The sequence below is a fragment of the Heptranchias perlo genome, unplaced genomic scaffold (genome assembly GCF_035084215.1).
Source record: "Heptranchias perlo isolate sHepPer1 unplaced genomic scaffold, sHepPer1.hap1 HAP1_SCAFFOLD_54, whole genome shotgun sequence".
Taxonomy (NCBI): domain Eukaryota; kingdom Metazoa; phylum Chordata; class Chondrichthyes; order Hexanchiformes; family Hexanchidae; genus Heptranchias; species Heptranchias perlo.
Genome location: NW_027139559.1, coordinates 4832179 through 4904267, shown reverse-complemented (window position 1 = coordinate 4904267; position 72089 = coordinate 4832179). Strand labels below are relative to the sequence as shown.

Sequence of the window (72089 nt, the reverse complement as noted above, 5' to 3'; positions counted from 1 at the left end):
TCAATTAACATCGGTGAAATATCTCATGAAAATAGAAATGCATCTGAAAAATTATTGCTATGAATTGACCGAACTTAATATGTTTGTTCAATAACTAATTCATGTCTGTCTCTATGGAACCAAAGTGTCTCTCGGGAGCTTTCCATTGACTATTAATAGGAGAACCATTTCATTGGGTTATCTATTAGTGCCTGTCGGAGCATCGCCTCCAGCACACAACAGGGATAGGTGAATCTCACAGAGATCTGAAGAATGATTCCGAATCTCCAAGTACAGTATCGGATACTCGTTGCACTTTGGGATATACAAAGGATTTACTATCCTATACTGACTGCTGGAGCTCCGGGTAAGTCATTGTATCTCGCTATAAACGGCCAAGGTTGAGAGAGATCAGGAGCCTTAGTAGATTCGGTGCTGAAGCTGCCCAACCAATACACAGAAGCAATGATCAAATCAGTAGAATTTGGACCAACAGCCAGGACGGTAGAAGACAAGTTAGAAGAAGTTGTGATCGAACTGCAGTCCTCTCGTCGGGTTGCAGTTCAGATCGCTGAGAAACAAAAGAGACCGTCAGTCGCTTGAGGCAGTGCAGTGAAGTGTCAGGAGGTTGATCCCAGTGTGAGGAGTCTGAATGATGAGGAAATATAGGAGAGACTTGGACTTGTCAGCCTAGAAATGAGATGCTTATTGGATAAAATTAAACATAAATCTGGAATATTACTTCAAATTAAACTGACAGTATAGGGCAAGGGAGCAGAGGTTGAATCTAATAAAAGGCAAATTGAGCAAGTTCCTCCTCACTCAAGGCGTTGTGAACTCGTGGAAATTGCGGCTTTTATTGTATCGCCGCTCTCCTCATGTATTGATTCCGCCTCACTGTAATTTACCGTGTTTCTGGTCTCTCCCCATATCCAGATGTTCGGAGGTAAATCAGTTTAGCTGTAAATATTCATTCTTTTCCTTTACAACATGATGGTCACTGATGTTGGTTCTCCTGGTTGATCAGTTATGTATTCTCTAAATGTGTTTAATGCTACTATTGTTCTTACACTTATTGCCGAATCATTGCTGTCATTAGTGTTACTGGTTATTCACTATATCCAGCTGTTTATTCCCTATTTTTGAATTTTTACTGTTGTTCTTATATTTATTGTCCTATCTTTGCTGTTACCTGTTTTCTTTGTTGATTAAAAAATCAAGTGATTCATTCAGTGAATCATTGTAACTGTTCGTGTCATTTACAGCGCGTTTCACCTTAATCAGAAGAAAATATCGGGCTCGCAATCGCTGAAGCAGAATTTCCCCGTGTTTATCACATTATTTCTTCCAATCTCTCTCTCCATTTTATGTTTCTGATAATGCTCCATGTTTTCAGGATATGACAGTTGTGCCCTTGCCATAGTTCAATGAGAGGGTGCAGAATGTTTTGAGGACGGAAGGCGAAAAGAGAGAACACGTGTTCCATTTGGGAACTCAGGACATAGGATGGAAAATGTCGTCATCCTACAGTCAGAGTTTCAGGAGCTAGGGAGGAAGTTAAAAAGCAGGACCTCAAGTTAGTAATGTCTTGATTACTCCGAGTGTTGCACGCTAGTGAGCACAGTAATAGTAGGATAACACAAGTTCATGCATGGCTGGAGCAATGGTGCAGGAGGGAGGGCTGCAGATTCCTGGGGCATTGGGACCACTTCTGGGGCAAGAGGGGTCTGTACAAGATGAAAACGTTGAACCTCAACATAGCTGGGGCCAATGGCCCCGAGAGAGGATTAACTCGTGCTGTAGGGAAGGATTTAAACTAATTTGATAGGGGGATGTGTACGAGGTTGAAACATTGGAGAGGAGAAAAATGGTCCAAAGATGACAGGGGGCGGGGGACAAGTAGCTCGAGAGTAAAGAATAGTTCAGAAATAGGAGACCTCGGACAGGGGCAAATGAGAGGCGATGTAAGATAATTTTAGACCCAAAGTGAGTAAACGCACGTACTGTGGCAAATGCGGTTGGTGAGGTGCAGGATCAAGTCTCAACATGGGACTATTATATTGCGGCAATAAGAGAGACCTGGCTCAAAGAAGAGGAGAATCGGTTACTTAATACTCCTGACTTCTAGGTATTCAGGAAAGATAGAGAAAGAAAGAAAGGAGGGGCTGGCATGATTGACCAAATAAACTCTTATAGCTATGGAACCTGATTGTGTAGTTGAGGGGTCAAAGACATAATCTATTTGGTGGGATTTAAGGAACAATGAGGAGCTATTAAATTACTCGTGCATAATATAGGCCTCCAAATAGTGGGAAGGCGATCGAGGAGTAAATTTGCAGGCAAATTGTAGAAAGATGCCAGAAGTATAGATAAGTGATAATGGGGGAATTAAAATATCACAATGTTGACTGGGCAGTAACAGTGCAAAGGGCAAAGAGGGGGAGGAATTCCTGAAATGTGCTCATGAGAACTTTAAACTTATAGAATCTTATATATTTACGGCACAGAAGGAGGACACTCGGCCCCTCGTGTCTGTGCCGGCTGAAAAAGAGCTATCCAGCCAAATGCCACTTTCCAACTCTTGGTCCGTAGCCTTGGAGGTAACAACACTTCATCTCTTTTTAAATGAGTTGACGGTTTCTGCCTCTCCCACCGTTTCAGGAAGTGAGATCCAGACACCCACCGCCCTCTGGCTGAAAAGCTTTCTCCTCAACTCTCCTCTAATCCTTCTACCAATTGCTTTAAATCTTTGCCCCCTGGATATTGACCTCTCTGCTAAGAGAAATAGGTCTTTCCTATCTACTCTATCTAGGCCCATCATAATTTTATACAACTAAATTAAATCACCCCTCAGCCTCCTCTGTTCCAATGAAAACAACCCCAGACTATACAATCATTTGCCATAGCTCAAATTCTCCAGTACTGGCAACATCCTCGTAAATATCCTCTCTACACTCTCTTGTGTAAACACATCTTCCCTGTAATGTGGTGACCAGAACGGTACGCAATACTCTATCCGTGGCCTAACTAGTGTTTTATAGAGTTCCAGCATAACCTCCCTACTCTTATATTCTATGCCTTGCTTAATAAAGGAAAGTATCTCGTATGCCTTCATAATCACCTTAACGACCTGTCCTGCTACCTTCAGGCATCTATGGGCATGCACTCCAATGTCCCTCTGTTCCTCTATACTTCTCAGATTCCTCCAATTTATTGTGCATTCCCTGGCCTTGTTTTTCCTTTCCAAATGCATGACCTCACACTTCTACGGATTGAATTCCATTTGCCAATTGCTTGCCCACCTGACTAGTGCATTGATAACTTCCAGCAGTCTACAGATTTCTTCCTCACTGTAAAGCAAGCAGCAAATTGTTGTGTTTCCTGCAAACTTCTTAATCATGCCCTTTACTTTTTGGAAAGTACATTTCCATCCCAACCAGCAGGGAAACGGTGCTGCACCTAGTTCTGGGGAATTAATTGGTGTATTTGGAGCAAAACAGTCATTGAACAATGGAAGGCGTTCAATGGGGTGTTGGTTCAGGTACAAAGTTGACCCATCCTTAAGGAATGCAGCGGCATCCAACGCTAGAGCCCCCAGAATGATTAAAATATAGAGATTAAAAGGAAACAGAAAAATGAGTTTTACGATGAACATAAGGTTCATAATATAGAAGGGAACCAGGCTGAATCAAAATGTAGTGATTAGATTTAAAGAAGGAATATGAAGGGCAAAGAGAGAATTTGAGACTAGATTAGCAGCTAACTTAAAAGGAAACCCTAAAGACTTTTGCAAACAACAAATAGTAGAAGGGTAGTCAAAGGAAGGGTGGGAACGAATATGGACAACAAAAGAGATCTTCTTGTGAAGGCAGAGTGCATGGGAGAGGGTGCTGCCACTGTAGCAGTAAAGGAGGAGTAGATAATCGACAGGATAAAGCTAGACAACGAGGAGGTAATTAAAAGATTGGCAGAACTCAAAGTAGAAAAGTCACCCGATGTCGATGTGATGCATCCTAGATTATAGAGGGAATTGAGGATACAAATTGCAAAGGCACTGGCCACAATTTCCAAGTTCTCCTTTGGTATGGAGACGGAGCCGGAGGACTGGAGGATTGCAAATGTCACAGCCTTTTACATAAAAGGGGAACGGAATAAGCCTGGCAATTGGAAGTGAGTCAGCCAAACGTCAGTGGTTCGGAAACTTTTCGGGATGGTAATCCAGGACAAAATTACTTGGCAATTGGAAACGTATGGGCTAATAAAATGAAGACAACACGGATTTGTTAAAGCAAAATCGTGTTCGACTAACTTGATTCAGTTATTTGATGAAGTAACGTAGAGGGTTGATGAGGGTAATGCGGTTTATGTTGTGCATATAGACTTTCAAAAGACATTTGATAAAGTGCCACATACCACATTTGTTAGCAAAGTTAAAGCCCATGGGATTAAAGGGACAGTGGCAGCATGGATACAAAATTGGTTAAGGGACAAAATGTAGAGAGTCGTGGTGAACGGTTGTTTTTCAGACTGGAGGGAAGTATACAGTGTTGTTCCCCAGGAGTCAGTATTCGGACCACTGTTCTTTTTGATATGTATTAATGACCTTGGGTATAGAGGATATATTTTCAAAGTTTGCAGAAGACGCGAAACTCGGAAATGTATTAAACAATGTGAAGGATAGTAATCCACTTTCTGATGACATAGGCAGACTGGTGAAACTGGCAGACATATGGCAGATGCAATTTAACGCAGAGAAAAATGAAGTGATGTATTTTTCTCGGAAGAATGACGAGAGGCAATGTAAACGAAATGGTACAATTTTGAAGGGGTGGAGGAGCAGAGATAACTGGGGGTGTGTGTACACCAATGTTTGTAGGTGGCAGGAAAAGTTGAGCAGGCTGTTGAGAAAGCATGTGGGAACCTGGGCTTTATTCATAGAGGCATAGAGTAAAACATCAAGGAAGTTATATAACATTGGTGAGGCCTCAGCTGAGGCATTGTGTTCAATTCTGGGCACCACACCATAGGAAAGATGTCAAGGCATTAGAAAGGGGGTAGAAGAGATTTACGAGAATGGTGCCAGAATGAGTGGCTTCAGTTATGTAGTGAAACTTGAGAAGCTGGGATTGATCTCCTTAGAAGGGAGAAGGTTAGGGGAGATTTGACAGAGTAATTAATGGGAAACTGTCTCCAGTGGCAGAAGATCGGTAAAAAGAGGACAATGATTTAAGGCGATTGTTAAAAGAGCCAGAAGCTCTTGAAGGAAACAAAATATGCAGGGCGATGGGCAAAGAACAATTAATGGTCGTGATTGATATCTGTTTCAAAGAGCCGGCACGGGGACAATGGGCCGAATGGCCCTTTCCTATGGTGTACCTACTATGAATGAATGGAAGGCACTCGCTTTTTACTGTTCGCTCCAGGTAGGACTGCATCATGTATGTTCCATTTTATTAATAGAATCGTAGAAACTGACAGCACAGTCGGAGGAAATTCAAACCGCAGTGCCTGTGCCGGCTCATTATATGGGCTGGCCAATTTAGTCCCACACCCCATCTTTCCCCCATAATCCTGCAAATTTCTCCTCTTCAAGTTCAGGTCCAATTGCATTTGAAAGCTCCTGGTGAATCTGTTTCCACCACCATTTCACTTCGTGCGTTCCAGATCTCAAAAGCACCCTGTGTGAAAACAATTCTCGTCATTTCCCCTCTGTTTCTTTTGCCAATTATTTTAAATCGATGACCCCTGGTCACTGACGCACTTACCAGAAGCAATAGTTTCTCCCTATTTGCTCTATCGAAACCCCTCATAATGTTGAATACCTTTATTAGGTCTCCCCTTAACCTTCTCAGCTGTAAGGACAATTCCAGCTTCTCCAATCTCTCCACATAACTGAAGTCTCTCATTCCTGGTATCATCCTACTAAACCTCCTCTGTATCCGCTCCAAGACCTTGACATCCTTCTGAAAGTGTGCTGCCCAGAATTGTACACACTACTCCAGCTGAGGCCTAACTAGTGATTTGTAAACATTTCGCATGGCTTCCTTGTTTTTGTATTCTAAGCCCCTATTTACAAAGCTAAATATCCCATATGCTTTCTTAACTGCCTTATCAACTTGCCCTGCCACGTTCAAAGATTTGTGACTATGCACCCTCAGGTCTCTCTTCTCCTGCACCCCCTCACAATGGTGACATTGAGATTATACTGCCTCTCCATGTTGTTCCTCCCAAAGTTCATCACGTGCCTCTTATCCGGATTAAATTGCAACTGTCATGTGACTGCCCATTTCACTCGTCTGTCCATGTCCTCCTGAATTCTGATACTAACCTCCTCACTTACTACAGTGCCAAGATTTGTATCATCTACAAACTTAGAAATTGCATTCCCAGCCACAAGACCAAATCATTTCTATATAACAAGAAAAGCAATGGTCCGAATACCGACCCCTGTGGGACCCACCGCATACTTCTATCCAGCAAAAAAAAATCCGTTCACTCCGACTCTCTCCCTCCTATCTCTTAGTCAATTATGTACACAAGTTACCACCGTCCATATAATCCCATGTGTTTCTATTTTCCGAATAAGTCTGTTACTTGGTACTTTATCAAATGGTTTTTGAAAGTCCACATATATCAGATGTCCTGCACAACCCTCAACAGACATCTCTAATACTTCATCAAAGAACTCAACCAGGTTTGTGAGAAACGATTTGCCTTTAACAAATCCGCGACTGACTGTCCCTTATAAACGTATGCTTCGCCAGGTGAGAATACATTTTGACCTTCACAATGGTCTCTAATAGTTTTCCCACCCCTGCCATTAGACTGGCTGGCCTGTATGCTAAAGGTTTAACATAAAACACATGGTGATATTATGACCAATGTCCCAGGATCATTGGTCAGTGAGCATCATTGGTAACCATAGCAGATTCTCCTTTCCTGTCCCAGGATCATTGTGCAGTGCGCATCAGAAGTGTCCATCGGAAATTCCCGCCTCCCAAACCGAGATTAATGGGCCAATGATCATCAGTGGGACATATAAACAGTCGAGTTAAAATCACAGTCCATACTGATAAAGTGTTTGTGTATGTGATTGAAAATTCATCCTCGCTGTGATGTGGAATATTCCGATTATTTATAGTAGGTGGGGAGGTTCTAATTGCAACAGTTAGATCAATTACAGATTGTAATTTGAAGATAAAAAAGAAAACAATTGAATTAATTCCTCATGAATCGATCATTTTACCAATTATTTGTGAAACTGATTTCTGTAAAGTCTGACTCCCTCTCTCTCTTGAAGCCGTTCTCTGTTTGATGATTCTAGTTCCAAAGGATCACTCTGGTACACTCAATTCCTGATTTGCTGTACCATAGACCTCATCCGCCCTTCATTACCACATCCAGGTACAGATTCTGAACGTCTGAATAATGGCAGAAGATGATTCTCTTCTGTGGACCATCACAGCTCCCTCAATCATCTCCTTCCCCGCCATCCACACATATACTTTCGAGAAGAGAGAAACTGAAGGATGATCAGATACATAAAGTGGGGGTGGGGGGTATTGCCCTCCTTACCACACGATCACTCGGAAGTGATCCAAAGATTGAAATTGCTTGTATTCAACCGTCCCTCACCCAGGATCATTGGTCAGTGAGCATCATTGGTAAGTATAGCAGATTCTCCTTCGTTATCCCAGGATCATTGTGTAGTGAGCATCAGAAGTGACCATGGGAAATTCCCGCCTCCCAAACCGAGAATAATAGGCCAGTGATCAGCAGCAGTGACCATGGGCGATCCCTCTCCTCAACCAATGATCATTGGGCAGTGACTATGGTGGATTCCCCTTCTCCATACCTGTATCATTGGGCAGTGATCAGCAGTGACCATGGGAGATTCCCCAACCCTAACCCTGTATCATTGGACAGTGATCAGCACCAGGGACCATGGGAGATTCCCCTTCCCCAACCCTGTCTCAATGGGCAGTGAGCAGCACCAGTGACCATGGGAGATTTTATCCTGCATTATCCAAAAGATCTGCGGCAAATGGCACCAGTTAACTGCTCAGTGACTTCGATCTGGAAGTTGATCTGGGAGCTGTTGGTCTTTTTGGATTCCCATTACAAAACGCCGTGTTTTCACGTATATTCGCCATTTTCCGCTTGTTATTTTTCATATTTGTTTCAATTGTCATTTAATAACTGCTGCCCGCCACCCTACCACAGACCACTCTATCATTTTCTCCCCCGACCACCTTTTCCCTGACCATCGATTTGCTAAAACGTTTTTCATCTCTAACGCCTTCCAGGTCTGAAGAAAGGTTATCGACTTGAAATGTGAACTATTTATCTCTCTCCACAGATGCCCCCTGACCTGTTGAGTGTTCCCAGCATTTTCTCTTCTTATTTCAGATTTCAAGCATCTGCAGTATTTTCATTTGGATTTAATGAGAGTTGTACGTTTATTTCCAATTGCAATGCTGAGTAATTTTGCTTCAAACCCACTCAAAGGCAGAAAGTAATTAAACTTTATCTCTGGATGCAGCAACATCCTGAAAACCGGAAAAAGAAATATCTCAAGCTGTCTCTTTTGCTTTAAATCTGATGTCGAATTCCGCAGTTTCTTTCTTTTTTCTTACAGTTAATTTAGTGACGATTGTGATCCTGTCTCGGGGAAAGTGCGGTCTCTCCAAATGTGTCACTCGCTACCTGGTGGCCATGGCAGCGGCGGATCTACTGGTCATTATCATCGATCTGATATTGAGGCAAATTCCTATTACGTTTCATTCTCTGTTTGTTTTTGTGCTGGAAATTAAAGTCTGCCATATCCACGCCGTCCTTCTTTACGCAGCCACAGACTGTTCTGTCTGGTTCACCGTCACTTTCACCTTTGATCGATTTGTGGCCATTTGCTGTCAGAGGTTGAAAACAAAATATTGCACCGAGAAAACGGCGGCTGTGGTTTTAGCAACAGTGACTGTGCTATTCTTTTGTAAAAACTTAAGCTTTTACTTTACGTATACAGGCCAATATCTACTTGTCAATGAACCCCGATTTTGTTTTGTAACATTCAGTGTTACATATTCACAAATGTGGAGAGCAATTGAATTCCTATATTATGTTCTAACCCCGGGGGTCCCATTTGTTCTAATTCTGCTGCTCAATGGTTTAACCGTCAGACACATTTTAGTGGCCAACAAAGGCCGCAGGAGACTCATGGGCCACAGCAGTGGGGAGATTCACAGAGACCCAGAGATGGAGAATCGAAGGAAATCCATAATTTTACTGTTTCTTATCTCGGGGAATTTCATCCTGTTATGGGCTGTGTTTGTGGTATATTCACTGTGGAGACGATTGTACTATTTGGGGTATGATAATGTATTTCCACCACAATATGTATTAGAAATAGGATTCATGCTCCAGCTCCTGAGTTGCTGCACAAATACCTCTATTTATGCAGTGACCCAGACTAAATTCAGAGAGCAGTTCAAGAGTATGGTGAAATATCCATTTACTTTCATTGTTAATTCCATTAAATAATGAAACAATGGAAAACTTTCCAGATCGCAACTCATAGGAACTTATGAACTGGTAAAAGTAAAAAGACAAAGGTCCATCTAATTTGCCTTCTACCATCCTGGTGGACCCATGATATAATGATAATGGAGCTGTTGACTAATAATAGCAATCAATCTCTATCAATGGGTCTACTAAAGACCCAGATATGAGGTGAGGAAGCCCCCCGTGACGGAAAGTTTTATAAACCATACGTCCATGCCATCTGCTCCGTTCAAGAATGCTAGACTCAATGTTTCTCAGGACTCAAATTACTGATACACTGTGTCGCAAAATGTTATTTTCTGAAATAAATCTCTCTAATTTTCATTTGAATTAATCAATACTAACTTTCTCCACCGTCTCCCTGTGGAAAATGTTCCATACATTGATCACTCGCTCACTGAAATATATTTTCTCTGATTAGTTTTGAATTTATCATCCTTCAAACACTGACCATTTCCTCTGGTTTTACTGTTCTGGACAACGTGAAATAGGTTGTAATGGTCTATGGTATCCAGTCCATTTAGAATCCTGGTAACAGCAATCATATCGCATCTCAACCTTCTCTTTTCAAATGAGAATATGTCCAATTTGCGTCATCGCTCCTCAGAATCTAATCCCTCCATCCACTCAATCATTCCGTTTGGTCACTTCTGTACCTTTCAATTGTTCCAGATCATTATTACATAATATTATATGGTATTTAAAGCACAAGAACAGTCCATTCGATCCAACAAGTCTTTGCCGATGTTCATGCTCCAGACCAGCCTCGTGCCACATTACTTCATCTCATCTTTTTTTGTATTGTGGAGACCAAGAATTATTGCTGCGGTAGCTTCTATTGACTCTCAATCGGGACTCCCAGATCTTTTTCATTTCCCATGCATATTACATACTTACCATTAAAGAAACAACCACTTCCTGGATCTTTCATCCCCATATGAAGCACGTTGCATTTCTGGAAATTGAATTCCACCTGTCACCTGCCTGCCCAATCCCCAAGTACAGTCAAATCCTCTTGCAGTTTATCTTATTCAGCTTTGTCGTCCACCTTCTTCATTAACTGATAATTTAGCCACTGTGCTCGTGTTTCCGACCTCTAGATAATTCATAAAGATATTAAATAAAATAAGCCCCAAAACAGACTCATGTGGGACCCAACCAGTAACATTCTCCCAGGCTGATGATAATCCCTGTTCCACTAATCCCTTGCTTCTATCGGGCAACCAATTGTATATCTATTGTAAAATATTTCCACTGATTTGTGCTTTAATTATTGACAGTGCCACCCTTTCCGAAGGAGCAGTATCAAAGGATTTACTGAAATCCAAGTGCACAACCGTCATTTCCTTTCCCCTAACAAGCTCTTTTGTCACACCCTGAACGAAAACCAGTAATGTAAATTGGCATAAACTCCCCTTCATCAACACATACTGGAGATCTATTGTGACTTTACGTCTATCCAGATGCTCGATGATTTGATCTTTAATGAGGGTTTCCATATCTTTAGCCATTCTCCACCCGGCCTCTGATATCAACCACAGTACGGTCTGTATTCTCTGAGACAACAGGGGCATGAACAGTTTGAATTGATATAGCGGTTATATTACAGATGGTGTCCGGAGCAGATGATGGAAACAGTCATGACGTTCTAGCCTGGGATTAGATACTTTTGGTGATGGGTGGAAAATTTCAACTGTAGTTATTAGTCCGACACACTAAACTTTCTAACAGTCTGACCCATGATGAGTGGGCGAAAGTTTCAAGTTTGGGAAGTGGATAAATTTGGCGGGTGTTTATCGGGCGACCGAATGAATCAATACCAGTGAGGTGTGAATGTTAAATGGTAAAGAGATAATTGGAGAAGTCAGTTGAAATATATCAAATTATAAGATGTTTTGGCAACACTGATCTCTCATCAAGGAACTGTCACTTGCCTGTTTCCTCTTGTTAAGATCTGCCGTCCTTATTACTGATATTGTTCTGAGTTTATCCCCCTCCGTAAATGTTCCACGATAATAAAAACACAGAAACATTTCGATATCGTTGGCAGTGCAAGTGAGAGCGGTTCTTGGTGTAAAATTATGCCAAACACACATGTCAACTCCTGCTTGATTAGTGCAATAATTTTGGAGACTTTGCTCCGATATATTTGTTTCATATTTCTGTTTCTTGGGGAATATTGCTCCAAGTTATACATTCATTGTTCATTTTATAATGTGCTCGGTCAAAACCAACACCGACAACAGCTTGCGTTTACAGAGCGCCTGAACCGGGTAAAACGTCCCAAGGCGCTTCACCTGAACATTATCAAATAAAAATGTGAAACCGAGCCACATAAGGATTAGGACATGTGATCAAAAGGTTTTAAGGAGCGTCACCAAGCGAAATCCCGAAAGACAGCGGTCACAGCGCATCACCACAGTCCACAAACCAAGTCGCTCACCAACTCATTCTAAATGGCAAACGAGCTTATAAATCACATCAAAAAACAAAACAAATCAAGACGTAACTTCAATCACTCCACAGATACAGCAAAGTCCGAATAAACAGCTCAACATTGAGGAAATAAACACAGCAATTAAAACACTGAATTGTGGAAAGGCAGTTTCACTTGATGGTAGATTGAAAGAATTATTAGTGCATCTCGAGACAATAGCACAGGAATGGCTAATTAACTTTTTTCGTGGAAACATAAAGAAACAGAAATAGGATTGGGTCAGTGTTAGTGTTTGGGTGCAGCTCCTCGGGCCAGTTCCTCGATTCAAAAAGATGCTGGCTGATCTGTATCTTAACTCCAGTTACCCAAATTTTCTTCATATCCCATGTGATACACTTAACCAAGAAAAATCTATCGATCTCAGGCTTGATAACTTCAATTGACCTCGAGCTTGCACAGCCATTGGGGTTGATTGTTGCAGAGAGACAATGCAGATGTTCAGGGCTGTGGAGACAATCCAGGCACTCAGGGACGGGTAGAAAATGCAGATACACAGGACTGTGGAGACAATGCAGATACTCAGGGCTGTGTTGATAATGCAGATACTTAGGGTTGTGGAGACAATGCAGATACTCAGGACAGTGTAGATAATGCCGATACTCAGGGTTGTGGAGACAATGCAGATACTCAGGACAGTGTAGATAATGCAGATACTCAAGGTTGTGGAGACAACACAGATACTCAGGACGGTGTAGATAATGCAGATACTCAGGGCTGTGGAGAGAATGAAGGTACTCAGGGCTGTGGATAAAATGAAGATACTCAGAGTTGTGGAGACATACAGATTTTGTTTTATTCGTTCATGGGATGTGGCCGTCGCTGGCGAGGCCGGCATTTATTGCCCATCCCTAATTGCCCTTGAGAAGGAGGTGGTGAGCCGCCTTCTTGAACCGCTGCAGTCCGTGTGGTGAAGGTTCTCCCACAGTGCTGTTAGGAAGGGAGTTCCAGGATTTTGACCCAGCGACGATGAAGGAACGGCGATATATTTCCAAGTCGGGATGGTGTGTGACTTGGAGGGGAACGTGCAGGTCCTGTTGTTCCAATGTACCTGCTGCTCTTGTACTTCTAGGTAGTAGAGTTCGCGAATTTGGGAGGTGCTGTCGAAGAAGCCTTGGCGAGTTGCTGCAGTGCATCCTGTGGATGGTACACACTGCAGCCACTGTGCACCGGTGTTGAAGGGAGTGAATGTGTATGGTGTTGGATGGGGTGCCAATCAAGCGGGCTGCTTTGTCCTGGATGATGTCGAGTTTCTTGAGTGTTGTTGGAGCTGCACTCATCCAGGCAAGTGGAGAGTATTCCATCACACTCCTGACTTGTGCCTTGTAGATGGTGGAAAGTCTTTGGGGAGTCAGGAGGTGAATCACTCGCCGCAGGAAACCCAGCGTTTGGCCTGCTCTTGTGGCCACAGTATTTATATGGTGGAATTCTGTACTGCAGTTTGTGGAATTCAGTACCCAGTTTGTGGAATTCTGTAAACCAGTGTGTGGAATTCTGTACCCCAGTGTGTGGAATTCTGTACCCCAGTGTGTGGAATTCTGTACCCCAGTGTGTGGAATTCTATACCCCAGTGTGTGGAATTCCATAACTCAGTGTGTGGAATTCTGTACCCCAGTGTGTGGAATTCCGTACCACAGTGTGTGGAATTCTGTACCCCAGTGTGTGGAATTCCATAACTCAGAATGTGGAATTCTGTAGCCTAGTGTGTGGAATTGTGTACCGAAGTGTGTGGAATTCTGTACCCCAGTGTGTGGAATTCCGTACCACATTTTGTGGAATTCCGTACCCCAGTGTGTGGAATTCTATACCCCAGTGTGTGGAATTCCATAACTCAGTATGTGGAATTCTGTAGCCTAGTGTGTGGAATTGTGTACCGAAGTTTGTGGAATTCTGTACCCCAGTGTGTGGAATTCTGCACCACATTGTGTGGAATTCTGTACCCCAGTGTGTGGAATTCTGTACCCCAGTGTATGGAATTCCGTACCACATTGTGTGGAATTCTGTACCCCAGTGTGTGGAATTCCGTAACCCAGTGTGTGGAATTCTGTACCCCAGTGTGTGGAATTCCGTACCCCAGTTTGTGGAATTCTGTACCACAGTTTGTGGAATTCCATAACTCAGTGTGTGGAATTCTGTACCCCAGTGTGTGGAATTCCATAACTCAGTGTGTGGAATTCTGTATCCCAGTGTGTGGAATTCTGTACCCCAGTGTGTGGAATTCCGTACCCCAGTTTGTGGAATTCTGTATCCCAGTGTGTGGAATTCCGTACCCCAGTGTGTGGAATTCTGTACTCCAGTGTGTGGAATTCTGTACCCCAGTGTGTGGAATTCTGTACCCCAGTTTGTGGAATTCTGTACCACAGTGTGTGGAATTCCATAACTCAGTGTGTGGAATTCTGTACCCCAGTGTGTGGAATTCTGTACCCCAGTGTGTGGAATTCTGTACACTAGTGTGTGGAATTCCATAACTCAGTATGTGTAATTCTGTATCCCAGTTTGTGGAATTCTGTACCCCAGTGTGTGGAATTCCGTACCCCAGTTTGTGGAATTCTGTAACCCAGTGTGTGGAATTCCGTACCCCAGTGTGTGGAATTCTGTACCCCAGTGTGTGGAATTCTGTACCCCAGTGTGTGGAATTCTGTACCCCAGTTTGTGGAATTCTGTACCACAGTGTGTGGAATTCCATAACTCAGTGTGTGGAATTCTGTACCCCAGTGTGTGGAATTCTGTACCCCAGTGTGTGGAATTCTGTACCCTAGTGTGTGGAATTCCATAACTCAGTATGTGGAATTCTGTACCCCAGTGTGTGGAATTCTGTACCCCAGTGTGTGGAATTCCATACCTCAGTATGTGGAATTCCGTACCCCAGTGTGTGGAATTTTGGACCCAAGTTTGGAAACGTATTGTCACAGATTTGATTCTGAACTGAATCAAACACATTGAAACCGTATCCCACACTGTCACTCTAACGACTCTCGGGGATTGCTTCACCATCAGTGAGGCGGGACACATTCAGCAAAAAGGAGAGCCAAGAACACGACTGTGATCTCAGTCACTCAGTGCATGTTCTCATTCCATCGCCCAAGAGGCCCAGATGGAAATTTGCCTGTGTAATTCACTTAAACTTAAAGACCACTGACAAGACTATTGGGTAAAAGGTAAAGGCGGGAAATGCCGATGATGTTGGAGAACCTGGTTCATTCTTAACAACTCCAGAATATAATACATCACCGCTGTGATTTCATGGGCTCCTTAACAGCACAGAAGTGTATTCAATGACCTACACCGGACAGAGGTCATTTCATTTCCCAGAAATACAGTGTAATATAACACGAGTAATTTACACTCGAACAGTTTTAATATCGGCCTTCACCGTCTGTCAGCAGACAGTTACTTCCGTTTCCCAGCATACATAAGAACATAAGAACATAAGAAATTGGAGCAGGAGTAGGCCAATCGGCCCCTCGAGCCTGCTCCGCCATTCAATAAGATCATGGCTGATCTGATCCCAACCACAAATCTAAAGAACACAAGAAGTAGGAGCAGGACCCGGCCACACAGCCCCTGGGCCCTCTCCGCCACCCACAGGGCATTGACCGATCCGAACTGAGCTTCATGTCCATTTTCCTGCCCGCTCCCCATAACCCCTAATTCCCTTTACTTCTAGAAAACTGTCTATTTCTGTTTTAAATTTATCTAATGATGTAGCTTCCACAGCTTCCTGGGGCAGCAAATTCCACAGACCGACCACCCTCTGAGTGAAGAAGTTTCTCCTCATCTCAGTTTTGAAAGAGCAGCCCCTTATTCTAAGATTATGCCCCCTAGTTCTAGTTTCACCCATCTTTTGGAACATCCTTACTGCATCCACCCGATCAAGCCCCTTCACAATCTTACATGTTTCAATAAGATCGCCTCTCATTCTTCTGAACTCCAATGAGTCGAGTCCCAATCGACTCAACCTCTCCTCATATGTCAGCCCCCTCATCCCAGGGATTAACCGAGTGAACCTTCTTTGTACTGCCTCGAGAGCAAGTATGTCTTTTCTTAAGCATGGAGACCAAAACTGTATGCAGTATTCCAGGTGCGGTCTCACCAATACCCTATATAACTGCCGCAATACCTCCCTGTTTTTATATTCTATCCCCCTAGCAATAAAAGCCAACATTCCGTTGGCTTTCTTGATCACCTGCTGCACCTGCATACCAACTTTTTGATTTTCTTGCACTAGGACCCCCAGATCCCTTTGTACTGCAGTACTTTCCAGTCTCTCGCCATTAAGAAATTAACTTGCTCTCTGATTTTTCCTGCCAAAGTGCATAACCTCACATTTTCCATATTATATTGCATCTGCCAAATCTCCGCCCACTCACCCAGCTTGTCTATATCCCTCTGCAGGTTTTTTATGTCCTCCTCACTCTCTACTTTCCCTCCCATCTTTGTATCATCTGCAAATTTTGATATGTTGCCCTCGGTCCCCTCCTCCAAATCGTTAATATAGATTGTAAAGAGTTGGGGACCCAGCACCGACCCCTGTGGAACACCCCTGGTTACTGGTTGCCAGTCCGAAAATGAACCATTTATCCCAACTCTCTGCTTCCTGTTCGATAACCAATCCTCCACCCATGCCAGAATGTTACCCCCCAATCCCGTGATTTTTTATCTTAAGTAATAATCTTTTATGTGGCACCTTGTCGAATGCCTTCTGGAAGTCTAAATACACTATGTCCACTGGTTCCCCTTTATCCACGCTGTACGTTATATCCTCAAAGAACTCAAGCAAATTTGTCAGACATGACTTCCCCTTCATAAAGCCATGCTGACTTTGTCCTATTAAATTATGCTTATCTAAATGTTCCGTTACTGTCTCCTTAATAATAGACTCCAAAATTTTACCCACCACAGATGTTAAGCTAACTGGCCTATAATTTCCAGCCTTCTGCCTACTACCCTTTTTAAATAACGGTGTTACATTAGCAGTTTTCCAATCTGCCGGGACCTCTCCTGAGTCCAGGGAATTTTGGAAAACTATCACCAAAGCATCCACAATCCCTACTGCCACTTCCCTCAAGACCCTAGGATGGAAGCCATCAGGTCCAGGGGATTTATCCGCCTTGAGTCCCATTATTTTACTGAGTACCATCTCCTAAGTGATTTTAATCGTATTTAGCTCCTCCCCCCCGAGAGTCCCCTGTTTGTCCAGTGTTGGGATATTCTTAGTGTCCTCTACTGTAAAGACTGAAACAAAATATTTGTTCAGCATTTTTGCCATCTCCATGTTTCCCACCATTAATTTCCCGGTCTCATCCTCTAAGGGACCTATGTTTGCCTTAGCCACCCTTTTTCTTTTTATATAACTATAGAAACTCTTGCTATCTGTTTTTATATTTTTTGCTAATTTCTTTTCATAATCTAACTTCCCTTTCTTAATCAATCCTTCAGTTACTTTTTGCTGTCTTTTGAAGAATTCCCAATCTTCTATCCTCCCACTAAGTTTGGTTACCTTATATGTCCTTGTTTTTAGTCGGATACTATCCTTGATTTCTTTACTTAGCCACGGATGGCTGTCATTTCTTTTACACCCTTTTTTCCTCAGTGGAATATATTTATTTTGAAAGTTGTAAAATAACTCCCTAAATGAACACCACTGCTCATGTACCGTCTTACCCTTTAATCTATTTTCCCAGTCCACTTTAATCAATTCCGCTCTCATACCATCATAGTCTCCTTTATTCAAGCTCAGTACGCTTGTTTGAGAATCAACCTTCTCACCCTCTAATTGGATATGGAATTCAACCATGTTGTGGTCGCTCCTTGCAATTTAAGTAAATGTGAATTCAATCCTTTCCCTTTGCAATAACCTGCAGTTACGATCTGTTACAGTTAAAGGCGAGGGAGAGAACATTAGCCAGATTCTCACCGCCCATAACAGGTCCCTATCGCTGCCCAACATTAACTGCAATCACTTCATAATCTGACAGCACCCCAGTGAATGAATACAGCTCACATTCTCATTTATATCCGCATCACCCTGAGACATTTAATATAGAAAATAACTGGATTAAAAGAACATTTTAATGGCAATGAACACATGGGACAAGGAAGATGGAGGAAAGGAAGATCGTGATATTCTCTTAATTACTGGGTCTGACAGGAAAGCAGCAAAAGAATCACTTCAGGCCAAACAGAGCAAATTTCCAGACCCAGAATGGGAGCAGTAATACAGTGAGACAGGGATTTTTACACTCAGCAACTGGTTACAATGAATTGCAGGGAGCTATAATGGATACACGACACACATCAGAAATCATTTTACCTGTAGAGGTTTCAGTAACACTGAAAATGGACATGCGATTAATTAAACTCTCATTTCAGTAATGATGACTTAAGGTGCTCGAGGCATAGGGCCAGAGGGACAGGATTAGGCCATTCTGCCCTTCCAGCCTGCTCCGCAATTTATTTCGATCATTGCGGAACTGTACATTTAAGAAAAAAGCACAGAAGAAAGAAGGAGGATGAGTCGGCCATACGGCCACTCGAGCTTGTTCCGCCTTTCAATAAGATCATGGCTGATCTTCGACCTCCACTTTCCCGCCCGATCCCCGTATCCCTTGATTCCCTTAGAGTCCAATAATATATCGATCTCAGCCTTGAATATACTGAACGACTGAGCATCTACAGCCCTCTGTGGTAGAGAATTACAAAGATTCACAACCCTCTGAGTGAAGAAAGTTTTGCTCCGCTCAGTCCTAAATGGCCGACCTCTTATCCTGAGAATATGATCCCTAGTTCGAGCCTCTCCAGCCAGGGGAAATATCTTCTCAGTATCTCCCCTGTCAAGTCCGCGAAGAATTAAAAATGTTTCAATGAGATCACCCATTGTTCTTCTAAACTCCAGAGAATATAGGCCCATTCTACTCAATGTCTTCTCATAGCACACCCCTCTCAACTCAAGAATCAATCTAGCCACCCTTTGTTGCGCCGCCTGTAAGGCAAGTATATCCCTCCTCAGTTAAGGAGATCAAAACTGTACGCAGTACTCAAGCTGTGGCCCAGCTAGTGTACTATACAGTTCTAGCATAACCTCCCTGCTCTTATATTATCTGCCTTGGCTAATAAAGAAATGTATCCCGTATGCCTTTTTAACAAACTTATCTACCTGTTCTGCTACCTGCAGGGATCTATGGGCATGTACTCCAAGGACCCTCTGTTCCTCTACACCACACAGTATCCTCCAATTTATTGTGTATTCCTCCGCCTTGTTTGCTCTCCCAAAAATGCAATACCTCAAACTTCTCCGGGTTGGATTCCATTTGCCACTTTATTGTCCACCTGACTAGTCCATTGATATATTCCTGCAGTCTACAACTTTACTACTCACTATCAACCATACCAGCAATTTTTGAATCATCTGCAAACTTTTTAATCATGCCCCCTGCATTGAAGTCTAAATCATTAATACATACCACAACAAGCAATGGACCTAGTACTGAGCACTGCGGAACCCCACAGGAAACAACGTTCCAGTCACAAAAACATCCGTCGACCATTCCCCTTTACTTCCTGCCACTGAGCCAATTTTGGATCCAACTTGCCACTTTGTCTTGGATCCCATGGGCGTTCACTTTTCTAACGTTCCCAAAACAAATCCATGTTGACTGTCCTTGATTAATCCGTGCATTTCTAAATGACAATTAACACTGTCCCTCAGAATTGTTTCCAATAATTTGCCCATCACCGTGGTTATGTTGACTAGCATTTCATTAGTCGTCAATCCCTTTCTCCCTCTTTGAACAACGGTGCAATAATCGAAGTCCTCCAATCATCCGGCACCGCGCCTGTAGACAAGGAGAATTGCAAAATGATGGTCACAGCCTCCGATATTCCATCCCGTGCTTCACTGAACAGCTTTGGATACATTTCATCCGGGCCTGGCGATTTATCTACCTTCAAAGTTGCTAATCCCCTTAATATTTCCTCCTCCATTATGTTTACCTAATCCAATATTTCACATTCCTCCTGCTTAACAATGTCTGCATCGTCCCCCTCTTTTCTGACGACAAGCAGAAAGTATTCATTAAGAACCATACCCACATATTCTGCCTCCACACACAGTTTACCTTTTCGGTCTCTTATCGGTCCTACTCTTTCCTTAGTTATCCACTTGCTCTTTATGTAATTATAAAACATTTTGGGTTTTCTTGATTTTACAGACCAATGTTTTGTTCGTGCCCTCACTTTGCTTTCTTAATTTCCTTTTTAATTTCAACCTTGCACTTTCTATACCCCTTTAGGCTTTCTGCAGTACTGAGCTCTCGGCATCTAACAGAAGCTTCCCTTTACTGCCTCATCCTACTCTGTATGCTTAATGACATCCAGGGGGCTCTCGCTTTAGCAATCCCACCCTTTTTCTTTTTGGGAACATATCTGCTCTCAATCCCTCACTGACTCCCGCTTGACTGCCTCCCACTGCTCTGGACACTCATTTAACTTCAAGGAGCTGTTTCCAGTCCACTTTTGTTAAATCACTTCTCAGCTGAGTAAAATTTGCTTTTCCCCTAATTGAGAACTTTTGCTCCTGTTCTATCTTTGCCCTATTCCATAACTATGCTAAAGCTAACTGAATTATGATTACTACTATCATAATGGTCTCCCACTGATACTCTTACCATCCGCCCAGCTTCAATCCCAAAAACTAAATCCTAAACTGACCCCTCCCTTGCTGGAATTGCTACGTAGTGGCTAAAAATGTTCATCTGAATCTAGGATTGCAACGGGATCTTGATAAATTGGGCCAGTGGGCCGATGAATTGCAGATGGAGTTTAATTTAGATAAATCTGAGGTGATGCATTTTGGTAGATCAAATCGGGCCAGTACCTACTCTGTTAATGGTAGGGCGTTGGGGAGAGTTATAGAACAAAGAGATCTAGGAGTACAGGTTCATAGCTCCTTGAAAGTGGAGTCACAGGTGGATAGGGTGGTGAAGAAGGCATTCAGCATGCTTGGTTTCATTGGTCAGAACATTGAATAAAGGAGTTGGGATGTTTTGTTGAAGTTGTACAAGACATTAGCAAGGCCACACTTGGAATACTGTGTACAGTTCTGGTCACCCTATTATTAAAAGGATATTATTAAACTAGAAAGAGTGCAGAAAAGAATTACTAGGATGCTACCGGGACTTGATGGTTTGACTAATAGAGAGAGGTTGGATAGGCTGAGACTTTTTCCCCTGGAAAGTAGGAGGTTAAGGGGTGATCTTATAGAAGTCTATAAAATAATGAGGGGAATAGATAAGGTCGATCGTCAAAATCTTTTCCCAAAGGTAGGGGAGTCTATAACGAGGGGACATAGATTTAAGGTGAGAGGGGAGAGATACAAAACGGTCCAGAGGGGCAATTTTTTCACTCAAAGGGTGGTGAGTGTCTGGAACGAGCTGCCAGAGGCAGTAGTAGAGGCGGGTACAATTTTGTCTTTTAAAAAGCATTTGGACATTTACATGGGTAAGATGGGTATAGAGGGATATGGGCCAAGTCAGGCAATTGTGACTAGCTTAGTGGTATAAACTGGGCGACATGGACATGTTGGGCCGGAGAGCCTGTTTCCATGTTGTAAACTTCTATGATTCTATCTATAATTAATTTTATGATTTTTACACCCTCTGTATCTTGTACACTGATTCTATTCCAGTTAAGATTCGGGAAGTTGAAATCCCTGACTATTACTGCCCTATTTCCTTTGGACTTCTCTGAAATTTGTCAACATATTTGCTATTCTAACTCCCTCTGACTGTTTGGAAGTCTATCATACACTCCCAGAAGTGTGACTGCCGCTTTTTTGTTCTTCCGCTCAACCCACATTGCCTCATTTGATGATCCTTTGATCATAACATCCCTCCTCCCAGCTGTAATTGCTCTTCAACCAATATTGTCACCCACCATCCTTTTTAATCCCCACTCCATCTCGTCTGAATAACCTCTTGCCAGACCTCACTGTCTATCGATGTCAAGTCAGTATTTTTTTCCCATCCCTCAGTGTCTATCGATGTCCAGTCAGTATTCTGTTCCCAGCCCTCATTGTCCAAATGTCCGGTCACTATTCTGTTCCCAGCCCTCATTGTCCAAATGTCCGGTCAGTAATCTGTTCCCAGCCTTCAATCTCTATCGATGTCCGGGCACAATTCTGTTCCCAGCCCTCACTCTCTATCGATGTCCGGGCACAATTCTGTTCCCAGCCCTCACTGTCTATCGATGTCCGGTCAGTATTCTGTTCCCAGCCCTCAATCTCCATCGATGTCCGGTCAGTATTCTGTTCCCAGCCCTCACTCTCTATTGATGTCAGGTCAGTATTCTGTTCCCAGCTCTCACTCTCTATTGATGTCCGGTCAGTATTCTGTTCCCAGCCCTCAATCTCTATCGATGTCCGGTCGGTATTCTGTTCCCAGCCCTTGCTGTCTATCGATGACCGCTGAGTATTCTGTTCCCAGCTCTAATTGTCTATCGATGTCCGGTCATCAGCCTGATCACAGTCCTCACTGTCTATCGGTGTCTGGTCAGTAATCTGTTCCCACCCTCACTGTCAATCGATGTCCGGTCAGTATTCTGTGTCCATTCCTCACTGTCAATCTATGTCCGGTCAGTATTCTGTTCCCAGCCCTCATTCTCTATCGATGTCCGGGCAGTATTCTGTTCCCAGCCCTCGCTGTCTATCGATGTCTGGTCGTCAGTGTGTTCCCAGATTTCACTTTCAATCGATGTCCTTTCTGCAGCCATTTCCCAGCCCTCACTGTCTATCGATGTCCGGTCAGTATCCTGTTCTCAACTCTCACTATCTATTGATGTCCGTTCAGTATTCTGCTCCCAGCTCCCAATGTCTATTGGTGAACAGTTAGTTTTCTGTTAACTGCCCTCCATGTCGATCGATGCCCGATCATCATCCTGTTCCCTGCCCTCGCTCTCTATCGACGTCTCGTCGTCAGTCAATTCCCTTCCATCACTCACAATCGATGTTCGGTTATCAGACTCCACCCTGCCCTCACTCTGTATCGATGTCCGGTCATCGGTCAGTTTCCAGCGCTCACTGTCGATCGATGTCCAGTCATCAGTCTGTTCCCAGCTCTCACTATCTATTCATGTCCGGTCAGTATTCTGTTCCCAGCTCTCACTCTCTATTCATGTCCGGTCATCAGCCTATCCCCAGCTCTCTCCATCTATCGATATCCGGTCATCAGCCTATCCCCAGCTCTCTCTGTCTATCGATATCCGGTCATCAGCCTGTCCGCAGCTTTCTCTGTCAAAAATGTCCGGTCATCAGCCTGTCCCCAGCTCTCCCTGTCTAATGATATCCGGTCATCAGTCTGTTCACAGCCCTCACTGTCTTTCAATGTCCGGTCATTATTCTATTCCCAACCCTCACTGTCTATCGATGTCCGGCCATCAACCTGTTCCCAGCCCTCATTTTCAATCGCTATCAGGTCAGCAGTCTGTTACCAGCCCTCACTGTCTTTCGATGTCCGGTCTGCAACGTGCTTTTAGCCCTCACTCTCCATCGATGTCCGGTCATCAGCCTGTTCACAGCCCTCACTGCCCATCGATGTCCGGTCATCAGCTTGTTCCCTTCCCTCACTGCCCATCGATGTCCTGTCTGCACCCTGTTTCCTGTCCTCGCTGCCTATCGATGTCCGGTCTGTCGCTTGCTCGCGGTCCTCGCAACCTATCGATGTCCGGTCATCAGCCTGTTCCCTTCCCTCACTGCCCATCGATGTCCTGTCTGCACTCCGTTCCCTGTCCTCGCTGCCTATCGATGTCCGGTCTGTTGCCTTTTCGCAGTCCTCGCTGCCCATCGATGTCCGGTCTCTAGCCTGTTTCCTGCCCTCACTGTCTATCGATGTCTGGTCAATAGCTTGTTTCCTGCCCTCAATATCCCACTTTAATCCGGTAACCACAATTAAAGAGGACCCCACATCCCAGAATTGAGCAGAACAGCCCTGAGAAGGACATTCTAACATTTGGAATTTAATTACTGAATGAACACAGCAGAGTGAAGGATCTCACCAGAACAATATGAGATCGAGATGAAGGAACAACACCATTGCTCTCAGAATACAGCTAATAATTTTCATGACTTAATTAATATTATCAAAATTGTGCAGTCTTTGGGTTTTCCAATTCAATCCCAGCACTAAATGTATTCTCTCACAATAGGGACTGAGATCGGTTGTAGCAACCTGTTTGTTCAGATAAGTAAAACTAATTTGAACGATGCTGCAACCTCAAGTCCCCAGTGGATATACCACAGGATATAAATTAAAGGCTCTGGGAAAGTATCGCCTCAGAGTTTAAACCAGAAAGATTGCCTGCAGCACGAAGGGACAGATCACTTCACATTGAAAATGGGTGCAACACTTTACAGCGTCGAGAAAATATACTACATGATCCTTGCCGTCATTGGTGTGCCTGGTAAGCGAATATAACCATTTAAGTTGTGTGAATCTCTGAGTGAGCTGTCCTCTGGTTTTACTCTGTAATTGATAAAGTTATATGCTGGTCTAGTGGTGAGCATTACACAGTTAGCGGTACAGTGATATCATTTCAATAAATCAGATGTCATATTTGTTCACGATCCTGACCTTATCTGAATATAAATATTTCAGCCGAAGTCTCATGGTTAAGTTACAGGATCAAATTATTACCTTTAGTGGATGGTTGTGGAAATTTGAAGCTGCATTCAGTACTGTCAAATGTCCGGGGATGTTAATAACTGTGAGCGTCTGTCACTGCAGAATTTTACCGAGTGTGGGTCACTAACAGGAGTGGAACACCTGACCCCAGTGACCAATTATTACCAGGAGCGTGTGTTCGTGTAGAATTGTACTGAGTGTGGGTCACTAACCGGAGTGGAACAACTGGCCCCAGTGACCATGTATTGCTGGGAGTATCTGTCAGTGCAGAATTGGACTGAGTGTGAGCCACTAACCGGAGTGGGACACCTGACCCCAGTGACCATGTATTACTGGGAGTATCTGTCAGTGTAGAATTGTACTGCGTGTGGGTCTCTAATCGGAGTGAGACACCTGACCCCAGTGACCATGTATTACTGGGAATATGTGTCAGTGCAGAATTGTACTGAGTGTGGGTCGCTAATCAGAGGGAGACACCTGACCCCAGTGATCATGTATTACTGGGAGTATCTGTCAGTGTATAATTGTACTGAGTGTGGGCCACTAACCGGAGTGGGACACCTTACCCCAGTGACCATTTATTACTGGGAGTATGTGTCAGTGTAGAATTGTACTGAGTGTCCATCACGAATCGGAGTGGGACACCTGACCCCATTTACCATTTATTACTGGGATTATCTGTCAGTGTAGAATTGTAGTGAGTGTGCGTCATGAACCGGAGTGGGACACCTGAACCCAGTGATCATTTATTAACGTGGATATTTGGCAACTATTTATCAATGTTGGTCGGAAGAAATACATCCTCGCATCTATGCTAAAGTTGCCCAATGATACTCCTGATTCTGATTCCTCCAGTCTTGCAGCATTTGTGAATTTTGTCCCGTCCTCACTTTCCTTATCGCTAGATTTATCTTACCTGGTGCTGCTCGGTCGCATCTGTGATGTCTAATTTTGAGCCTGAAGAGACTGTGCCAAATTCTGTCTGGATTTCACTCAGTGATCTAAGGAGGGCGCAGAATTACATTTGGTCTAACTTCAGGCAGACTCATTTTTCCTCCTTTCTCAGAAATAATTCTCGTGTCACAACTGGACCTCCAATATTCTCTATGGCTCTGATCATTTCGCTTCCTTCATTTAATCTCCTATTGAGCTTCAGTATAAATGATGTTGGTTTATTGCATAGAATTACATCGAATCTACAGCGCAGGGACAGACCATTCGGCCCAACAAGTCCATGCCGGTGTTTATACTCCACACGAGCATCTGCCCTTTCTATTTCATCTCACCCTATCAGCATATCCTTCTATTCATTTCTCCCATACATGTTCATTTAGCTTCCTCTTAAATACATCTAAGCTAGTCGCCTCAACTACTCCAATCTGCCATATTGCGGTCTGAACAAAATCCTTTCAAAATCCTGAAATCAGACAAACCAGAAGCAACCGACCAAGGTAAACCTGTAAAATTTCCGCCGAGTCTCGGGAATGATATAAGCTGTCTGATCACAGGTCCACTTTTACAGCCTATACTTGCACCCTAACCAGTCGCACGCTAACCAGTTACACTTTAACTAGTCACTTTCTAACTAGTCACACCTTGAACAGCCACTTCCTAACCAGACTCACCCTTACCAGTCACAGCCTAACCAGATTCACCTTAACCAGTCACACGCCAAACAGTCACAACCTTAGCAGTCACACGTTAACCAGTCACACCCTAACCAGTCACAACCTAACCAGACAAACCTTAACCAGTCACAGGCTAACCAGTCACACCCTAACCAGTCACACGCTAACCAGTCACATTATTACCAGTCATATTCTAACTAGTGACACCTTATCCAGTCACACCCTAACCGGTCACACCGTAAACGGTCATATTCTAACCAGTCACATTCTAACCAGTAACTTTCACACATCAGTCTTCTCCATCCAGCATCATAGAATCAAAGTGAATACAAACCTGATAAAAGCGCAGAATACCAAAGAGCAAATCCCTTCCCATTAACTCATTAACTCACACTGTACACAATCCTAATAATGAAACCCCATCCCTTTCACTCCTACTGTATAGAATCCCACACACCAAACCCCTTCCCATTCACTCCCACTGTGCACAATCCTAATAGTTAAACGCCTTCCCATTCACTCCCGCCATACAGAACCAAAATGGACAAACCCATTATCATTCGCTCCCACTGTACAGTATCGCAATAATTAAACACCTTCCCATTCATTCCCACTGTACAGAATCATATTGACCAAACACCTTCCCATTCCATCACACTGAATAGAATCACAATGACCAAACCCCTTCCCATTCACTCCCACTCTACAGAATCAAAATGACCAAACCCCATCCCATTCACTCCAACTGTACAAAATCACAATGGAACACACCCATTCCCATTCACTCCCACTGTACAGAATCACAATGACCAAACCCCTTCCCATTCACTCCCACTGTACAGAATCAAAATGAACAAACCCCATCCCATTCACTCCCACTGTACAGAATCACAATGAGCAAACCCCATCCCATTCACTTCCACTGTACAGAATCACAATAACACAACATCTTCCATTTCACTCCCGCTGTAGAGGATTCCAAAGGACCAAACCCCTTCTCATTCACTCCAAATGTACAAAATCCCAATGACGAAACCCCTTCACATTCACTACCACTGTACAAAACCCCAATGACGAAACCCATTCCCATTCACTCCCACAGTACAAAATCCCAATGACCAAACCCCTTCCCATTCACTTGCACTGTACAGAATCACAATGAACAAACCCCTTCCCATTTTGTGAATGGGAAGAGGTTTGGTCATTGGGATTATATACATTTGGAGTGAACATCTTCACATTCACTCCCAATGTATATAATCCCAATGAGCAAACCGCTTTCCATTCACTCCCACTTTACAGAATCCCAATGAGCAAACCCCTTTCCATTCACTCCCACTGTACAGCATCCCAATGACCAAATCCCTTCCCATTCACTGAAACTGTACAGAACCCCAATGACCAAACTCCTTCCCATTCACTTGCACTGTACAGAATCCCAATGCCACAACACCCTCCCATTCACTCCCACTGTACAGGATTCCAAAGGATCAAACCCCTTCCCATTCACTCCCACTCTATCGAATCCCAATGATCCAACACCTTCCCATTCACTGCCACTGAACAGGATCCCAAATGAACAAACGTCTTCCCATTCACTCCCACTGTGCAAAATCGCAATGACCTAAACATCTTCCCATTTACTCCCACTGTGGAGAATCCAAAAGGGCCAACCCCTTCCCATTCACTCCCAATGTACATAATCCCAATGACTCAACAGCTTCCCATTCACTCCCATTGTACAGAATCCCAATGACCTTACACCTTCCCATTCACTCCCACTGTACAAAATTCCAATGTCCTAACACTTTCCCATTCCCTCCCACTGATCAAAATCCCAATGACCAAACATCTTCCAATTCACTCCCACTGTGCAGAATCCCAAAGGACCAAATCCCTTCCAATTCGCCTCCCACTCTACCGAATCCCAATGTCCCACTGTTCGAAATCCCAATGACCAAACCCCTTCCCATTCTCTCCCACTGTACGGAATCACAATGAAAAAAAAACCCTTCTCACTCACTCCCACTGTAACGAATCCCAAGGGACCAAACGCCTTCCCATTCAGTCCCACTGCACAGAATCCAAATGACCAAACATCTTCATATTCACTCCCACTTTACAGAATCCCAAAGGACCAACCCCTTCCCATTCACTCCCAATGTACATAGTCCCAATGGCCAAACCCCTTCCCATTCACTCCTTCTGTACAATATCCCAATGACCAAACACCTTCTCATGTACTTCCACTGCACAGAATCCCAAAGGACCAAACCCATTCCCATTCACTCGCACTGTACAGAATCGCAATGACGCAACACCTTCCCATTCACTCCCACTGAATAGGATCCCAAAGGACCAAACCCCTTCCAATTCACTCCCACTGTAACGAATCTCAATGGACCAAATCCCTTCCCATTCACTCCCACTGTATAAAATCCCAAAGGAACAAACCCCTTCCCATTCGTTCCCTCTGTACAGAATCCCAATCGCTAAAACCCCTTGACATTTACTCCCAATATAGAGAATCCCAATATGTCAACCCACTTTCCATTCACTCCCACTGTACAGAATCCCAAATGTGTCAAACCCCTTCCCAGGCACTCTCTTTGAACCGAATGCCAATGGACCAAAGCGCTTCCCACTCACTCCCATTGTATGGGATACCAATGAGTCAAACCTCTTCCCACTCACTCTCAATGGCCTAAACCCCCTTCCATTCAATCCATTGCACAGATTCCCAATGGAATCAGAATATCAATTGAACTGCACCAGCAGAAACAAATGTTAACTATTTACTAACAGATGAACAGCAGGACAGCAGTTTTACAGTATTCAAAGTTTGTTAATAATGACTTATTCTTTCCCTGTGTATAGTTACTGCAAACACTTTAGTTTTGTTGGTGCTGATTAATCCATTTACCCCGATGCGGTCCTGAGAGTTTCTGGTTCATGAGTGTTGAAATTTATAACCTTGCTATTCCAAAGACTGAATATTGGGCAGTGGTTATTGATTCGCCCACTTGTGTAACTGATGAAGGTTTATTCAACCTGTTCTTATGCTTGATTCAGAGTCTCTACACATGCAACCTGAACCGATCCATGCCCTGAGCTCAGTGAGGTGTGTTCCTGTGAGGAGAGACACGTATTACTGAACAACAAATATATTGGGTTTCCATAATACAGAGATCTGTCGGGGCAGTAAATAATAAATTAGTAAACTCTTAATAATGAAAAAAATAGTGCACTGCTTCAATAAATTAATCACTTCAATATCTGCAACATTACAAAATGACTGGTGACTGTGATCAACTAATACTCGTGTTGTTTAAAGACTGATGACTGTGATTAACTAATACTCATGTTGTTTAATGACTGGTGACTGTGATTAACTAATACTCATGCTGTTTAATGACAGATGACTGTGATTAACTAATACTCATGTTAGTTAATCACAGTCACCAGTCATTAAACAATACTGATGATGTTTAATCAATTTGTTCAATTATTATTTGAGATTGCTCAGTTGCTCTCCTCTCGAATCTCTCGCCCTTCTTCTGGATCTGAATCTTCATCCATTGATTCGTTCTGACCCGACTCTCCGAGGACACACGGCATTTCGTTGTCTGAGGAGACTGCTCGGCTCCAGATTTTCATTTTAAAAATTAGAAAAATGGAAAATAGGAGCAGGAGTAGTCCGTTCGACCTTTCGAGCCTGCTCCGCCATTCAATATGATCATGGCTGATCCTCGATATCATCACGATATTCCTGCTCTTTCCCCGTACACTTTGATGCCTTTTGTATCTAGAAGACTATCTAGCTCCTTCTAAAGATATTCAGTGAGTTGACCTCCACAGCCTTCAGTCGTGGAGAATTCCACAGGTTCACCACCCTCTGAGTGAAGAAATTTCTCCTCATCTCAGTCCAAAATGCCCAACCCCGTATTCTGAGACTGACCCCCTCGTTCTAGACCCCCCAGCCAGGGTAAAAATCCTCTCTGCATCCATTCTGTCCAGCACTGTCAGAATTTTATATGTTTAAGTGAGATTCCCTCTCATTCTTCTAACCTCGAGTGAATACAGGCCGAGTCGACCCAATCTCTCCTCATACGACAGTCCTGCCATCCCAGCAATCAGTATGGTGAACCTTCGCTGCACTCGCTCTATGCAATATATGCTTTCTTAGGTAAGGAGACCAAAACTCCATACAATACTCCAGTTGTGATCTCACCAAGGCCCTGCAAAACTGCAGTAAAACATCCGTGCTCCTGTACTCAAATCCTCATGCAATGAAGGCCAACGTACCATTTGTCTTCCTAACTGCTCGCTGCACCTGCATGTTTGCGTTCAGTGACTGGTGCACAAGAACTCCCAGGTCTCTTTGGACATCAACATTTCCCAATATATCACCAGTAAAATATACTCTGCCTTTCTGTTTTTCCTTTCAAAGTGGATAACTTCACATTTATCCACATTATACTGCATCTGCCATGTATTTGCCCACTCACTCAACTTGTCTAAATCGCCTTGAAGTCTCCTTGCATTCTTCCCACAACTCACCATCGCACCTTGTTTTGTGTCCTCACCAAACTTGGAAATCTTACACTAGGTTCCCTCATCCAAATCATTGATACACATTGTGAATAGCTGGGGCCCAAGCACTGATCCCACTGCGGTACCCCACTAGGCACAATCTGCCACCCCTTAAAAGACGTGTTTATTTCTACTCTCTGTTTCCTGTTTGTTAACCAATTTTCAATCGATGCCCTGGATTACCCCCAATCGCATGTGCTTTAATTTTGCACACTGATCTCTTATGTGGTACTTTATCAAAGGCCTTCTGAAAATCCACTGGTTCTCCCTTATCTATTCTACCAGTTACATCCTCAAAAAACTCCAGTAGGTTTGTCAAACATGATTCCCCTTTCATACATTCATGTTGACTTTGTCTAATCCCGTTGATATTTTCTAAGTACCCTCTTATCACATCCTTTATGTCAGAATCTAGCATTTTCCCTATTACTGATGTTAGGCTAACTGGTCTGTAGTTCCCTGTTTTCTCTCTCCCCCCTTTAAAAAAAATAGTGTGTTTACATTTGCCAATCTGCAGGAATCGTTCCATAACCGATAGAATTTTGGAAGATGACAACTAATTCATCCACTATTTCCATGGTTACTCTTTTCGAGCTCTGGGATGCAGGTTATCAGGCCCATTAATTTCTCCAGCACTATCTTTTTACTAATTCTAATTTCCTTTGTTTCCTCCTTCTCACTAGTCCCTTGGTTCCCCAGCATTTCTGGGAAGTTCATTCTGTCTTCTTCCGTGAAGACAGAAACAAAGTATGTGTTTAAATGCTCTGCAATTTCCTTGTTCCCCATTATAAATTCTCCCGTTTCTGACTGTAAGGGACCTAAATTTGTCTTCACTAATCTTCTTTTTACATACTTGCAGAAGCTTTTACAATCCACTTTTATGTTCATTGCAAGTTTACTCTCATACTCTATTTTTCGCCTCTTACTCAATCTCTTGGTCCTTTTTTGCTGAATTCTAAACTGCTCCCAATCCTCATCCTTGCTACTTTTTCTGTCAACTTTATATGACTCCTCTTTGAATCTAATACTATTCTTAATCTCGTTTGCTAACACATGTCATCGATGACGACGAACACCTCGCTAAGGCCACCCCCACACCTCCACTACTCGCCTTCAAACAGCCACCCAACCGCAAACAGACCAACGTTCGCAGCAAATTACCCGGCTTTCAGGAGAACAGCGTCCACGACAACACACAACCCTGCCACGGCAAACTCTGCAAGACATGCCCGATCATCGACACAGATACCACCATCACACGAGAGGACGCCACCCATCAGGTACATGGTTCATACTCCTGTGACTCGGCCAACGTTGTCTACCTCATATGTTGCAGGAAAAGATGCAACGCTATAAACCAGATACATCGACGACATTTTCTTTCTATGGACCAACGGCGAAGAATCACTGAAGAGACTACACGATAACATCAACAAGTTCAATCCCACCATCAAGCTCGGACATGGTACATTGTCGAGACCATGCAGACACTGCGACAACGGATGAACGGACATCGCGCAAAAATCGCCAGACAGGAGGGTTCCCTCCCAGTTGGGAAACACTTCAGCAGTCAAGGACATTCAGCCACCGATCTTCGGGTAAGCTTTCTCGAAGGCGGCCTTGGAGATACACGACAATGCAAAATCGTCGAGCAGAAATTGATAGCCAATTTCCGCACCAATGAGCACGGACTCAACCGGGATCTTGGGTTCATGTCACGCCACACGTAACCCCACCAGCGAATAAAAGTTATCTGTTTTTCATACAACTGGTCATTCCCTCTCTTTCTCTTCCTTTCGGATGTTTCTCCCTCTCTCTCTCTCTCTGTCTTGTGTTCTGGCCGGTTGTATATTCGGTGGTCCTGTCGGTAACACCTCTCTGTCTGAACATTTGATTGACTTGACAACGGGCAGTTGGAAAGATTATCTGTAATCACCAGGTATTGTTCTCTGAATATAAATGCGAATCGTTCAAGGATTTCCACATTCACTTGACGAAGGAGAAAGCCTCCGAAAGCTTGTGATTTTCAAATAAAATTGTTGGACTATAACCTGATGTTGTAAGGTTCTTTACATGTGTTAACGTTTACAGATGGTTTCTCTGAGATACTGACATTCGCCCAGTGTCATCATCTAAATAAAGACGCTCACCCAGGAACATGCTGTAAATACAAACATCACGCAGGAAGATCCTGTAAGTGCTGACACTCACACAGGAAGATCCTGCAAATATAGAAACTCATTCAGGAAAAAAAGCAGCAAATACTGACACTGACCAAAGAATAATCTGTAAATACAGACATACACTCTGGAACATCCTGTAAATACTGACACTCACTCAGTAACACCTGTAAATACTGACACTCACTCAGTAACACCTGTAAATGCTGACACTCGCTCAGGAACATCCTGTCAATACTGATACTCACGCAGAAACTGTCAGTAAATACCAACATTCACCCAGGAACATCCTATAAATACTGACACTCATACAAGTGCATTCAGTTAATACTGACACTCTCTCGGAAAAAAAAAACCCTGTAAATTCTGACACTCACCCAGGAACCACCTGTAAATCCTGACACTCGCCTACGAACAATCTATAAATACTGACACTCACCGAGTAACATCCTGTAAATACTGACACTCACCCAGAAACATCGTCCAAATACTGACACTCTCGTCGGAACAACCTATAAATACTGACACTCACCTAGGAACAAACTGTGAACACTGACACTCATTCAGGAACATCCTGTAAATATTGAAACTCACTCAGGAACGGCTTGTTATTACAGACACTCACTTGGGAACATCCGGTAAATAATGACACTCACACAGGATTATCCTGTAAATCCTGAAATTCACTTAAGATCATCCTGTAAATACTGACACTCACTCAGGAGAATCCTGTAAATAACGACACTCACTCAGGATCGTCAATTAAATACTGACACTCAATCAGGAACATAGTGTAAATATCGACATTCACTCCGGATCAACCTGTAAATACTGACACTCACTCTGGAACGCCGTGTAAATATTGAAACTCACTCAGGAACGGCCTGTAAATACTGACAGTCACTCAGGAACTTTCTATAAATACTGACACTCAGGCGCATCCTGTAAATACTTGCACTCACGCACGAACTTCCTGTAAATACAGGACTCACAGAGGAATATTCCGTCAATACTGACATTCACTCAGAAACATCCTGCAAATACCGACATCACTCAGGATCGTCCTGTAAATACTGACACTCAATCAGGAACATACTGTAAATAATGATCCTCGCCCAGGAACATCCGATAAATACTGACACTCACCTGGTACATCCTGTGAATAAAACATCATGCAGGAAGATCTTGTAAATACTGACACTCATACAAGTGCATTCAGTTAATAGTGACACTCTCTCGGGAAAAAAAAACCTGTAAATTCTGACACTCACCCAGGAACAACCTATAAATGCTGACACTCACCGACGAACAATCTATAAATACTGACACGAACCGAGTAACATCCTGCAAATACTGACACTCACCCAGGAACATCCTGTAAAAACTGACACTCATTCAGGAACATCCTGTAAATACTGATACTCAAGCAGAAACATTCTATAAATACCGACATTCACCCAGGAACATCCTGTAAATACTGAAACTCCTACAAGTAAATTCAGTTAACACTGACACTCTCTCGGGAAAAAAAAAACCTGGAAATTCTGACACTCACCCATGAACAACCTTCAAATACTGACAATGACACAGGAATGATCTGTTAATACGGACACTCACACAGGTACATCCTGTACATACTGACAGTCACCCCGGAACATCGTGTAAATACGGACACTCACTCAGGAACATCCTATCAATACTGACACTCACACAGGAACATCCTGTAAATACTGACACTCACACAGGAACACAGTGCAAATATCGACATTCACTCCGGATCAACCTGTAAATACTGACACTCACTCTGGAACGCCGTGTAAATATTGAAACTCACTCAGGAACGGCCTGTAAATACTGACAGTCACTCAGGAACTTTCTATAAATACTGACACTCAGAAGCATCCTGTAAATACTGGCACTCACGCACGAACTTCCTGTAAATACAGGACTCACAGAGGAATATTCCGTCAATACTGACATTCACTCAGAAACATCGTGCAAATACCGACATCACTCAGGATCGTCCTGTAAATACTGACACTCAATCAGGAACATACTGTAAATAATGATCCTCGCCCAGGAACATCCGATAAATACTGACACTCACCTGGTACATCCTGTGAATAAAACATCATGCAGGAAGATCTTGTAAATACTGACACTCACCCAGGAACATCCTGTAAATACTGACACTCACTCATGAACATCCTCTCAATATTGACATTCACCTGGTTCATCCTGTAAATACTGATACTCACCCAGGAAGATCCTGTGAATTCTGACACTCACACAGGAACATCCTGCAACACAGAAATGCAGTCATGGACAACCTGCAAATACTGATCCTGACTCAAGGGCTTGTCTGTAAATACTCTCACTCACTCGGGACGTCCGGTTAATACAGACGCTCATCCTGGAACATTGTTAATTACTGACAGTCGTAAGGATCATACAGCAAATTACGACACTGAACCAGGAACATCCTGTAATTACTGAGAATCGCCCTGGAACATCCTATGAATACAGACACTCACTCAGGAATATCCTGTAAATACAGACACTCAATCAGGAACGTCCTGGAAATACTGACATTCGCCCAGTGTCATCATCTAAATAAAGACGCTCACCCAGGAACATGCTGTAAATACAAACATCACGCACGAAGATCCTGCAAGTATTGGCACTCACACAGGAAGATCCTGCAAATATAGAAACTCATTCAGGAAAAAAAACAGCAAATACTGACACTGACCAAGGAATAATCCGTAAATAATGACACTCACTCAGGAACATCCTGTAAATACTGACACTGAACCAGGAATAATCTGTAAATACTGACATATACTCTGGTACATCCTGTAAATACTGACACTCACTCAGTAACACCTGTAAATACTGACACTCACTCAGTAACACCTGTAAATACTGACACTCACTCAGGAACATCCTGTAAATAGTGACACTCACTCAGTAACACCTGTAAATACTAACACTCACTCAGGAACACCTGTAAATACTGACACTCACTCAGTAACACCTGTAAATACTGACACTCACTCAGTAACACCTGTAAATACTGACACTCACTCAGGAACATCCTGTAAATACTGACACTCACTCAGTAACACCTGTAAATACTGGCACTCACTCAGTAACACCTGTAAATACTGGCACTCACTCAGGAACATCCTGTAAATACTGACACTCACTCAGTAACACCTGTAAATACTGGCACTCACTCAGTAACACCTGTAAATACTGGCACTCACTCAGGAACATCCTGTAAATACTGACACTCACTCAGTAACACCTGTAAATACTGACACTCACTCAGTAACACCTGTAAATACTGACACTCACTCAGGAACATCCTGTAAATACTGACACTCACTCAGTAACACCTGTAAATACTGGCACTCACTCAGTAACACCTGTAAATACTGACACTCACTCAGTAACACCTGTAAATACTGACACTCACTCAGGAACATCCTGTAAATACTGACACTCACTCAGTAACACCTGTAAATACTGGCACTCACTCAGGAACAGCTGTGAATACTGACACTTAATCAGTAACACCTGTAAATACTGACACTTAATCAGTAACACCTGTAAATACTGACACTCGCTCAGGAACATCCTGTCAATACTGATACTCACGCAGAAACTGTCAGTAAATACCAACATTCACCCAGGAACATCCTATAAATACTGACACTCATACAAGTGCATTCAGTTAATACTGACACTCTCTCGGGAAAAAAAAAACCTGTAAATTCTGACACTCACCCAGGAACAACCTATAAATGCTGACACTCACCGACGAACAATCTATAAATACTGACACGAACCGAGTAACATCCTGCAAATACTGACACTCACCCAGGAACATCCTGTAAATACTGACACTCATTCAGGAACATCCTGTAAATACTGACACTCAAGCAGAAACAATCTATAAATACCGACATTCACCCAGGAACATCCTGTAAATACTGAAACTCCTACAAGTAAATTCAGTTAACACTGACACTCTCTCGGGAAAAAAAAACCTGGAAATTCTGACACTCACCCATGAACAACCTTCAAATACTGACAATGACACAGGAATGATCTGTTAATACGGACACTCACACAGGTACATCCTGTACATACTGACAGTCACCCCGGAACATCGTGTAAATACGGACACTCACTCAGGATCGTCAAGTAAATACTGACACTCACACAGGAACATAGTGCAAATATCGACATTCACTCCGGATCAACCTGTAAATACTGACACTCACTCTGGAACGCCGTGTAAATATTGAAACTCACTCAGGAACGGCCTGTAAATACTGACAGTCACTCAGGAACTTTCTATAAATACTGACACTCAGAAGCATCCTGTAAATACTGGCACTCACGCACGAACTTCCTGTAAATACAGGACTCACAGAGGAATATTCCGTCAATACTGACATTCACTCAGAAACATCGTGCAAATACCGACATCACTCAGGATCGTCCTGTAAATACTGACACTCAATCAGGAACATACTGTAAATAATGATCCTCGCCCAGGAACATCCGATAAATACTGACACTCACCTGGTACATCCTGTGAATAAAACATCATGCAGGAAGATCTTGTAAATACTGACACTCACCCAGGAACATCCTGTAAATACTGACACTCACTCATGAACATCCTCTCAATATTGACATTCACCTGGTTCATCCTGTAAATACTGATACTCACCCAGGAAGATCCTGTGAATTCTGACACTCACACAGGAACATCCTGCAACACAGAAATGCAGTCATGGACAACCTGCAAATACTGATCCTGACTCAAGGGCTTGTCTGTAAATACTCTCACTCACTCGGGACGTCCGGTTAATACAGACGCTCATCCTGGAACATTGTTAAATACTGACAGTCGTAAGGATCATACAGCAAATTACGACACTGGACCAGGAACATCCTGTAATTACTGAGAATCGCCCTGGAACATCCTGTGAATACAGACACTCACTCAGGAATATCCTGCAAATACAGACACTCAATCAGGAACGTCCTGTAAATACTGACATTCGCCCAGTGTCATCATCTAAATAAAGACGCTCACCCAGGAACATGCTGTAAATACAAACATCACGCAGGAAGATACTGTAAGTATTGGCACTCACACAGGAAGATCCTGCAAATATAGAAACTCATTCAGGAAAAAAAAGCAGCAAATACTGACACTGACCAAGGAATAATCCGTAAATAATGACACTCACTCAGGAACATCCTGTAATTACTGACACTGAACTCGGAATAATCTGTAAATACTGACATATACTCTGGTACATCCTGTAAATACTGACACTCACTCAGTAACACCTGTAAATACTGACACTCACTCAGTAACACCTGTAAATACTGACACTCACTCAGTAACACCTGTAAATACTGACACTCACTCAGTAACACCTGTAAATACTGACACTCACTCAGTAACATCCTGTCAAAACTGATACTCACGCAGAAACAGTCAGTAAATAACAACATTCACCCAGGAACATCCTATAAATACTGACACTCATACAATTGCATTCAGTTTATAGTGACACTCTCTCGGGAAAATAAAAACCCTATAAATTCTGACACTCACCCAGGAACAACCTGTAAATCCTGACACTCATCCAATAACATCCTGTAAATACTGACACTAATTCAGGAACATCCTGTAAATACTGATACTCAAGCAGAAACATTCTGTAAATACCGACATTCACCCAGGAACATCCTGTAAATGCTGAAACTTATACAAGTAAGTTCAGTTAATACTGACACTCTCTCGCGAAAAAAAAACTGGAAATTCTGACACTCACCCAGGAACATCCTGTAAATACTGACACTCACTCTGGAACATCCTGTAAATACTGACACTCACCCAGGAACATCCTGTAAATACTGACACTCACACAGGAACATCCTGTAAATACTGACACTCACTCAGGAACATCCTGTAAATACTGACACTCACTCAGGAACATCCTGTAAATACTGACACTCACTCAGGAACATCCTGTAAATACTGACACTCACACAGGAACATCCTGTAAATACTGACACTCACTCAGTAACACCTGTAAATACTGACACTCACTCCGGAACATCCTGTAAATACTGACACTCACTCAGGAACATCCTGTAAATACTGACACTCACACAGGAACATCCTGTAAATACTGACACTCACTCAGTAACACCTGTAAATACTGACACTCACTCCGGAACATCCTGTAAATACTGACACTCACACAGGAACATCCTGTAAATACTGACACTCACTCAGGAACATCCTGTAAATACTGACACTCATTCAGGAATATCCTGTAAATACTGACACTCACTCAGGAACATCCTGTAAATACTGACACTCACCCAGGAACATCCTGTAAATACTGACACTCACTCAGGAACATCCTGTAAATACTGACACTCATTCAGGAATATCCTGTAAATACTGACAATCTCACAGGAACATCCTGTAAATACTGATACTCAAGCAGAAACATTCTGTAAATACTGACATTCACCCAGGAGCATCCTGTAAATACTGAAACTCCGACAAGTAAATTCAGTTAACACTGACACTCTGTCGGGAAAAAAAAAAACCTGGAAATTCTGACACTCACCCAGGAACAACCTTTAAATACTGACAATGACACAGGAATGATCTGTAAATACTGACACTCAAACAGGTACATCCTGTACATACTGACAGTCACCCCGGAACATCGTGTAAATACTGACACTCACTCAGGATACTCCTTCAAATACTCACACTCACACAACAACACTTTGTAATATTGGCACTTACCCAGGAACATTCTCTAAATACTGACGCTCACTCAGGAACATGCTGTAAATATTGACACTCACTCAGGAATATCCTCTAAATACGGACACCCTGACAGCGACATCCTGTGAATAGTAATACTCCATACGGTACTTCCTGTAATTACTGAGACTCATGCAGCAAAATCCAATGAATAACATGACTTTCCAAGCGACATGTTTTAATTACTGGCACTCCTGCAGGAACATTCTTTAAATACTGAACTTTACGAAAGAACATCCTTTAAATCCTGATACTCACTGAGAAACATCCTATAAATCCGGGAACTCGCCTGCGAACTTCCAACGAATAATGTGACGCAACTCGCAACATGTTGTATACACTGACATACTCTCATACCCTGTGTAAATACTGACATACTCCCAGACCTGGTCTATATAGTGACATAATCCCAGACCCTGTGTATATAGTGACATACTTCCTGTACTATTTATTAATAATGACATTCTCCGAGGATTCTATGGCATCTCTGAGACACTCCAAGGTTCAGAACTTGATTGTAAACATTCCCGGGGACTCCCTGAGAATCCTGTCTTACTGTCCGAACCCCTGTAAACGCTCAACCACTCCCAAACATTCTGTAAATACTGACAACTTCAATTACACTTCCTGTGAATATTGACACAATACCAGGGATCATATATCAATATTGACATTCTGTCCGGGACCCTCTGTAAATACTAACACACCCCAAGGGCCCGCTTAAAGCAACATCACACTCAGGCTCCCGATCACACAGCTTAACTCCCAGGGGCCCATGTTGCATTAAATCTCACACCCAGAAGACCTGCGTAAACACATCTCCCATCCTCGAAACCCCATATAGTAATAGAGGCTATGCAGGAGACCCTGCAATTGTATCGTCCATCACGGAAAACCCCATTTAGATCTAACGACTTAACAGGAGACTCCGTAATTATATCTTCCATCCCGGAAACACCATATCTCCATCGAGACTTACCAGGAGACCCTCGAATTACAACTTCCATCCCGGAAAACCCCATATAGATAACGAAACATAGGAGGAGAACCTGTAATTACAACTTCCATCCCGGAAACCCCATATCTGTATCGAGGCTTACCAAGAGAACCTCTGATTAAAACTTCCATCCCGAAAAAAAATATATAGATTTAGAGACTTACCAGGAGACCCTGTAATTATATTTTCTATCCCGGAAACCCCATATGGGTATAAAAACTTACCAGGAGATCCCGCAATTCTGTCGCCCTTCCCAGAAACCCCATATCGATATGGAGACTTACCAGGAGACCCAGTAATTTCTCTTCGATCCCAGAAACCCTATATCGATGTAGAGACTTACCAGGAGACCATGTAATTACATTTACCATCCCGGAAGATCCATATAATTATAGAGAATTAGCAGGAGTTCCCGTAATTACATCTCCCATCCCAGAAAACCCATACAGATAAAGGGACATGCCAGTCGATATCGGAATTACATCTCCCATTCTGGAATCCGACACAGATATAAAGACTTAGCAGGACACCTCCGCAATTACATCAACCATCCCAGAGACCGCTTAAAGATATAAAGACCTAAGAAGAGTGCCCGAAATTAGATCACCCATCCCGGAAACCCCACGTCGATATCAAGACTTATCAGGAGACGCCTGTAATTACATTTAACATCCCAGAAACCCCACATAGATATTCAGAATTAGCAGCAGAACCCCGTAATTTTATCTCCCATTCTAGAAACCCCATATAGGTGCAGAGTCTTATGAGGAGACCCCGAAATTACATCGCCCATCCCGGAAAACCCATATTGATATAGAGACTTACGTGGAGTCCCCGTCATTACATCTCCCATCACGGAAAACCCTTACAGATACAGGGACAGACCAAGAATTCCTGTAATTATAACTCCCATTCCTGATACCCCATACAGATTAAAAGACATCCAAGGAGACCTAGTTTCCATCCTGGAAACCATATACAGATGTAGACTTACCAGGGGATCCCTTAATTGCATTTCCAATACTGGAAACCCCATATAGATATAATTTCTCAGCAGAAGACCTCCGTAATTATATCTCCCATCGGAGAAACCCCAAAAAGATATTGAGACTGAAGAGGACAGCCCAGAATTACATCTCCCATCCCGGATAAATCATGTAGCTATGGAGACTTAGAAGGAAAACCCATAATTACCTTACATCCTGGAAACCGATATAGATATAGAGGTTTACGAGGAGACCCCGTAATTACATCTCCGATCCCGACAACCCCATATGGATATAGAGACTTAACAGGAGACCCCGTAATGACTTCTCGCATCCTGGAAATACATGTCGATATAGAGACTTAGCAGGAGACCCCGTAATCACATCACGTATCCTGGAAACACATGTCGATATAGAGATTTACCAGGAGAACCCGTAATTACATCTCCTTCCCAGAGATCCCATATTGATATTGAAACCTACCAGCAAACATCGTAGTCACACATTGCGTCCCGAATCCCCCATATACAAATGCACGCTGAGCAGGAGCTCCAAGGAGAAGTGAAGATGCGGCAGTAAATTACGAGAACAGTAATACAGTGAAAGGTAGTTTACAAAACTAACAGATGAGCACAGAGGCTTATCAACGGGGATCGCATCATCAGCGGGGAGTAGACAGTAAACGGGAAGAACAGTATGACAGTGAAATACATGATATAGAATTAAAAGCTGATATAGAAGTTTACAGGAACACCAACGGCAGCGAGGAGGGGATTGTAATTTACAAGAACAGTAATACAGTGAAACATGGCTTGTAGAATTAATAGCTGGATATAGGATATAGAGGATTACCAGGGACACCAACAGAAGCGAGGAGGGAATTGTAAATGACAATAATAATAATAGAGTGAAAGCTGTTTTGTCGAGTTAATGGGTGAATAGAGAGACTAACCAGGAACACTAACTGCAGAAAGGAGGGGATGGTAGCTCACAAGAAATGTTATACTGTGAAACGTGGGACATATGAATAATAGCTCGATATAGAACTCACCAGGAATACCAAAATGAGCGAACTTGAAGAAATAAATGATAGGAACATGCGTACAGTTAATCGTGGATTATAGAATCGATAGTTTGATATAGAGACTTAACAGGCGCAGCAACAAGAGCAAGGAAGGGGAAGAAAATGAGAAGAACAGTAATACAGTTAAACATGGTTAAGGGAATTAATGATATAAAATATTACCAGGGACACCTGAAACAGCGAGGATGGGATAGTAAATATTTTGAATAATCCGAAGTGCCAAATATATCCGAACAGCTAATCTTAGTCTATCATAATTTGCAGAAAGATAATCAAACTCCGAGGAGAAACTCCTGCCCATTGTTGTAACATTCCAATCGATTGTAACCAGATTATGACCCATTGTTGCAACATTCCAATCTATTGTCCTCAGATTATGGCCCATTCTTGTCACATTCAATTTATTGTTCGCCGATTCAGACGCTTTCTCCCACTCTCTGTCGAGCCGCTGATCCCTGTTAAGGCCGGAGTTGGTACTTCACCTGACAATATGGGATAACACATTGCAAGGAGCTCCTTATTTACAGCAAAGGGAAACTCTCCAGTGAAATAATTACGGCCCGTGGAGGCTGATTGAAGTACAGTCACTGAATAAACAGGTTCAGTTAACGCCTTTCAACCCAATACATTTTATATCACAACATATATTTATCCAAATATTTCACAGTTGTAAATTTAAAAGCTCAGCACATTATTTAAATTAATATTTGTAAGAACAGAAACTTTGAGACCCGCAATCTGACAGCATCGGTGTGAAGCGAGAGCAGCTTCAATTACAGATTGCAGATTATTTCTGAACGTGATTTATTAATTAATTTCAGTTAGTTTCTACCCATTTCAAAAGGGTTGGGTTTGCACTCAGAGATAGAAACAGAATCATTTTACCAGTCAGCTTGAAGACCACCCTGCCAATATTGGTTTAATCTCTGGATAACCCGACAATATTGTTAAGTCAATGGATTATCTTGGAAATATTGGTACAGTCTCTGAGTTTACCTTTAAGTAACGGTACAATTTTTGGATTGTACTGTATATATTCGCACAGTCTATGGGTTTCCCTGCAAATATTCCTGCAGGCAACGATAACGGCTCTGGATAATTCTAAAATTATTGGGCCATCTCATGATTTCCCATTATTATTGAAACATCTTTGGATACTCCCCATGAATATTGGCACCAACTCTGCATCATTCTCCAAATACTAACAGTTTCTGGATCCCATGTAAATATTACTCCAGTCTCTTCACGTCCAGTAAAGTTTAGTGCAGTCTATGGATCTACTTGTAAATATCGGTATATTGTCTGGATCGCTTTGCAACCGTTGTAGAGTGTGTGAATCCCCTTAAATAAGAGTTTTGCCTTACCCTCTCATAAGTTAGTAGCAAGAACACGTAGCCTTTGTAAATATTGGTAGAGTCTCTAAGTTTTCTAGTGTTATATTTAAACACTAACTACACCCGTTCTCAATATTTGTGCGTTCCCTGAGACTGACTATCACATTATAGGGACTGACCGGAAGTGTACTCTCCACGGTACACCTATACATAAGAACATAAGACATAGGAGCACAATGATGTCATACGGCCCCTCGAGCCTGCTCCACTATTCAATCAGATCACGGCGGATCTTCAACCTCAACTCCACTTTCCCGCCCGAACCCCATTTCCCTTGATTCGCTTCGTGTCCAAAAATCTATCGACCTCAGTTTTAACTGCACTCAGCGACTGAGCTTCCACAGCCCTCTGGGGTAGAGAATTCCAAAAATTCACAATCCTGTGAGTGAAGATTTTTTTTCTCATGTCAATCCTAAATGAACGATCTCGTATTCTGAGACCATGACCACTTGTTCTAGACTCTCCAGCCTGGGGAAACCACCCCTCAGCATCTACCCTGTCAAGCCCTCGAAGAATTTTGTTTGCGTTTCAATGAGATCACCTCTCATTCTTCATAACTCCAGAGAAAAAAGGCCCAATCAACACAATTTCTCCTCAAAGGACAACCCTCTCATCCCACTAATCACTCTAGTGAACCCTCGCTGCACTGAATCTAAAACAAGTACATCCTTCCTCAGGCAAGGAGGCCCAAAACGCACACAGCAAAACAGGCGTGGTCGAACTGAAGAGCTTATTAATTGCAGCAAGATATCCTTACTCTTATACTCCAACCACATGCCATAAAGCATAACATATCATTTGCTTTCCTTATTGCTTGCTGTCCCAGCATTTTAACTTTCTGTGATTCGTGTATAAGGACACCCATATCCCTCTGAATATCAATATTTACCAGTCTCTCACATTTTAAAGAATATTCTGCCTTTCTATTCTTCCTACAAAGTGGATGATTTCACATTTCCCCACATTATACTTCATCTGCTGCCGTTTTGCCCAATCACTTAAACTGTCTTTAACCCTTTGCATCCTCCATGTGTCAATCTCACAGCTTACTTTCCCACCTAGCTTTGTACCGTCAGCAAACCTGGCTACATTACACTATGTCGCCTCATCGAAGTCATTAATATAGATTGTAAATAGATGAGGGCCATGGACTGATACTTGCGGCACCCCACTAGTTTAAACCTGCCAACCCGGAAATGAACTGTTTATTCTTATTCTGTGTTTTGTGTCTGTCAGCCGATCCTCAAACCATGCTAATATATTACCCCCCAACCCCACGGGTCCTTATCTTGTATGACAACCTCAACTGATGCACCTTATCAAACGCCTTGATAAAATCCAAACATGCTGCATCCACTGGTTCCCCCTTATCTGCCCTGCTGGTTAGACCCTCACGAAACTTTAATAGATTTGTCAAATACGATTTCCCTTTTATAAAACCGTGTTGACTCCGGCTAATCACATTATGAGTTTCTATGTGTCCTTTCATCACAGCCCAATAATAGATTCTATCATTTTCGCTACCACTGATGTCAGGCTAACTGGCCTGTAGTTCCCTGTTTTCTCTCACCTTCCTTTCTTGAATAGCGGGATTACATTTGCTGCCTTTGAATCGAGGAAATTCTGGAAGATGAAAACAAATGCATCCACTATCTCTGTAGCCATCTCTTTTAAAACCCGAGGATGTAAGCCATCAGGTCAAGGCGATTTGTCCGCTTTTAGTCCAATTAATTTATCCAGCACCTTTTCTTTACTAATCTTAATTACTTTAAGTTCCTCACTCTCATTGGACCCCTTGTTCACGACTATTTCCGGTACCTTTTGTGCCTTCTACTGTGAAGACAGATAAAACATCTTTGTTCAACGTCTCTGCAGATGAAGTTCAACGCAGAAAAGTGTGGAATGATATATTTCGGTAGGAAGAACGAGGAGAGGCAATATAAACTGAAGGCTATGAACTGAAAGGGGTGCTGGTACAGAGATATCTCGGAGTATATGTGCACAAATCGTTGAAGGTGGCAGGGCAGGTTGAGAAAGCGGTTAAGAAAGCATATGGGATCCCGGGCTTTATAAAAAGAGGCACAGAGTACAAAAGCAAGGGTGTTATGATGAAGCTTTGTAAAACACTGGTTCGGCCACAACTGGAGTATTGTTTCCAGTTGTGGGCACCGCACTTCAGGAAGGATGTGAAGGCCTTATAGAGGGTGCAGAAGAGATTCACTGGGATGATGCCAGGGATGAGAGACATCAGAGACGTGCATAGACTGGAGAAGATGGTGTTGTTCTCCTTATAGGAGAGAAGTTTGAGAGGAGATTTGATAGAGGTGTTCCAAATCATGAAGGGTCTGGACAGAGTAGATAGACAGAAAGTGTTCCCATTGGCGGAGGGGTCATGAACCAGAGGACAAAGATTTAAGGTGACTGGCAAAATAACCAAAGGAGACATGAGGAAAAACTTTTTGCACAGCGAGGCTTCACATCCTTCATAAAGTGCGGTGCTGAGACCAAGGCAGAATATTCCTGTTGTGGCCGAACCAGTGTTTTGTAAAAGTTCATCATAACTTCTTTGCATTACTACTCTATGCCTGTATTTATAAAGCCCAGGATCCCGTACGCTTTCTTAAAATATCTTTACACAGCGAATGGTTGTGACCTGGAATGCACTGCCTGAGGGGGTGGTGGAGGCAGATTCAATAGCGCCTTTCAAAAGGGTATTCGATAAGTACGGGAATGGAAAATAATTGCAATGCTACGGGGATAGGGCGGGAGAGTGGGACTAGTTGGATTGCTCTTGCTGAGAGACGGCACTGACTCGATGCGCTGAATGGCCTCCTCCTGTGCTGTTACCATTCTATGATTGTATGCTGAAGTACTGAACATCACGACCAGAATTCGAACCCACGCAATCTGAACACATGGCCTTAGACCATGCGGCCAATTTCGCTCCCGGGTGCATCATTCAAATCCATTCATCAACCAGTAACGTTCTGTATCAGATTGCCGGAAATCCTAACATGGTTAGCGAGTCGCCGTCAAAAATGTAATATGTTTTTTTTGTTTTGCCCATGTTGATTGTCATCCATTCTCATTATACAGACGGTATTTTGGGACTTGGTTAAAAATGATCCGTGCTTATGTCAACAGGAATCTAGAAAGAATTTAAATTCTCCACCTCACTAAACACAACGGTAACTATTGCCCCCATTCCATCTTGCAACCACACCAAGTGCCGCCTCAATTGAAAAACCTTAACTAATACGATCCCCCTCTCCGCCACTATTGTACAACCTCAGGTGTGTATAAACAAAGTGTGAGTGTGTTTGTTTGACTGTGATATTTTTGAAATAGCAGCCTCCAATCCCTCCATGTCTCTGGAAAGTTTGTTAGTGACGAAAGTCGAATCGTGTCCTGACAATACTGGAGCATCAATGTCCGGGCTCAGGCAACTCGACCGCGCTCTCGTCCAGTGTTGTCCAATGGAAAATGCTGACTAACCGCAGGTGTGACTGTGGAGACACCGTTTTATCCACATGAACGGATTTAGTGGAAACATCCCCCACACACAATACAGGGAAATGGACTTCACATGTGTGTATTTCAGAACATCTTTCACCATTCAGTAACCAAGGAAGTAAAACACTCACAACGACGAAATAACACTCGCACACTCTGCTTTTCATCTTATCGTTTTACCAACAACACAAAAAGGATAAAGTTCACATGCAAATCGCATGCGAATATGAGTATTGAGATCACAGGCCCAAAGACTGTGTTCATTACTCATTTTTCAATTTAATAATTTCAATTGTAATTAACCACATCTGAATTCCCATTTGGCCATAAGAGCCCAGTTGCAACGGTATTGAACGACACGGAGGGATTGGAGGCTACTATTACTTAAATATCACAGTAAAAAAAACACACTCACACATTGTATATGCACACTTGAGTTTAAAAATAGTGGCAGAGAGCAGGGATGGTATTAGTTAAGGTTTTTTTTTAAATTGAGGCGGCACATGGTGTGGTTGCAGGATAAATAGACACACTCACACCTTGTATATACACACTTGAGGTTGTACAATTGTGGGGGACACTAGTTAAGGTTCTTTAATGAGGCGGCACTATTTAGGGATATATGATAGAGTGGAGCAGGAGTTACCGTTGTGTTTTAGTGAGGTGGGCAATTTAACAATTCAACACATGCAAAACACAAAAACTTATTTGAGCTTTGACTGACTCGGCAAACATGTTCGGATTCCCTTCAGTCTGAAGCACAAAGTTATCGGTTGATTCATGGCGAATTGAATAATTATTCATCGTCTTTGAAGAGTTTGCTGTGGTTCTCGTAATTAATACAGTAAACTGTTTTGTATAAAGTGAATTCTCCGAAACGAGAATCGAATCCGCCTCCCGCACTGAAAACATTTGCAGACCGCTGTCCTCTTCTCAGTTGTTCCTATAGTAATTTACAGAGCTGAGTTTCCGTAGTGTAATGTTTAGCACTCTCGCCTAATGCACGAAAAGGCCCTGGTTTGAAATTGCGTTGCATTATTTTGAAAACATTCCTCATTAAAGGCGCAAAATTTCAAAAGTTAAAGAATTCATGTTGAGGTTAAATATGAATAAAATACAATATCTCACCGCCCCGGTGTATTCTTTCTTTCTCTGTACAGTTCTACTCAGACAAACATCACACAGATACCGGCAGTGTCTCTCCCTCACTCCCAATCCTTGCCCTGACGATATCGAAAACCCCTCTCAAAGCTGCACATTCAGTTGATTTGTTAGAGATCATTAATGGAACCTGCAGCGATGCCTCTGTTAAGAACAATAGGTTTTAAGCGCATTTCATCAGCGGCAACAAAGCCATCAGATTTTCGCTGTTCCCCAGCTCCCGGAGTGAGTGAAGCCGCGACAAGCAGCAACATTGAGGCCGCCTGTCCGGCCCCGCTCTCTTCAATCACCCACTGCCGGTAGAAAGCAGCCAATGCAGCCTCGCATTCCTGCCCCTCCCTGGGAAACAAGATGCCACGGTCAGGTCAAACCTCCCCATGCACCGAGCAAATGGGCAGGTAATTTTGGGGAGATTGTATCCCAGTCACTCAGCCTACCGGAAACATTTAACGAAGTCCGGAATGAGTGAAAATGTATATGGGTTTTAATCTAGAAATGAGAGAATGTGACCACTGCAGTCAGGAGTCGGGAGTCTGAGGCGCTGCGTTCACGTCACGTGGAGCCGTGGGTTCCAATCCCAGTCCTGACGTTCAGTCCTTTACAAAGACGGAACTATTTTTGATGCATTCGGCTGGATGGGTTTTACGGCGTTGTTGATTTGTTCCTTCCAGAAAACGAACCTGACCTGCATTCGAATCCTAACCAGGGAAACTGCTGCAATTTTCCTTCAAGCAAACCGACCAACGCTGCCCTTCCTGCTTCTCCCTTTGAAATTTAGGTCACTTTCGCCGCAGACAAGCTGCTCAAACAAAATTACATTTACTGCAAGAACACGAAAGACTTGTTCAGAGAATGAAAGCACCAAGTGCGGGGAGGCATGAACATGGAATGTACAGTGAGGGGAAATACTATCACAAGCTGCTGGTGTAACTGTGTCCATTTCAAAAACCCACCCAGCTGATCAATGCATCTCCTTGGAAAGGTGCAAGGCAACGCCGGCCTCTCAGGCCTCATTTGAAGCAAGTGACACTCACATTTTCTGCTAGTTTCACCTGCCATCTCCTTCTGTTTCTCTCTGTTATTTTCCTCCAGCTTCCTCTTTTCCTCCAGATGCCGGGGAATTAGATGTTCGAAGCAAATACTGCGGCTGAAAAATAAACCTTTACCAGGAAAGCAGGGAGAGGGGAGGAAAGATGTTGGGCATTGTGAGACGATGGATTTTGCAGATGCCACGATAAATAGACACATAGATCTCATCTCCCTGCCTCTCTCAGCTACTGAATATCTTAATGCTCAAGAGATGTTCTCACTGCCCCAGGCCCATTCTCCCGAGTCACACTGTCCCTCCGATCCTGCACACGTTACTTAGCTTTGAAACTGACCATCACCCCTGTGCTCGCTCATCTGCATTGGCTTCCGGTCCGCCAATGCCTCGATTTTAAAATTCTCATCGTTGTGCACAGATCCCTCCGTGGCCTCGGCTCTCCCTATCGCTGTAACATCCCACAGCCCTACAACCCTCCAAGATCACTGAGTTCCTCAAATTATGGCCTCTTGTGCATTCCTGATTTTAATCGCTCCACCATTGGCGGTCTTGCCTTCAGCTCCCTCGGCCCATACTCTGGAAAACCCGACTTAAACCCCTCCGCCTCTCTCTCCTCCTTTCTGACGCTCCTTAAAACCGACCTTTTTTGACAAAGTTTTCGGTCACCTGTCCGAATATCTCCTTTTTTGGATCTGTGTCAAATTTTACCTGATGACGCTCCTGTAAAGCGCCTTGGGACATTTTATTTTGTTAAAGGCGCGATATAAATGCAAGTTGTTAATTGTAAGCTCTCCCACCATTTCAAGAAGTCAGGGTATGTCAGTCACCTTGGTAACTCCGAACCATCTATTGCTGCACCTGGTTCACCGTTTCCATCACCAGCTCAGGTGCACCCTCTCGAGAGGATGTATATAGTGAGACTGAGGGTATCTCACAGGGTGAAGCACCGAGCACCAGTGAGCAGGAGGAGCTGGAAATAATTATGATAATTATTATTACATAAACTGTGAACAGCCTATACCTTAAACAATGACCCAAGATAAAACCAATCGCCAGTCCGTGAGTCGATATACTCAAGTCGTGATTTGCACACGGCCGAATGGCAGTTGGCGACATGTGTCCTCTTGGAAACCGATCTGAAAGATCATACAGTATCACCGGTCGGAAATGAGAGTATTTGATGGCAGCTTCAATGGTGCGCAGCTCCAGTGGCGCAATCGGTTAGCGCGCGGTACTTATATAACAGTATCAAGCTCGGGAAATGCCGAGGTTGTGAGTTCGAACCTCACCTGGAGCAATTTAACTTTTTGCTTCATGAACATTTCCACCGGAGTTCAAGGGACAGCTGCTTTGTTCCATGAAGTATCTCCTTCTTATTGTTCTCATGTGGGCGCTTCGGGTCCTCTTGCCGTCCGTATTGCAATAGCAGGTGTGAGTTTATTTGTTAATAGGCGGGAGAGGGGGCGATTGGCGACAGCATGAAATGGCAAAGGAGGCGGCACGAGATCTTCAAATCTAAAGATCCGAACACACGATTCTTCTTTTCGTGAAACAGACATTCTTCTGTTTGAAGTGTCGTGTAGGAAAATTCGGAAGGTAAATGTGTTTCCCGGTGTCACTGAGTAACGGGTGGAATTATTCCGCTTTCTGTTGTTGATCCGCTAACAGGTCGAGAGACCTTTTCCAGCTCCGGTGTGGGACAAGTTTAGCTTTTGAGCCACTGGGTAAAGTTTTTATTTAATTGGTGTTAACGAATGACAGGACATTTGGCACAAACGAGAAGAATTGTAAACTCACGAGTTTCCTCTCCATGTTTCTTACATCAGGTTCAACTCAATCAAGGATTCTCCTCAAAACGTTACTGAGAATTTTATAAAACGGACCCTCACCCGAGTTCGACGCCCACAATGGAAAATTCAGAGACCGACCATGAATCTGTATGATGCAAACTCACGAATAGCGACCCTGGATAGTTCAGTCGGCAGAGCATCAGAATTTTAAGCGAAGTAGTGAACTTAGGATCGAGGATTTAAGTCCCGACTCAGGTTGTTAGTTTTACAACAGTTGGCAAGTTCTGCCTTTCCAGCGGAACAACAACTGCCGGAGAGACGATGACTGTGATTTGTTGTCAATATGTTGAACTTTGGTGAGCATTCTCGGAAAAGGGCTTTGTTCTTCTCTGATCAACATTTTTACCAGAAACATTTGGACAGTAGATTATCAGTTAGAAAGACCACTGATTGCCCGTTCACACCACCGGTCCCTTCTTTGTACAGATATTGCTAAATGTCTAAACTGCTTCAGGTAAGTCTCTTCCATAATTATCTGGAAGTGTTTGGATCGGTGCAGTTATCTGTAGCTTGTCAATTGGATGGTGAACACTGAGTTTAGTTGGGCTGATCTGATTTCTTTGTTCCAATCAATTAGATACCTTTTAACCGCCACCCACTCCTTGCAGACACTTCCAGCATCATCTCCGTGGGCGGTAGAATGCAGAGACATTCAGCGTTACAAATCAATCCGTGCTGCCTCTTACCGAATCTCGGGAACAATGTGAACCCTTTCAGCCTCTCAGATGCCGATGTCTCCAATTTCATCTTGTGAGCAAGAACCCCTGGTGATTTTCCAGTCACTGAAGTTCGCTTCACTTTCCCAAAGGTTTGCTCCAAGAGAAAACAACGAAAAAAAAGGAAAAAGTGAGCATTTCGTCATTGGTGGCGAAGCAAAATCGCTGCTTTCATTCCTTCCAATGTTTGTCTTCCTGCGGGCTCTGAACCTTCTGCACTCCGCTATTTTTATCACATGACCAGGAAGTGAAACAAGTTGAATGTGAAAGTTGGAACAACAAACTGGATCAAGCAATAGGCGGGGGTGGCGGGGGCGGGGGGTGGGGGCGGGGGGGGGTGGATATTGGAAAACAAACAGCCAAGCAACGAAAAGCGGGTCAGCTGTTATATAAGAACATAAGAAATAGGAGCAGGAGTCGGCCTTACGGCCCCTCGAACCTGCTCCACCATTCAATAAGATCATGGCTGATCTTCGACCTCGAATCGATTTTCCCGCCCGATCCCCATATTCCTACACGACACTTCAAACAGAAGAATGTTTGTTTCACGAAGAGAAGAATTGTGTGTTCGGTTCTTCAGATTTAAAGATCTCGTGCCGCCTCCTTTGTCATTTCACGCTGTCGCCAATCGCCCCCTCTCCTGCCGATTAACATCTAAACTCACATCTGCTTTGCAATGCGGCGGGCCAGAGGACACCAAGTGCACACATGAGAACACGAAGAAGGAGATGCTTCAAGGAACAGACCAGCTGTGCCTTGAACTCAGGTGGAAATATTCAGAAGCAAAAGTTCAAACTGCTCCAGGTGAGGCTCGAACGCACAACCTCGACATTTCTCAAGCCTGATATTATCATATAAATACCGCGCGCTGACCGATTGCGCCACTGGAGCCACGTATGACTCACAGTCTCATCAAACACTCTCATTTCCGGCCTGTGAGTCTCTATGTTCTTTCCACCATGTTTCCAATTGGACAAATGCAGCCAACGTCAGTTCGACCATGGATGTTTTGTTGGTCGAATTCTTGCCTGCCACACAGGAAGCGAGCGTTCCATTACTGCCCAATGCAGGAGCATTTTCATTCTGCATTCATGAAATCGCTGAATTGGGATCAATTCATATTCAGCTTCAATCTGCACAACATCTTGAGACATTTTCTTTTCTCCAGGTGTGTTGCGTCCACTGAACCTCGGATTCTGCACGCAAAGGATGGGAGACGTTTTGAACGCTCTTCTGCTGACCGTCGTTGATGCAAGCTCACTTGTGAATGTTAAATCTGAGATTAATAGATTTCTGTGAACGAAGTGTATGGAGGGATATGTGGAAAAGGCGGGTATATGGAGTTAAGTCGCAGGTTCACCATGAACTAATTGAATGGCGGAACAGGCTCGACTGGCTAAATGCCACTGCCACTTGCTGATATGCGCCACCTTCTCCTGCAAGAAAACGGGACGTGTGTCTATGTGATGTGCCTGTCATGCTTTGATAGCTGCCAGTGTGTATGACCTGTGATATGTGGGTGGGCGGCTCACAACAGTGGTCATGTGTAAGGGTGAAAGGAAGCCTCTGGTTAGAAGAGTTGAGTACCGATGGAAAGAGTTTGTTGGTATGTGGGGGATGGGGGGTGTATTGCGTGGTGCAGTTGGTAGGCGAGGCCATTTGAGAGCTGACCTCACTCGCCTTAACGACTCATGTAAGAGCATTGAACTTCTTCCCGCACTGCATCCAAGTCCATTCTCCTGTGCGCCTGGCATCGACTTCCGCTCCCGCTGCCTCCCGCTGCCTTTGGATGTATGTCTGGAGGGCCTCTTTCCCACCCCCTCCATCACCCCTCACTCTGCGGTTATTGGATGTTCCTCCATCTATCCAAATATTGCACCATGGTCTCCCAACGGCAACAGAGACCCTTGGCGCATGCCCTCTCCAGGCCTGGTACCAACTCAGATTCATGACCAAACAATGCATTATATTGATGTGGCTGAAGGGATAAATATTGAACTGGTCTCCGGGGAGAACGAATCACCTTTTAAGACGGAGACAAGGTGATTGTATCAGTTCGAGTTTTGACCTTTGTAATGTTTTTCTTTCCTTATTTTTCTTTTCTTCAGATTCCAACTGATCAGAAAACTGACAACTGAACTCTCAAAGAGTTTTAGAAAAATCTGTCACTCAAAATAAACAATGTTATAAATAAAGAAATAAACCGGATTGAGACGGTTCACTTCACTTCACTGAAACGTCTAATTCCGGTTAAACCGGCGCGGCGGAGTCACAGCAGCTCATCGCTGATCTGCACCTCAACTCCATTCAACGAAATAGAAACTGGAAATCTCATGTTTCGAGACGAGTTTACTAATTCCCTGAAAAATGATTATCACGAAAACAGCAAAACATTCCCTGCCCTGATTAAACACACAGCAAGGGGATGTGTCGAATATATGGCAAGAAACGCGCGATTTTATTATTACACGGATAGAATCCCGTGCTCAATATTAACATTAACACTGAGCGCCAGGTCTGGATCTGACCCGTTTACCCCGTGGTGCGGGACCCCGTCCGCGTTTATATTTACCAAACACAGAAAATCAGAATATAATAATCGCACCCAGCAGAATTGGGGATTGTTCGTATTTTACAGGACGAGATGAGACCACTCGGCCCGTCGGGCTTGGATATTAAATTCTGTTCACATTCTCCGCTCGGTGTTGTTCTCCGTGTACATTTTTAGTTAATCGATTTGTCTTGTTATTTTATTTCCCATCTCTCTATTTTGCAGGCTGAGTGCGAAAGAGATTCGATTTGGAGGCTAAACACTTTGATCAAAGATTTGAACATTGTTTATTCTGATTGTAGGTTTCTCGGAGACCCAGCGGGAGTTCAGTTCTCAGTTTCCTGATTAGTCGGAAACAGTAGAGCCAACTTGCTCCAAGAAAGAAAACAATAAATGAACAACATCAACAAAGTGAAAGTCAGTGAAAGATCCAAGCAGAGTCTTAACCACCCCTGCCCCTGGTTTAAGATCTTTTGCTGAAACTTTGCAGTAGCGGCCGCGTAGCCTAATGGATAAGGCGTCTGACTTCGGTATTAATCGTCGATGTTATCAGAAGATTGCAGGTTCGAGTCCTGCCGCGGTCATTTTTACATTCCTTCCAACGTGCGCCGTTACTGTTTGACACCGGGCCGTTTCGAACAGTGACTGACCTCATTGAACGGAATCCATAAATTCCTTTGCTGACAGAAGTTGGCCCGACACATTCAACATTGTCGGTCTGGGTGCTCGGGCAGGACATAGTGTAAAATTGACTTTGTTTCTATTGTTTGGATTCAGAAATGGTCGAATAATCCATTCTGCTCTGTCCGTGTGGGTCGGAATCCCATCCGTGTCGTTATTGTATTGAAATTTTGTTGCGGCCCTACGTAAGTTTTGTACAATTAAAATGGTCTTGAATGATATTACCATCAATTCGAAACCGGTGTTTTAAGTCTATGTCCATGGATTGTTTATATTTTGTTTAAATGGAGAGGGACAATTGGAATTTTACACCTGCTGTAATGAGATAATGGTCGAGTGGAGAGGACGGATCGGAGATAAACCTTTCTGTCCTTCCTTGCTGCCTCTGGGGTTTACAGCGAATGAAAGATTAACGGGAAAAGCAAATGAAAAGGGAGCTGGAACATAAAGGGTTAACTTTATCCATCAGGATGAAATCGAATTTCAAAACTTTTTAACAATCTTGAACCTGTCCAGTTATTAGATTTGCACCAAGTCTGTACATTTTTTTCTGTTAAATTTAATTCCTCCGCCCGCTCTTCATGACGAAAAATTAAATTTGGTGGGAGGTCGGGTCCAGATTTGAGTCCACGATCTCTCTCATTGTTAAGAGTCTCCCGTTTTGAACTAGAATCCCACCCATGGCTCGGTTCCCAGTAACTGCTGCAGAGATTGAAGGACTTCGGTCCCTCCTGAATCTCCTGCATTTCACCATCTCCCGATTATTCGATCGCTATTTGGGAACATGGGAGAAAGTCTGGGTTTAAATCCAGAACATTTAAATCCCCAACAATTCTTCTGTTTAACCCATTCCACGGTGTCTTTAGTTAACAATAACCTCCCGAGCGCAATTGGAATCCAGTCCGCAGTTTGTTTCCTTCTCTGTTCCTGTTCTCCCTCGGTGTCTCCAAAAGACCATTCACTGTTTGGATCAGGAGACTGGGTTTAAATCAGCATTCTTGTAATTATCTGCTGCACCCTCTCTAAAGCCTTGATATCCTTCCGAGAGTGTGGTGCCAATAATTGAATACAATATTTCAGCTGAGGCCTAACCAGTGTTTTATAAAGGTTGAGCATAACTTCCTTTCTTTTGTACTCTATGGCTCTAAGCCAATGATCCCATATGCTGATTTAACAGCCTTCTCAACTTGTCCTGCCACATTCAAAGATTTATTTACATAGATCTCCATATCTCGATGTTCCTGCACCCGATTTAAAATTGTACCATTCGATTTATATTGTCTCTCCTCATTCTTCAGGCCAAAACTTATCACTTCACACTTCTTTGCGTTAAATTCGATCTGCCATGCGTCTGGCCATTTCATCACTCTGCCTATATCGTCCTGAAGTCTGTTACTATCCTTTTAATTGTTTATCACATTGCCGAGTTTCGTGTCATCTGCACACTTTGAAATTCTGCCCTGTCCATCCAAGTCCATGTTGAACACTATCTATTTCAAGACGACGCGATCAGGCCTTCTTTGCCAAAATCGTTTTCAATGCGTGACATTCATTATCAAGTAAGACTTTGCAGAATGTATGAGGTAAGAAACGACATTGCCGTCTGTATGTGCAACGTAATAAAGTGCTTCCTGATTTCACCGTGAAAATCCGAGCTCTGATTTTATGTCCCGCCCCATCCCCATCACCGGAGGAAATAACTTCTCTGTATCTACTCTTCCGAATCGTTTTATCGTCTGACCAAGGCTCCATGCAACTGAAGCATAACTTCCTCCTCTTTATATTCCAGTCCCCTTAAGATAAAGGTCAACATCCCTTAAACCTTTTTGATTACCATTTTTTATTGTCCAATCGTTTTTAGTGATTTGTGTGCATGGACACACAAATCCCTTTGCTCCTCCACTGTTCCTAATCTCTCGACATTGAGAACATTTTCCGATTGATTGGATCCAAAGTGAATTACCTCACACTTCCCCACATTAAACTCCATTTAACACAGTTTTACGAGTCACTTAATCTGTCTCTGTCCCTTTGTAACTTCCTGATCCCACCCACACAGGTAACTGTGCCTCCGATCTTACTGTCATTTGCAAACTTGGATATACAACTCTCTATTCCTTCATCCAAGTCACTCAGAAATATTGGGAGCACATTCCCGAGTGTTCACTGAAATCAGGTACCTTAATATTTTGAGGAATCCTTGAAATCCCACGGTCTTTCCCCACAGGTTTCAGTGAGCGCTGCAGTAAATCTGGTCCTCGGGTCTTTATTGAAAACCGTCAGTTTTTGCTGTTCAATCAGAATTATCTTTGCACCCCGTGCAGGCGAGTCAGGGATTAGTGTTCGAAGAATCAGGAATAGGATCTGGAACCACATCTTGCTCACTGCGCTCCTGGAGAAATATGAGTTCGATTTTTATGTTTGATCCGCTCGATCAGATTGAATTTGACCCAGAAACAGGAAGCGGTTTCGGTGAAACTGATCCGAGGGGGAAGCGCGAAGGTGGTTGAAGCGATGAGCTGCTCAGTGATTGGATCCAGCCCGTGTGGCTCAGGATCCCGGTCTGGTCTCGTTCGCCGACACTGTTTTCTCCCTGATTGTTTTCCCTCTGCTTTCAGCAATTGCCTCAGGAACTATCTTTTATATCTGGATTCAGCACCAGGCAGAGAGATAGAAACAACTGTCTGGTGTTTATTGACCTGATCGGGAGGTTAAAATCACCGACGGCTGATTCACTGAGATCTCCAGGCCTGTGCTCTGCCGCCATTTGCTTTGGTTCCCTGTTCGACGCTTGTTCTCTCCGGGTGAAGAAGACAGATTTTCTCTTTCACCAGTTTTTTACAATACTGGACCGGTCTCATTTTCTTTGTGGATAACTGGGATAAGTGGACAGAGCAGGGACAGAGAAAGGCTCTTGGAACCCGGAGCGGAACAAGGTCTCACTGTTATCGGACCAGAATTATTTCATTATCATTCTAATCCTGCAATTGCTGGGACCTCGAGCCACAATGATGAATTCACAGCGTGCGCCATTATCGATAGGTAAATGTTGCAGAAAGTGAGATACGGGAATTTGTGATTTGCCCATAATTTCTGGAACATTTCCGCCGCTCCTCCGAAAGGCTCGATTGAACGATAAAAGTTGTTTTCGTCGCTCAGCCCACTGTTGCCGTCAACGGCGATCGCCAATTCGCTGTATTTACACCATTAATCGTGCCGCAGCCAATTACGATTGGACAATGAAGGTAAATAAATTATGAGGCAGCAAGAAGTGACTGAGAAAAGTCACAGACTTCAGCCTCTCAGCTTCTCTCCTGCCATCTCACTCTCAGGCTCAGTCTTTTGTTCCTTTTCAGTCGAGTTTATTTCTGCTCCCTCCCATCTTCCTTCCTTCTATCCATCACTGCCATCTTTCTTGGAAAAAGACGTTCCTGCCGTCTGCAGCTATGAAAAAATCTGAGACGCCAATTGGTGATTTTTCACTTAAAATGGAAGCGTAGTGGGACTTAACTGGGATTCGATCTCCGGACTTCTCATTTATCAATCATTGAAAACCTCAAAGTGAAAATAAGACCCGAAGTTCACCGAAACGCTGGCAATTGACCATGCAGCAATGTGAAACTTCGCTGCCACCCACAGCCGATCAGCCATCCTTTCAGACGGTTCCTGTTCATTCAATCTCGCTTTCTATTCCGATGTACAGCATCATCGAGTTGTACACTAATTATTTCAAGTAAACAATATCAACGTCTTTTCACCAAATTTTGAATGTCCAACTTGTCTTATCCAGTAAGACTTTCTAAAATTGAAATGATCTGAAGCAAAATTGCCGTTTGTGTGAGAATAGAGTACACCGGGTAGACTAGCGCGAATACACATTTCATAATGTAAAACAAACACACGTTAAACTATTGTGCAGCAGTTGTCGGAGGTCACCCACAGGAGGAGGTCAGGGCCGGGTGTATCACACACAGTACTCATCAACATTTCGTGGGAAGAGATCAGAAATGCAATAGGGTGAGACCAGATAGTGTGGAGAGAGTGTGGGAATAAATCAGGATGAATAGGACTAGATATAAGATGTACTGACAGGGGATAAGGAAGAGAAGGTCATGACTGACATCCATGGTTTCTCAGGCTGAGACCGTTGAACAAAAGATTGAGGTTATTACGCAGACGCACTGAAGGGGAAGGCTCAACAAAGTCGCTTGACAAAGGTATCAATACCATAACGTTGGGAAAGGTTGGCACGAATGTGAGCGCCGTGGCTCAGTGGTTAAACCACCTGTCTTGTAAACAGGAGATCCCGGGTTCAAATCCCAGCGGTGCTTTAAGCTCAGGTTGTTAGCTTCTTTGCTCCCATTTTCCACCCGTTGTGCTTCAGAGAGCAGCAAGAACAATCTTTCCTTCTCCTCATTGGCAGCCTCCAGAAGGCCTTGGTTTTTGCTTCCCAGCCTCTCTGTGTTGACTGCCGAGTTAAATTAGTTCCAGAGATTCCCATCCACGAGTTTACAATTGCAACGAATCATCTCCGTGAGGTTAAAGTGCCCCCTGCTCCTTTATATTTCGATTAAATAATATCAATCAATTGCGGAATAAAAATTCAGCTGTTCGCTGATATTCTGTATTTTCCCCAATCAAGTCGACAGGAGGGAACGAATCTTTGTCTGAGGACGTTGGACAAACTGATTCTAGGGTAGAGCTAAACATTCATGGTGGAGATTAAACACAGACCAACACCGCGGGACCGCTTCTGGTCAACGACTTTAATTCTTAAACCAGAGCTGTTTTAGCGAAGGGATTGAAGAGCTGGATTCTAAATCTAAGGGGATTCAGACGCGCCGGTTTAACCGGATTTACACGGTTCACTTCACTTCAACAGGAAAACATTCGACAATTTCAAAAGTTTCATCCCCTGATTCTCGTGACCGGACAGGAAGTGAAATTTCAAATTGGTTTTTCAGTTCCAGCAACAAGATTCTTCTCAATATAAGAAAAACGGAGTGTTTCAAACTGCAGGGAGTGAATTAACCGCAGATTCGGAGCCAGCGCTCTCCAGTATGTTCTTATCTACAACACTCTTAGAATTATGGAGTCATAGAATGGTTCCAGCACAGAAAGAGTACATTCGGCCCGTCGAGTCCGTGCCGGCTCTTTGCAAGAGCAATCCAGCTAATCCCATTTCCCCGCTCTCTACTCGAAGCTCTGCAATTTTTCTCCCTTCAAGTACTGATCCAATTCGCTTTTGAAAGCCACGAGTGAATCTGCCTCCACCACCCCCACAGGCACTGCATTCCAGATCACAACCATCGCTGTGTCAAAAACTTTTTTCTCATGTCGCCTTTGGTTCATTTGCCCATGACCTTAAATCTATGCACTCTGGTACTTGACCCCTCCGCCAATGGGAACAGTTTATCTCTATCTACTCTGTCCATACCCTTCATGACGTTGAATACCTCGATCAAATCTCCTCCAAAATTTTGGCTCAATGGTGAACAACCCCAGCTTCTCCAGTCTATGCACGGAACTGAAGTCCCTCATCCCTGGAATCATTGCAGTAAATCTCTTCTGCAACCTCTGTAAGGCCTTCACATCCTTCCGAATGTGCGGTGCCCAGAACTAGAAACAATACTCTAGTTGTGGCTCAACCACTGCTTTATAAAGGTTCATCATAACCTCCTTGCTTTTGAACTCTATGCATCTATTCATGAAGCCCAGGTTCCCGTATGCTTTCTTAACCGCTTTCTCAACCTGCCCTACCATTTTCAATGATTTGTGTACATAGACCCGCAGATCTCCCTGTTCCTGCACCCCTATTAGAATTGTACCGTTTAGTTTATATAGCTTTTCCTCGTTCCATGACTCTTCCCTTCCGCCGATACTTCTCAGGACTTAAAACTCAGTTTAATTACACTGACTTATCATTTTCTAATTTATCCCGTTTCTCTCCCTCTCTGTCTGTATCGAACGTGGTTTCCTCACTTGTTGCGACCCCGCCCGCACTCCATCCGTCTCTGTGTTCAGACAAAGGAACTGGCTGAAGTGTCACATCATCCTGGGGGATTTCAGTGTGAGTGAGGCTTCCACGGACACTAGATCCTGTTCAAAGAGTTTCATCAAGAGGTGTTTCAATACGGTGAGGTGATCTTTACTGCCTGGAGATTATAATGTCCAGACGGGCAGTGAGACTGAATGGGGACTGAGTGCAGAGATTGGAATGGGAGTCCAGCAGATTCACTTTGATCTGGCCATGTTTTCATTTCTTCTCTATGAATCCCCTGAGCTGGAGATCAGCCTCCTCCTTGAGAGCGATTCGGCAATCCAGATCAGAGGGAATTAAGTATCAAGAAAGTCGAGTGGGACTGGAGCCCCTTGTTTGACAAATTTATTGGAGTTGTTTGAGGATGTAGCCAGCAGGGTAGATCAAGGGGAACCAGTGGCTGTAGTTTACATGGATTTTCAAAAGGCATTCGATAAGTTCCAACATAAAAGGTTGTTCCATTTGGTAAGGGCGCATGGGGTTGGTGGTAATATATATTAGCATGGTTGAAGATTGGTTAACGGAGAGAAAGCAGAGAGCAAGGATAACGGGTCATTCTCAGGTTGGCAGTCTGTAATTAGTGAGGTGTCGCAAGGATCGGTGCTTGGGCCCAAGTTATTTACAATCTATATTAATGAATTAGATAAAGGGAACGAGTGTACTGCATCCACCTTTGCTGACGATACAAAGCTCGGCGGCAAAGCAAGTTTGGAGGAGGAGACAAAGAATCTGCAAAGGGCTATAAAAAGATACTGAGTGGGCAAGAAGGTGGCAGATAGAGTATAACGTGGAGAAATGTGAAGTTATTCACTTTGGCAGTCAGAATAGAAGAACAGAATATTGTTTCAATGTTGAGAATCTATTAAACGTTGGTCTTCAGAGAGACTTGGGTGACCTAGGTCAAAAAAATTATTACGTGGGCACAGCAAGCAATTCGGAAAGCAAATGGCATGTTGGCCTTTATTGCAAGGGGGTTGGAGGACAAGAGTAAGGAAGTGTTATTGCAGTTGTGAGGGCTTTGGTGAGACCTCTCCTGCAGTACTGCGAACAGTTTTGCTCTCCTTATCTAAGGAAGGATATACTTGCCTTGGAGACAGTGCAACGCAGGTTGACTAGATTAATTCATGGGATGAGAGGGTTGTCCTATAAAGAGAGGTTAAGTAGAATGGGCCTATACTCTCTGAAGTTTAGAAAAATGAGAGGTGATCTCATTGAAACATAAAAGATTATGAGGGGGTTTGACAGGTTAGGTGCTGAGAGATTGTTTCCCCTAGTTAGATGGAATAGAACCAGGGGCATAGTCGCAGGACAAGTGGTCGGTCATTCAAGACTGTGATGAGGAGGAATTTGTTCACGCAGAGGGTTGTGAAATTTGGAATTCTTTACCCCAGAGGGCTGTGGATGCTGAGGCATTGAATATATTCAAGGCTGACATAGAAATATTTTTGTACTCTAGGAGAATCAAGGGATATGGGGATCGGGCGGGAAAGTGGAGTTGAGGTAGAAGATCAGCCATGATCTGATTGAATGACGGAGCAGGCTCGAGGGGCCGTCTGACCGACTCCTGCTCCTATTTCTCATGTTCTTAAAACAGGAAGCGTCTGGCTGGCTGTTTACCTTCCATGATGGACATCAGTGAACAGCTTGGGTTTTTATTACAAGGTCCCACCCTTCAGTATCATTACTATGAAGCCTTTATCTAAAATACAACGCCAGTGGGAATCGAACCCAGAACCTTTAAAACCGCTTCATTTACTCACAATGACGTACCAATGCGCTATCCATTGCGTCACAGAGCTAAAAGCAGCAAGGATAATTTTGCTGAGTGCTGAACCGACCAGTCAAGACTTTCGGTAGATTTTCACTTCCCATAGATTTTCCATGGGGTTTTACACGGCACGTTTTTATCAGCCAAACATCGAAAAAAGCTACAGAGCTTCGACAGCAGACTGAGAGATGGGGGTTGAGGGATATTGTGAGAAGCTTGAAAGGTGGGTTTGAGAGGCATGGAGAGAAGGACTTAGTTGGGTTTGATGGATATGGTGAAAACTGGGAAGCTGGGGTTAGATGGAGAGTAAAGCTCCCTCAACAATGTCCCTTCAAACACACCCAGGGTAGGTACAGCACCAGTTTGATTGCAGAGTAAATCTCCCTCTTCACTGCCCCACCAAACATTCACAGGGCATGTACAGTACGGATTAAATACAAAGTAATGCTGCCTCTAAACTGTCCCATCAAACACTCCAAGGGCAGGTACAGCATGAGTGAGATTACAGACTAAATCTCCCTCGACACTGCCCCATGGAACAGTCACAGGGCAGGTACAGCACGGGTTAGTTGCAGAGCAAAGCTGCCTCTAAACTTTCCCATCAAACACTCTGAGGGCAGGAGCCCGGAGCGCGGGGATATCACAGGATCATATTCGGTGCAGCACAGGAGGAGGCCATTCAGCCCCTCGAGTCCGTTCAGCCATTCAATTGGATCTTGGCTGATCTCTCCTTAGGAACAAATGGAAGCGATTCATCTGCTCGAGCCTGTTCCATCATTCAACTAGTTCCTCGCTGATCTGTACCTCAGCTCCATTTACCCGTCTGTTCTCGACACCCTCTGATAACCTGAACCAACAAAAATCTCTCGATCTCAGTGCTGATATTTTCATTTCATGGAGTGACCACAACCTTTTCGAGGAGAGAATTCCAGATTTCATGGAAAATCAGTGCCCGTGACAAAAGCTGGTCTCGATCTACAAACCGCCTCCTCAATGTACCCGGTTTACTGGACGGGCAGAGAAATTGAGGGGCAGCAGACCCTTACAATTCCTGCGTTCAGCTCTAATACTAATGTTAGAGAAAGAGTTTTCATTCGACATTCCAATTCCCTTGTATTTGAAATGTGCTGTTGAGAATACAGCACGTGCAGACAAAGGGACAGGCAGAAATGCAGCATTGGCAAATAACAATGCAAAATAGATCCTCACAAATTAAATACATTGTGCAAGGAAATGGGGAAAATTATACACAGTAACGAATATAATGAAAATAACGATAATAATCCTCATCATCATCATATTCGAATTAATCCAGAAGGAGAATTAATTGTGGGGAATGTCCGTGGAACGAGTTATATCACAGGTCAGAGCGCAGTAGATCAGCATCACCTCAAGATTTCGGCCACCTAGATGCACCGGTAGCTTCCAAAAGCCGTTTTATTTCCTTCTTTCTGAATCCAAACCGTGGAAATTAAGTCACCGGTACAACATGTCCTGCCCGTGCACCCAGATCGACAATGTTGAAATCCCACAGTCAGGAAGACAAGGAATGTGTGTATTTACGTCAAGTCTCTTCTGGGACTTTTAGAAATGGTCGGATGTAAAACAGTTCCGGCCCATGTAGAACACGTTATCAACCAGTGCGAAAACCGACCAGAGCAGGACTGGAACCTGCAATCTTGTGATGACATCACGATAAAGAGCGAAATCAGGTGCTTTTTTTATGAGACCACGATCACCAAATGATCCAAAACCCGGAACAGTGTTCATTAAAGCCTTTACTTCATTCTGTCTCTTGCTTTCACTTTGTGGATGTTGTTCATTTAATTGATTATCTCTTCATTTACCAAGTTGCCCCTTCAGCTTCCGAAATCGAAATAAATCTTTCACAAAAATGACAACTGAACTCCCGCTCGGTCTCCGAGAAATTTACAATCAAAATAAACTATGTTCAAATAATTGATCGAAATGATTAGCCGCCAAACCGAACCTCTTCCACACTCAGTCCGTAAAATAGAGAGAGAGGAAAAGACAAATTGGTGAACTGAAAATCTATACTGAGAGCAACAGAGAACAGAGAGAGCGAACATAATTTACTGCGGGCCCCGACGGGCCGAATGGTCTCTTCCTGCTCTGTAAGATACGAACATTCTCTAATTCCACTGCGCGTGATTACTATTTTCTGATTTTCATTTGGTATTAAATATGAACGCAGTGTATTTGTGAGAGTGTGTGAGTGTGGTGGGGGTACCGGAACCTCGGGGTAATGAGTTCGATTCAGATCTGGCGCTCAGTGTTAATATGTGCATTCTCACTGTTTATCAGTTAAATCGCGGGTTTCTTGCTATGCACTCAACACATGCCCTGTAATGTGTGTTCAATTTCTGCAGGGAATATTTAGCGAAATTGTTAATATTCAACTCGCGGGAATTTAATAAAATGGGAAAGAATTATTTTTGCCAAAATGAGAGGGCACGGAATTGGAGCGAGCCATTTGACTTGGGTTGAACATTAGTTGGGATGTAGGAGGCAGAGAGTTGCGATAAAGTTTAGGTATTCTGATTGGCGGGATGTGACAGTGATGTTCCCCAGAGTTCTGTTCTGGGGCTTCAACTCTCCACCATATTTATTAATGACTAGGATGAAGGAATACAGGGTTGGATATCCAAGTTTGCAGATGTGACTAAGTGAGAACGGACAGTAAGTGAAAAGGGGAGCAGGAAGTTGCAAAGGCGCATAGACAGATTAAGAGAATGGACAAAACTATGGCAAATAGAGTTCAAAGTGGGCAAGTGTGAGGTCATCAACTTTGGACACGTAAATCGGCGAATTTTCTGAATGGTTAGAAGCGAGGGATTGTAGAGGAGCACAGAGATTTGGGAGTGCAAGCACATAAATCATTGAAAGGCAGGTAGAGAAAGCAATTGAAAAGTCTCAACTCTTGTAACCAGAGGCTTCCTCTCACTCTTCCACATTATCACTGTTGCAAGCCGCCCAGCCACAACTCATAGGTCACACACACTGGCAGCTATTTAACCATGACAGGCACATCACTCAGCCACACATCCCGCTTTCTTGCAGGTGAAGGTGGTGCATATCAGGAGGCAGCAAGTAGCAGTGATACTTAGCCCGTCGATCTTGTTGCACCATTAAATGAGATCATGGCGGAGCTGTGACCTCACTCCATGTACCCGGCTTCGCCCCATATCCCTTAATACCCTTGTTTCACAGAAATCTTTCAATCTCAGAATTAGCATTCACAAGTGTGCTACCATCAACTTCCATCTGCAGAAGAGCGTTCCAAAACGTCTCCCACCCTTTGCGAATAGAAGCCGAGGTGAAGTGAAAACAACACACATGGAGAAAAGATGTTGTGCAGATCGAAGCTGAATATGAATTTATCGCAATTCACGCGATGTCATGAATGCAGAATGAAAATGCTGCTACATTGGGCGTTAATCGAACACTTGCTTCGTGTGTGGCAGGAAAGAATTCGATTTCCAAAACACCAATGCCCAAGTGGCAGGTGGCGGCATGTGTCCACTTGGAAACCTGCCTGAAAGAATATGCAGTCTTACAGGCCGAAAATGAGTGTGTTTGATGAGACTACTAAACCAACGCGGCTCCAGTGGCGAAATCGGTTAGCGCGCGGTACTTATATAACAGTATTCAGGCTCAAGAAATGCCGAGGTTGTGAGTTCGAGCCTCACCTGGAGCAGTTTAACCTTTTGCTTCTAACATTTCCACCGGAGTTCAAGGGACAGCTGGTCTGTTCCCTGAAGCATCTCCTTCTTCGTGTTCTCATGTGGGCACTGGAACATAAGGGTGAACTTTATGACATATCACAAGTGTTGTCAGCAGCTAAATGTGTTTACAACGCGCAAGACGCCTCATGCCACCAGCTGTTTGAACTGGCCGTCCGCCACAAATGCACTTGTTCATGCCCCAGTATCACTATCGGGGACTTTCCAGACTCTGAGGACTTCACCGAGGACTGCGAGTGCATACGGTGCCTTGGAGAACCACAGGCTCAATTACCAGCCGTCGACTTCAGGGGTCCCCGACGGGCAGACGCACGTGAGCTTGTGATTGGTTGTTTGTCTGTTACAGTACTTGTATGTTATAAGTGTTACAATAAAGTAGTACCTTTTACTTTCGCCTGTGTACTATATTGTCTCAGATGCAGAACCTGTGTTTAAAACGAAACACTGCACAATACGACAGTGTAACCCTGCGATAAAATAATACATAGATTCCAGATAGAATTTACAGAAACGGGCCATTCGCCCCAACTGGTCTCTGCTGGTGTTTATGCTCCACACAATATTCCTCCTACTCCATCTCATCTAAAACTATCAGCATATCTTTCTGTTCCTTTCTCTCTCGTGTACTTATCTAGCGTCCCCTTACATATTTCGAAGATATTCTCCTCAACTACTCCATGTAGCATTAAGTTCCACATTCTCACCACTGTCTGAGTAAAAATGTTTCTCCTGAATTCCTTATTGAAGGTATTGGTGACTATTTTCTACTGATCACCCGAAAATTTCGGCTCCCCGTAAGTTGAATCATCTTCTCTATCCCCACCTATCAAACCACGACATAATTGTAAAGACCTCGACCAGGTCACCTCTTAGTCTTCTCTCTTCTAGAGTAAAATTTCCCACACTGTACAGTCTTTCCTGATAGGTATAACCTGTTAGAATTGTTATGATCCTCGTGAATATTTTATTTTCGTTCTCCAGAGCTTCTATATCCGTTTCCGTAATATGGAGACCTGAACAGTGCAGGCCGAAAACGTCATAATTGAGAGCGGTTCGTCAATCCAGATCAAAGGGAATTCAGGATTGAGAAAGTCGGGGTGGACCGGCGCCACTCGCTTAACAGGAAGTGTCGGGGCGGCAGTTGCCTTTCATGGACATCAGCTTGGATTTTTGTTTCACCCACAGCGTCATTATTATGGAGCCCTCATCTGAAATATAAATCTGGGGGAACACAGCATCATTATTATGGAGCCCTCATCTGAAATATAAATCTGGGGGAATACATCATCATTATTATGGTGCCATGATCTGAAATATAACTCATGGGGAACACAGCATCATTATTATGGTGCCATGATCTGAAATATAACTCTGGGGGAACACAGCATCATGATTATGGAGCCATGATCTGAAATATAAATCTGGGGGAACACAGCATCATTATTATGGGGCCATGATCTGAAATATAACTCTGGGGGAACACAGCATCATTATTATGGTGCCATGATCTGAAATATAACTCTGGGGGAACACATCATCATTATTATGGTGCCATGATCTGAAATATAACTCTGGGGGAACACAGCATCATTATTATGGAGCCATGATCTGAAATATAAATCTGGGGGAACACAGCATCATTATTATGGGGCCATGATCTGAAATATAACTCTGGGGGAACACAGCATCATTATTATGGAGCCCTGATCTGAAATATGACTCTGGGGGAACACAGCATCATGATTATGGAGCCCTGATCTGATATATAACTCCTGGGGAACACAGCATCATTATTATGGAGCCCTGATCTGAAATATAACTCCTGGGGAACACAGCATCATTGTTATGGAGCCCTGATATGAAATATATCTCTGGGGGAACACAGCATCATTATTATGGAGCCCTGATCTGAAATATAACTCTGGGGGAACACAGCATCATTATTATGGAGCCCTGATCTGAAACATAACTCTGGGGGAACACAGCATCATTATTATGGAGGCCTGATCTGAAATCTAACTGTGGGGGAACACAGCATCATTATTATGGAGGCCTGATCTGAAATATAACTCTAGTGGAACACAGCATCATTATTAAAGAGTCGTGATCTGAAATATAACTCTGAGAGAACTCGAGCCCAGAACCTTTCAAATGTCGTTACAGTCTTGAACTAAAAGTCCAATGTGCTTTCCGTCGCGCCACAGAGCCCAATACATTTTACCTCTTCTTTCACTCTGTTCTTGTGAATCTGGGGACGATCTGATGTTGGGCAAACTTTTGTAAATATCTAAATTCTCCCTATTCCATTTTATTAAACACTTTCGTTCATATATTTCACACCAAGCTTGTTGTTGTAGTTAGGAGCAGGAGTAATATGTCAGGAGAAATCAGCTTTTGCTGGAGGTAAATATAAATCACCACTGAGCAGGAAATGCTCATTTGGTAAATATCATTCACAAATCATCCTAAAAAATGGAGCACAATGTGGAAAGAAATTCAGGAAATAATTATAGTCGTCAAAATAATATTCGAGCTACACTCGCCTTGCATTAAACAAGAGAGGAATTAATAGCGGGGAATATTTGTGCAATGAGTTACTTCACCAGACGGTTGCTTTTATTACTTGTAGAGAAACACCAACAATTATGAGGAGATGCACAGACTGAATATCTGGGGCTCAATTCCATTGGATTCTCAACAGTCAGTATAATAATTTACAATTATTGATGAGGAAACCCGCAATCTTATTATTTAGCAGTGAGGACACAGATATTAAAAACGAGTGGCCCGACTGCTTCGGACTCATTCCCAAGAAATGACCGGACCAGAGGGGTTTAGAATTTCGCAAAACGGAGACTGGACATAGCAGAGTGTCCCAGACTCTGATCTGAGAATTGGACCTTCACTTGGTGTAAAATGGGTCACTCACTGAAAGAAATAAACCAGCATCAGCCCCGAAAAATCAACGAGTTCCGATATTAAGTGACGGCCCCGATAACCATTCAATTCTCAGACAGAGGCTGTTTTGGGTTTGACAAACTGTGAAACAGAGAAGTGTGGGATGATATAAAGTATTGTAAATTATCTATTTTAGTTTCAGATTTACAGTTTCTCTTCAATTGTTACTGACAGGAGCGGCTGTAACGGAGGTGACTGACTGAGTAACAAGCTGCGATCAGTCATTGGCCTGTGCTCCAAACCAGCTCGTTGGACCTGCTCATTTCAGCTCACTTCATTCTCAGCTACCGGGAAAATTACTGAAAGAGAAGATGTGAATAACAGCTGGAAAAAACAATGGTCTCCACATTGGTGGTCTGAGCTCTCCAACGTACAGCAGTTAAGGGACTCGGTGAGTTTGATGTTCAGAGACAACACAGCACAGTTTCAGTCGTGCAAGCTCCATCCACTTATATTCATAGAATCACAGAAAGGTAACAGCACGGAAGGAGGCCATTCGGCCCATCGAGTCTGCGCCAGCTCTATTCAAGAGCAATCAAGCTCGTCTCACTCCTCCGCCCTATCCCCGTAACCATGCAAATTCTTTCCCTTCAAGTACGTATCCAGTTCCCTTTTGAAGGCCATGATTGAATCTGCCTCCCCCACTCCCTCGGGCAGTGCATTCCAGTTCCGAACCACTCTCTGTGTAAAAAAGATTTTCCTCATGTCACCATTGGTTCTTTTGCCAATCACCTTGAACCTATCTCCTCTGGTCCTTGACCCTTCCGCCAATGGGAACAGCTTCTCTCAATCTGCTCTGTCTGGACCCGTCATGATTTTGAAGAAGGTGGATGATTTTGAAGAATGACTTGTTAGAAGGATTATAGGGGAGAGCAGAATGTTTTTCAGTGGGTGGTGGGGATCTGGAATCACTGCCTGGAAGGTTGGAAGAGGCAGAAACCCTCATCGCGTTTAAAAATTACGTGGATATCCACTTGAACTGCCTTAACTTATAAGGCGAGAAACCAAATGCTGGAAAGTGTGATAAGGCTGGACAGCCCTTATTTCGGCCGGCACAGACACGATGGGCCGAATGGCCTCCTTTTGTGCGTTAAATTTCTATCATTGCTATGATTCTATTTTGTTTCTTTTTCATGTGTTCCCGACACCAACTGTGTTAACTGATCGTTTACTTGAACGACAGAGTTTTCTGTCGCACTCACAGCTCAGCGAAGGGCGGTTTTCAAAATTAAAGCCGCAACTATAATGTTAAATATAGATAATGCCAAGAAATTAGTTTTATTTCTGTTCTTCCCCAGATAAATGTGTTATTTAGCGAGTGATCAGAAGACCGTTGATTTGTCTTTCTCACACCCTGCAATCTTGTGTTTGTGCAGAGTGTGATATTTGATGTCCCCTCTTCCCATTATATTGTGGGCAGAGTTTGTTATTCAGACTCAGAGGGTGATATTTGAAGTCCGCTCTTCCCATTATATTGTGCGCAGATTTTGTTCTTCAGACTCAGAGGGTGATATTTGAAGTCCGCTCTTCCCATTATATTGCGGGCAGGGTATTTTCTAAATGGTAAAAAGTTAAAAACAGTGGCTGTCCAA

The 72089-nt window shown here is 43.4% G+C and overlaps 5 non-coding genes across 5 annotated transcripts; 4 read left to right on the top strand and 1 right to left on the bottom strand.

Moving 5' to 3' along the window:
• Positions 1-51371: 51371 nt before the first annotated feature.
• trnai-uau (transfer RNA isoleucine (anticodon UAU)) lies at positions 51372-51466 on the top strand. The gene is made up of 2 exons: positions 51372-51409; positions 51431-51466. It is a non-coding gene; the product is annotated as a tRNA-Ile (tRNA).
• A 2065-nt stretch (positions 51467-53531) lies between these two features.
• trnai-uau (transfer RNA isoleucine (anticodon UAU)) lies at positions 53532-53626 on the bottom strand. Its single transcript has 2 exons — positions 53589-53626; positions 53532-53567 (listed from the first exon to the last, which is right to left on the bottom strand). It is a non-coding gene; the product is annotated as a tRNA-Ile (tRNA).
• A 2154-nt stretch (positions 53627-55780) lies between these two features.
• trnar-ucg (transfer RNA arginine (anticodon UCG)) lies at positions 55781-55870 on the top strand. Its single transcript is given in 2 exon segments — positions 55781-55817; positions 55835-55870. It is a non-coding gene; the product is annotated as a tRNA-Arg (tRNA).
• A 4355-nt stretch (positions 55871-60225) lies between these two features.
• trnat-ugu (transfer RNA threonine (anticodon UGU)) lies at positions 60226-60298 on the top strand. Its single transcript has one exon. It is a non-coding gene; the product is annotated as a tRNA-Thr (tRNA).
• Positions 60299-67397: 7099 nt separating this feature from the next.
• Positions 67398-67493, top strand: trnai-uau (transfer RNA isoleucine (anticodon UAU)). The gene is made up of 2 exons: positions 67398-67435; positions 67458-67493. It is a non-coding gene; the product is annotated as a tRNA-Ile (tRNA).
• Positions 67494-72089: the final 4596 nt, after the last annotated feature.